Below are 71,262 nucleotides of genomic sequence, written 5' to 3' on the forward strand. Positions count from 1 at the left end.
TAGTGCTGAATCACACAAGGACTTTCTTGTGAAAAGTGGTTAGAAATTTCATTTAGAAGAAATTTATTTTTAGTAGGAGAAGTCAGGTCATCTGTAGTCTGAGAATGACCTGCATTGGTTATTTTAAGTGGTGGAGGGGGTTTTGTTTCATGCCCGTGCTAGCTTAGCCTGCAATTCTCCTTCTTGTAGTTCACCTATTGCTGGGAATCACATGCATGCACCACTTTGCCTAGCCACTGTTTTTCACAGGAATTTTCTCTATGCCTACACTTGTGGCCATAACATACCTGGACATTCCTCGCCAAAAATCAGAAATGACCCCACTCCACTTAGAAGAAATGGAAAATGAGGAAATGTGAATATGGAAAGGATTCCTTGGAGACTGAGGAAGATGGGTCTAAAGTTGCCCAAATCTGTGATGTGACTCATCGTGAAAATCTACTACTGCAGGTCTCACCTAACAGCCCCCAGAAGGAGGCCAAAACCATGCCTGACCACTGAGAAGCTGAGGAGGGCTGGCCTCAATCACTGCTGCTGACTAGCTCATGGTTCCTTCACTCAAACAAAAGTCTCAAAAGGAGACCAGGTTTTATGTCAACAAGGTGAAATATCCTGTTGGGAAATAAAGTCCAGGGAACCCTGGCACATGGTCCATGTAGGACTTTACTGGGGGCTTCACGGTATCCCTGTATCAAGGTTAGGACACATGAACTAGCCAGCCTCATTCGGAGCTCATTTTGACCTAAGTAGCATGAGGTGTGACAGGATCAGAGTCTTTGCAGGAATTCCCACTTGTCCTGGCTTGGAGAGGACACTTGGGGAAAAGGGGATGCAGACAAAGAAAGAAATGAGGATATACCTACTCCTTTCCAATAGGATCTAGATGGACTTCTCTGATCTGAGTCTTAGAATCTGCCCATTGCCACTTGTAGACTAAAGGCTCAGCTCCCACCAGTGCCATTAATGTGCATTGCTATAACAATAGTGTCATGGTCATGCAGGTTTCCTTTGACTATGAACAGAGAGACCATGTGTCTCTCTGTTAGCAGGGCTAACAAAGCTAGTCATCAAGGGTTGTGTGAAAAGGGACTCAAGCCTGATTCACAGCAATACAGACAAACTGATAGGGAAAAGGAGGAAGCCCATAGTCTGTCATCACTGGTCCTTATACATTTTCGGGGGGTGGGGGAAAGACCGTTTGTGGGGTGTACAGGCTTCATAATGACTACTTGATTACTACAGTAATCAACCTCATGTAGCAGTAGGTCTATGATGGTGGTGTTGTATTGATGTTCAGGGTGTTTTCTACCAGTGGGATGTCAAAACTCCTTTCTTGTCAGGCACTGGTGGCTCATGCCTGTAATCCTAGCTACTCAGGAGGCTGAGATCTGAGGGTTGTGCTTCAAAGCCAGCCCGGGCAGGAAAGTCTGTGAGACTCTTATCTCCAATTAAAAAAACAAAAAAAAAAACAAACAAACAAAAAAAAAACACCAGAAAACCAGAAGTGGCGCTGTGGCTCAATTGGTAGAGAGCTCAGGGACAGCGCCTAGGCCCAGATTTCAAGAACCACGACGACCACCACCACCACCAAAATCCTTTCTGGGCTGGGCCTCCACATCCACCATTACCCTGAATCCTCGGAAGCCCCTGAGTGAAACTATGGTATTGTCCAACTTTACACATGGGAAGACAAGGCTCAGGGGTACGGCTCTCTTTCTAAACTAGGTACCTGGACTGAAGAATCTGGAAAAGGAAAAAGGAGGACACACCCTCTGACCACCAGGCTCCGCCCTCACCCACTGGCTCATCGATCTGTCCATCACGGGAACCCAGGGAGGTTAGCTGCCAAGAAGCTATTCTAATTCCTATTGGCTAGGGCCGTGGGTGGCATGACAACAAAATGTGACTTGGCTGGCAGAAGGCAGGCCAATGGGATGGCCATGTAGTGTCCACGAAGGCAGGAAAGCCTGGCGTTATTGGATGCAGACGTTCGTGGCTCCTGCGGTAACGGGCATCTGTGAACGTCACTCTGGTCACGCGGTGACCACACCAACGGTCTCCCCAGCTAGACGCTGGGGATATGAACTCTCAGCGTGAGATGTTTGGCCGGGGACGCGGTTTAGGGGCGGAGGGTGGGAATCGCTTCAATGTCTATAGGGGCCGCCGAGGAGGTCCCAAGGCACCTGGTCTCGCCCGTGATTCAGGACCTCCACAAATAGTCAGAGGCCACCCTGAGCCTCAAAGCTACAGGTTTGAGTCAGAGCCCAAGTTAGAAACAGTCTCGTCAGGAGCAGCTGAAATTCAGGGTGGCAGGGGAGAAGCTAGCTCCTCAGCAAAAAGGAGGAAGGGTACTCTGTGTTCAGTGGTCAACTTCAATGTTGAGGCTACACTCAAGGATCACAGGACCTACCATGTGGCACGAGGCCAGGTCAGAATCCCTAGACAGGAAAGCTGTGCTGCCAATGTGTCTGCAACTTGGGCAGAAGCAGCCCCAGCCCCTAGGGGGAGAGGTGCACTGGCCCCCAGGGGGACAAGCACTCTGGTCCCTAGCCTCATGGAATCACAGCAGGCCTCTGCCACTGCTCCACAGCCCATTAAGTCCAAGCCTCGCAGAGCTTGGGAGGAGAGAAAGAAAGCCAGAGAAGCTAGCAAGCTGGCCAGCCAGAACATCCAGTGGTCCTCCTCTGACAATGAGACTTCAGAAGAGTGTCAAAGGAAGCCACGGAGGAAGCCACAGAGAAGGCTGCCCCATACACTGAGTCGTAGACGCCCAGCTGATTCTGAGAGCCCCAAGGAATCAGAAGGCATAAGTGGAAGCTCTGATGACCACACTGAAGATATGCCTGATGATTCTCTACCCCTTTCTCCCGGGGAGCTAAAGACAATCAAAGAAAGGCAGAGATGGCTGGAAGAAACTTCCTGTAAGACAAAACAAAGTGTGATCAAGGAATACCCAGGAGTTGCTTCTGCTTCTGCTACTGCTGCCGCTTGTGCTGCTGCTGCTGCCGTTCCTGCTACAGGTGACATGCCCAGGGCCAATCTTACAAAGAAAGTGGCTGAAGAGAAGAAATTCCCAGAGGGTCCTTCAAGAGTTACTCTGGGGAGAAGCACCCCTTCTTGGAGGCAGATAATGAAGACACCTCCCCCAGAAGCAGCTGCATCTGCATTACCCCCGATCTCAGGTGTTCCTCCATTTGGGGGTTCCAAGGCACCTTCCTCTCTGCATCCTAGCCCAAAGCAGTACAAGCAAGACAGCAATCTAAAGAGATATGGGGGTTGGAGGAGAAGGAAGTCCTGCTCAGTGGCTAGAGAAGATGATGAGGCAAATAGAGATCCTGGTCTGCAGGCCCAGGTGAGTAAACCATCTTCCCCCTCCTCTCACCATGCACCTCCCTTCACCAATGCACGCATCTTTGCCTACATTCCCCCTGCTTTTTGTTCAGGGGTTGTTACTGGTGGTCCATAGGCATTAAAATGCCCAATCCAGGGTCCTTGTCCTATGGGGATATCATGAGAGCACTTGCTAGATGCCAGTCTGGGTTTGCCAGGCTCTTCATTTTCTGCCTTTCCAGACAGGGGCTGAGATAGAAGCAGGGCTGGCTGCTAATCTGAGTCTGGAGTCTGCTTAGTCTGGGCTGCGCAGCTTGTATCTCATCAGCCTCCTGATTGCTCCCTCCCAGATCTTCTTTAAGCCTGCCTGGAACTAGTCCTGGTATTTTTCAAACTCAATGCACTTCCTTGGTCGGCTCCGCCTCCTGGCGTGAGGCTGACAGAGGCCGAAAGTGCTAATTAAGTGAGCTTCTCACAATGGATGGAGCTGCATCATATTAAGTGGCTAAGCTAGACTCAAAAAGACAAATACTGCATGATTCTTCAGATGTGCAGAAGGTAGCTATAAAGCAAGTAAATGGACATGACCACAAATGTGAGGCCAATCTGAGGGAACTGGTGGAAGGTGGGAAAGAAGGGCAGGAGAAAGAAGGGGACTATGTGATAGCCAGTATGTGAATCCATAATGAATAGGTCACACTGATAACCATTTAATAAATTGCAAAAAGAGATTTTAAAAAGAGTGGGAAAATAGGAATAAGACAGTAGGCAGTAATAAGGACATGGATATGATTGAAGTATATGAGTTAAGAAGTACTATAATGATACACTCCATTCATAATAAATATTATGTAATAAAACAGTAAACAAAAAGAATGGTAAAATAAGGGGAAAGAAACAGTTGTCTGTTTTCCTTTTTGTCCGTTTAAAAATGCATACTCAGAAATTTTCCTTTTAGCTTTCAAAATACAGGCCAGATCAACCCAACTTGTCAATACATGGGGGAGAAATCAGCGGTGGTTATCACCACACTAGAGACTCACCTGTTCAAATGAAATCACAGCCCTTCCCCCAGAGACAGCAGCGCATCCCACCCACAGGTCCTGCAACTACTGGTGAGTCTTGGGGTTTGTGAGCAGTGGAGGGGACAGGGGTTGGATGATGGAGACATCGATTTCTGTTCCTTCTGGAGGAGAAAGAGGACTCAGGAGAAAGATTGCCTCCTTACCCGGACAGCATTTCCCCAGGACCAATGGTGTGACGACAGGGCTGGTCAGCACATTGTCTCTTAGGTGGGGAGTGTGCAGGAAGATGATTAGTAACGGTGCTCAACTACAATCCAAAAATAGACTTTCAGCACATCAGAACCTTTTCTAGCATCCAGCTGAGAGCCACAGTACTAGAGGGCTTGAGTTGATAGCTTGAGTGACATTTCAGGGTAAGAAAAAGCAGGCTCAGGAAGCAGTGGGGATGCTGGGTACAGCAGAGGCAAATTGCTGCCAGCAGAGGGGGACGCTACCTCATTTGAGAGTCCGCCGGACTCTCAAGAAGTCCTGCCTCCAAGAAAGCTGGAATTTTGTGTTCTATTTCAGATTACCAGGAGCCACCTATGCATTCCCATGGTCCAGAAAGGCCACAAGAACCATCTGGACAACCTGGTTGTGCCCGGGTAATATCTTCTCTAGTCTCTGGGAATGCTAGCCCCAACGAGATGGTGGGCTCCTTGTCCAGGTTAAATTAACATGCACGCTTAATCTTATCATATACCCCTGGAAGAAAGGAAACCACCCTTTCTCTTGCACAGAACTGTAGGATATGGGAGGGGGTGTAAGGGCTCAGGACAAAGCAGAAGATGAAGAGAGAGAGGAGGCCAGCACACTAACTGTTGTCTCTTTTTCCTTCTTCCTTACTGGGCTAGTGTCTGACGCTACATACAGATATAGAGAATCTCAAGGAACGAGTAGGTATGGTGGGGCCCAGGGCAGAGACAGGGGCAGGAGCAAGAAGAGATGCCTGGATGGTTTTGTACTTGGGGCAGGGCCTTCTACATGTACAGATAGCATTACAAAGATTAACATTCCCCTTGGAGAAGAAACCAAGGAGGCTTGTCTTTGAGCCTTCTGTGTCTTGACTGCTGGGTCACGCTCAAAAAGCAGTGTATTGTCAAAACTCAGCATGGATTCTGGCAACCAGTACCAGAGTTCTTCTCTCATGGCCTTTAGAGATACCTCCTTTATTTTCTTTATAAGTGTTGGCTGGAGTGCCTTCTCTGGTATTTATTATATCTTATTTGCCTTTAACTGAATATTTCTGTCATGCCAAAGCCTTGAGAAATCCTAGTTCAATTGTTTACGTATGGAAGAAATTTCAATTTTGAATTCTAGTGATGGGTGGGATCAGTCCCAAAGCTCTTTGACACTAGCTAAGGGAGTCAGTTGGGGGGGGGGAGGGTTATAAGTTCCCTTGGGGACATCAAGGAGCAAGACAGTGGCATTCCAAATGTGAGAATACTCAGTTATGCTTTTCTGTTTTAGAGGCCATTCAGTCCCTCACTGAGAAGTTCCAGTCGCTGGGAGGTAAGTGTTACTCCAACTTTCCACTTCTCAACATTTGAAGAGAGTCTCAGGCTGGCCTCAATTCTTCTTGGTTTCACAGAATGAACACACCATCTTCAAGAGATACAGCTAGTACCTGTAGTCCAAAGTTGTCACCCACCTTCTTCAGTTGAGTTCTTCTTCATCCAGTTTGTCCTTTTGACCCCTTGTTTAAGCCCTACAACCCCAGTTCATAACAGCTTTAAATTAAAATGCATTTTGTTTTCCATGGTCTCCTCTCTGTCTCTCTCTGTGTCTCTCTCTGTGTCTGTGTCTTGCTCTGTCTCTGTCTCTGTTTCTGTCTGTCTCTCTGTCTCTCTGTCTCTTTGTCTCTGTCTCTCTCTGTCTCTCTGTCTCTATGTCTGTCTGTCTCTCTCTGTCTCTCTCTGTCTCTCTGTCTCTCTGTCTCTCTCTGTCTGTCTGTCTGTCTGTCTGTCTGTCTCTCTCTCTCTCTCTCTCTCTCTCTCTCTCTCTCTCTCTCTCTCACACACACACACACACACACACACACACACACACATAGATGCACACGAGAAGGGTAGGGAGTTGTCCAGTCTCAGAGTAGAGAAGGGAGAGTACCACTGGCATTGTAGGGGAAGGCTTTTTTTCCTAGGGGTTTCCAAGCCTACTTCTGAGCCAGGAGCTCTACACTCACATTTACTTTGGTTTCCTCAATCTGAGTTCTGGATGGATTTGTTGTGACCAAACTAACTTACTGCCCTCTGCTAACACCCTTATTTCCAGGAGCTGAAAAGCCCCTTTCCGAGCTCCAGCCCCACCTGCATCTCCTACTTGTTTTTGCTGTCTTGCTTCTCCCCTCTCAGCCTTCTTTTCTGTCCTCAGCAACACTGATCTCTCCCATAGCTCTCTACTGGTGTCTCTCCCATAGAATCATTACAGCAGGTATTGTGTGTGCAGTTCTGCTCCATTTTTCACTTTAGAACTAGCTCTTTCTCTGGACTCAACATCTACTCATGGTGGCACCACACTGATACACTAAAGTTAGTTAGAATTGTTCATTGTTTTCATTTCCTGCTGAGACCTCATCTTGGAAATTCATACTTGCTGATTTTGTATTCCATATCCTAAGAGACCCTGATAACATTACATTCAGTGGCTGATCATCAGGAATATATAGAAATATGGGAGGAATCATCTGTGGGTATTTGGTACAGAAAAAAGTAGATGTTAGTCTCTGGATTGGAGATAGAGACAAGTCTCTCCTAACACCACTAGGCGAACTTGGGTGAAATCGTCCTCCAGCAGCCAGAATAGACGGCAAACAAACAGTACTGCCATATTCACCAAGTGCTGAACCAACAACCAGACCTTCTGCAGACAATTCACTCTATGGCCTTAAGTTTAAAAAGTGTCAGTCGTTTTGTAATGATTCATGCTTATGTGCATGAATGGTCCCATCCATGTACTTGTTCACATTTAGCTGTGTATCCTAGCTCAATTTTTCTAGACTGCCTCCAGCGACGACAGTGCATTCTCTGTCTCTGTCTCTGTCTCTCTCTCTCTCTTTCTGTCTCTCCCTCTCTCTCTTTCTGTCTCTCCCACCTTCCCTCCTTCCCTCCCCCTCTCTCTCTGTGGGTGTGGGTGTGGGTGGGTGAGTGTGCACACACATGCACATGCAGGCATTCACCAATGTTGAGGCTTGAACTCAGGGACTGGTTCTGTCCCTGAGCTTATTTACTTCCACTTGAGCGACAGCTCCACTTGCAGCTTTTTTAAAAAATAGGGCTTAATTGGATATAAGAATATCACAGAGATTCATGCTCAAATTATATTTGAGTCATGATCCTCACATCTCAGTCTTCTAACTAGCTATGGCTAACAGGCATGAGTCAGTAGCACCCAGCCACAGGACTTTTTCCCCCCTGATTTCATGTCCTGGCATTACCTTTACCACAAGACAGTTGGGATGGCTTCCTCAGCCCTGGCCTCTGGCTCAGTAGGTCTGACAGTCAGTACAAATCTATGTCTGAGTGAGTAGAGTCAAGGGAGAGGAAGGAAGTGGCAATAAACACTGAACACTCACAAGACTGGGTGTTTACATACAGAGCACAAAGGAACCCAGAGCATTCGAGGTTCATTGGTCTGTTGGCCTGGCTGTGTGTGCTTGCAAATAAACCTCTTCTGTCCTGAGGGGGAATGGTGTGATTCAGTAGAGACAGGGCCTCCAATTTGCAATGGTTCAAATGGGTGCATGGCATCTGTCTTTCACCAATGGGGATTTCCAAGGTATAAAACATGAAGGGCATGGGGTAGGATGAAGCTGAAGTCTTCAAACCCAAGGAGAAGTTCAGTGATTTCAAAATGTTGGCATTGTGGCATATTTGGTTGAATGGGATGTTTAAGTCCTCCTGGTGGATGCATGATGATGTGCAGGCTGGCTTCCTCAGAGCAGCTGTTTCCCCTGTTGTTTGTAGTAGAATGTTCCCATGGGAGACCACCATACCCAGAGGGAAATGGTAACAGGTAGGATGGGCCCTGGAGCATGGGTCAGGCTCGGTACCACCCTGCCTATCTATTCACTCTGTGTCCCTTCTGGTCCCTGTGTCTCAGAAAGTCACACCCTGAACATTGGGTAGGACAAATCATCACTTCAGAGCCAGAATAGATTAGCCATTCACTTTAATCCTCTACCTGAAAGGTGGGTCTGATCATGTAAGCTATGACTGACCTCTCTCCAGGTGGTTAACTCCTCAAAAGGTTACACAGAAGATTGATGTCTGAGTGAAGTCGTTTGACACAGACTCTGGCACCGAGGCTCTGCCACCAGACTTCTGGGCTAGTTGCAAGTAGGCTATGCTCCAGGCTGGGCCCTACTTTGGAAGGCATGGGGCAATTACCAACTGGTGACAAGGATGGTGTAGAATCCTTGGGAACGAGCTTTGTCAGCCCTGCCATCTCCCTTCAAAGACATGGTCTCCTTGCACCGTATTCAGACTACTCTCAAGTTACTGTAGGGTGCTCAGCACAGGCAGTAGTCAGAGCTGAGCCTTTGTTCTGGACAGGAGTAAGGGTCAGAATCAGTCTCAGGTGAGAGTAGCCCATCCGGACCTCCTGAGACAGAACGATGTGGGAACTCTCACTTCTTTCTGTATCTAGACCCCTTTCCATCATGTCCTCTCCCAGCCACTAGTGAGACTTCCCTACTGAGCCCCAGGTCATGTCCTGCCTCCTACGATACAACTCAGCTCACATGAGTGCAGAGTGAGGTTGGCAGGGCTCTTTGTGAGAGTAGGAAAGGAGCCCGGCTGGCGAGACAATCAGGGCAAAGGCCTGCAGCCCTCACTGTGGCCTGAACAGTTCTCCACACAGGCCCCTAGGCATCACATCACCAAGGCCTTGTGCAGGTGCACGTGCAGGTCCCTGGGCATCACATCATGATAATTGCATCTGGATGGTCTGACCATGGACAACAGACTGAGTGGGTCCCAAAGGTGTGCACTGGAGTGGGCATCTAGCCACAGAAAGAGCTCATGCAGATTATGTATAGCCTCTGACTTGGCATAGACTCGTCCTGAAGGCTGTGCAATGATCTTGACAGCCAAGTAGCTCTCTCCTGGAGACATCTTATTAACCCCTCCACCACACACTCCAGGTGCCCACCCTTATGACATCTCCCATCTAGTGGGAACTCTGCTTATCTTCTTTATTTTTATGCTGGTAGTGGGGCTGGAAATCAGGACCTGGGAGCCATACCTTAGCTTTTTTCTTGCTCAAGGCTGGTGCTCTCTCCCACTTGTGTTGCAGGTCTACATCTGGCTTTTTGCCACTAGAAAGAATGCTGGACCCCTCCCCCTCTTTCTATGTGCCCTCTTTGCCTCAAGCATCCTCTCCCAGTTAGAAGTGGGACTGGCCTGGAAGTATCCATTTCTTGTCCTGCCTCCAGATACTTAGCTCACAATAATGTCAGATTAATTTCTACTGGACCATGTACAGGACCATTGTTGAGAACCCATTAAAGCTCCACCTGGACAAGGTGCCAGAGCTTCCTGGGCTTCATTTCCCAACAAGGCCTATTTTATATGGGCCAGTTCTTGGGCTTGACCTCAGGTCCTGGGCTCTGTCCTTGAGTTTTTTTTCTGCCCAAAGCTAGCATTCTACCAGTTGAGCCACAGCTCCACCTCTGGCTTTTTGGTAGCTAATTGGAGATGAGAGTCTCACAGACTTTTCTGTCCAGGCTGGCTTTGAACAGCAATCCTCAGATCTCAGCCTCCTGTGTAGTGTGAGCCACTGACACCTGGCTCCCACATGACCTTTCACTGTGTTGACAGATACCGTGACCTCCTCCTGTGACTCCAGCTAGTGTCAAAGTGTTTGTGAGCCCGCAAGCCAGTCAACAATGAGTCAGGTCAGGTTTCCCACACAGTACAGAGGTCCAGTAGTGGACTGGCCTCTCTCTGGCATCTGTGAAGTCCCTCCCACAGTAGGAAATCCTCATGGTGAATGAGAATCACAAATTCTACTGGTTAGTGTCAAACTCTTGAGTGACCATGGGCCAATTTCACCCAAGTTATCCCAGTAGTGCTTGGACAGACTCACTTCTCCACCTCTAAACCAGAGACAAATCTGCACTTCCTTCTGTTTTCAGTACCCCCATTTCCTCCCATATATTCCTGCTGCTGTGCCACCTACTGCGACATGATCAGGGTCAAGAATAACATGGAAAAGGAAATCATCAGCTATGGCAAGCTTTCCACAATGAGGGCCCAGCAGGAACTGAGAACAATGAAAAATTCCTGAGGTTAGCTCTTTGTATGGTGTCACCAGAGCTAGTGATTCTAGAGGGAGAAGTGGGCCCAGTTGTGGGAACTGGAACATACTTGTACTCTCTAGTATCTGCTGAAATTATTCTGAGAGAGCCTACCAGTGAAGGCTGTGGGAAAGATCAAGGTTGCTCAGGACAGAAAAGAAGGGTGAGACGGGAGAAGCAGGACAGCAAAACAAAGGAGTAAAGGCAGGAGGGACTGGGGCTCTCGAAGGGGTTCATCAGCTCCTGGAAAGAGGAGTGATAGCAGAGGGCAGTAAGTCAATGTGGCCAGAAGAAATCAATCCAGATCTCAGATGGAGGGAACCAAGGTAAGCCTGAGTGCAGGGCTCCTGCTCAGAGGCAGGACTGGACATCACTCAGGAGGAAAGCCTACATAATGATGCCAGTGGTACTGTCCTTTCACGGCTGTGAGACATGTCCACCCCCACCCTTTTACTGTTCCCATGACCTCCACTCCAGACAGGAAGATGGCAGACCGCAGAACATTAGATGCACTTTATTTGAAACTGCTTCAACTGGATGGGGCAAGGTGCGTGCGGCGGGAGGGGGGATGGGGGGAAGGCGAGGGAGGGGTGGGAGGAGGGGGGGCAGGGAACCAAGGAGAGGTACTGGGTGTAGAAGAACTGTTCTGAAGCTGTTCAGCAACACTTTCTGGGTTCCAAGCACTGAATGATTGTTGTGTATGAAGATACTGGATTCAAACTGTCAAGCAGAGCAGAATCAGGACCAGTTAGTGGCCTTCATTAGCCATCTGAATTGTGAGGTATTACATAAAACACACACTTACTTCCAAGGGACTGGAACTTTTCAGTGAGGGACTGAATGGCTGCTGAAATAGAAAAGCACAATGGGTACTCCAGGCATGGGGATGCAGGAATCCCTCCTGCTCCTCCACTGCCCCTCCACCAGAGAACCTACAACACTGCAAATTGACTCCCTCTAGCTTGTGTTAAACAGCTCTGCTATTGACCAGCCATCACCTGAATTCAATGTGCAAATGTCTCTGGCATCGGAACAACTTGAACCGAGTAGTTCTTAAGAGTGGGTCATGGCAGAAACATGACTTGTTAAAAAAAACAAACAGGACTACACATACTAGACAATCCACACAAACTAGCATTTACAGGGAAAATAAAGGAGATATCTTTAAAGCTCTGGGGGGGGGATATCTGGTACTGGCTGGCAGAGACTATGCCACATTTAGACAATACACTGCCATTTGAGCATGCTTCAGCAGTCAATTCAAAGAAGGCTGAAGGGTTGGCCTGCCTGATTTCTCCTCCCAGGGGAATGTTTTGCCCCCTAATGCTGCCTGCAGCTGCCATGAGTATGCCCCAGTTACTTGCTCCCAAACACCCAAGTCTTTCTACTCCCACCCTTGCCTCTGGCCCAGAAGCCATCATACCTAGTTGTTCCTTGAGTTTCTCTATATCACTGTGTACCATCAGACACTAGGCCAGGAGAAAAGAGAAACAGAAATGAGGGTTAATGTGCTAGCCTCCTCTCATCATCCCCTCACCTGTCCCTATGCTTCAGAGACTCCCCATGTCCCATAGCACTGTGGCATAATCCACACAGAACCTTCAATAGAGAGAATGTTTTCTTTCCCCATGGAGTGTGTGATGGGAAACTGCATGTAAAACAATTTGACCCAGACATAAAGCTGACCATATAGCCAGGAACAGCATTCATAAGGACTAAAGGCATTACCCGGGAACAGCCTTGTTCTCCAGATGATTGTTGTGGCATTTCTGTATCACGGTAATACATAGGTGGTTCCTGGTCATCTGAAAAAGACACAAAAATCTAGCTTTCTACCTTCCCTGTGACGTGGGACGGTCTGGCACATATCTCTCTGTGGGCAGAAACTTGGAACTGCTCTGCTCAGCAATTCCCACCCCTATCTGGGCATGCCTTCCCTTGTCCCCAAATGTCACTCCAGCTACCATTGTGTACCCATGGGACTTTGGCTGTTCTTTGGATGCTAGGAAAGACTGTTATGCTGAAAGTCTACTTCTGCTCTGGGGTCTGAACACTGTTGTTCAAACACTCCTCTGTACAATCTGCACTTGCAAAACAATGTGGTTGCCTGAGGCCGGCCCTGCCTACTTCCTGTGTTCTGTTGGGAGCATTACTCCCTAGAGAGGGCAACCTAGAAGGTAGCCCGAGACTGTTTCTTCCTCTTCTACATGCCATCCACTCTACTGTTCTCATACCCCTAAGGCTCACCTGAATTTGCACGGCCTTTGGGCATGATGTCCCCCTGTATCTGTGGAAAGGGCTGCAAATCCATTTCATCATGTGAGTCTCCAATATGGTGTTCAACATTGTTGAATTCTCCCCCATGCTTGCAGAAGTTAGGTAGATCTGGCCTGCATTTTGGAAGCTAACAGAAAAATGATTCACTAAACATGAAACATTAGGATCTGGGATGAGCATGGATAAAGAGGGGAGATGAGATTCTCATTTCTTTTTCCCATTTTTTTAAAAAACCTTTTCTTTTGCTTACTTTTTATTATCTCATTTGATATTTCTATAATTTAATGTGCTACAATCATACTTTCTTATACCTGTCATATCCCTGCTCCTTCCATGACCTTTTCAAAACCTGTCCTGTAATTATTAAATGATTTTCACTATCACATTCATTCTGGCTACAAAGTAATTCCATCACATTCTCCCCATCCTCCTGTCCTCTTTTCTTCCTTTTTCACCTCTCACCAGATGCATCAAAGGCTCCCACATTTGTGGTCATGTCCATTTACTTTCTTTATAGGTACCTTCTGCACACCCAAGGAATCATAGAGTATTTGTCTTTCTGAGTTTAGCTTAGTCATTTAATATGGTGGTCTGCATGCAGTTCCATCCAATTCTGAGGGGCTCGTTTCATTGTACTTTCTGCCTCTGTCAGCCTCAGGCCAGGAGGCAGAGCTGATCAAGGAAGTACATGGAGTATGAAAAAATCCAAGACTTGTTCCAGGAAGGCTTGCAGAAGAGTTGGGAGGAAGGAATGGGGAGGCAGATGGGAGATACTGAAGCTGCACAGCCCAAACTGTAAGTAGACTCCAGACTCAAATGAGCAGCCAGCCCTGCTTCCACCCCAACCCCTGTCTGGAAAGGCAGAAAATGAAGAGCCTGGCAAACTCTTCATACAAGGACGCTGGATTGGGCATCCTAATGACTATGGGCCACCAGTAACCGTCCCTGAACAAAAAGCAGAGGGAGGGCTGGGAATGTGGCTTAGTGGTAGAGTGCTTGCCTAGCATGAATGAAGCCCTGAGCTTGACTCCACAGTACCACGTAAACAGAAAGGGCCAGAAGTGGTGCTGTGGCTCAAGTGGTAGAGTAGTAGCCTTGAGGAAAAGAAGATCAGGGGGAGTGCCCAGGCCCTGAGTTCAATCCCCAGGACTGGCAAAAAAAAAAAAAAAAAAAAAAAAAAAAAAAAAGCAGAGGGAACATAGGCAAAGATGAGTGCACTGGTGGAGGAAAATGCACAGTGAGAGGAGGGGGAAGATGGTTTACTCACCTGAACCAGCAGACCAGGACCTCTATTTGCCTCATCATCTTCTCTAGCCACTGGGCAGGACTTCCTTCTCTTCCAAGCCCCACATTTCTTCAAAGTGTTGCCTTGCTTGTATCGCTTCGGTCCAGGATGCAGAGTAGAGGGTGCCTTGGAACCCCCAGATGGAGGAATACCCAAGATCGGGGGTAATGCAGCTGCTTCTGGGGGAGGTGTCTTCCTTATCTGCCTCCAAGAAGGGGTGTTTCTTCCCAGTGTAACTCTTAAAGGACCCTCTGGAATTTTCTTCTCCATAGTCATCTTCTTTGTAGGGTTGCCCCTGAGCATGCCACCTGCAGTAGCAGCAGCAGCAGCAGCAGCAACAACAACAGCAGCAGCTCCTGAGAATTCCCTGATCACATTTTGTTTTATCCTACAGGAAGTTTCTTCTAGCCCTCTCTGCTTTTCTTTGATTGTCTTTACTTTCTGGGGCGAAGAGGGTAGGAAATCGCCAGGCACAGGATAGAAAATAGCTTCATTCTCGTCACAAGAACTTCCGGTTGTGCTTTCTGATTCTTTGGGGCTATCAGAATAGACCTGGCTTCTATGATTCATTCTACGGGACCGCCTGGTCCGTGGCCTCCTACTAAATTCCTCTGAAGTATCAGTGTCAGAGGAGGACCACTGGTCTTTCTGACTGAACATCCTGCTAACTTCCCTTCCTCTCTCCCTCTCCCTCCAGGCCCTGGGAGTCTTGGGCCTACTGGGCTGTGGAAGGGTGGCAGAGGCCTGCTCTGCACCCACATGGCTAGGGACCATCGTGGTTCTCTCCCTGGGAACTAGTGTGCCTCTTCCCCTATGGGGTGGGGCTGCTTCTGCCCAAGAGGCAGACAGGATGGCAGAGACGCTTTCCCACGTGGGGAATCTGAGTTGGCTTCCGGCCACCTGGAAGGCAGGGTGCTGCTTGCCGGTGTCCTCGGCACTGAAATTGAACAGTGGGGACTTAGCACCCCCCCTGTCTTCTGCGAAGGAGCTAGAATCTCTGCCACCCTGAAATTCAACTCCTCCTGAGAATATCACTTCTAATTCAGACTCTGAATTGTAGTCGGAGACTTGGGGCCCAGGGAGGCCTATCTGTGGGAGGCCTCCATCTATGCGTGGAAGGCCTCTGTCTACCTGCGGTGGTTCCGGGTCACGGATGAGGCCTCTGGTTATCTGTGGAAGCCCCGACTCACGGGTGAGGCCGGACGCCATGATGGTTCTGCGGCCGATCCTGTAGACACCGGAACGCTTCCCGCCCTCTGGGCCACGTCCACGTCCCCGACCGAACATCTCGCGGTGAGAGTTCATGTCCCAAGTCCAGCTTGTGGGGAGACCGTTGGCCTGGTCACCCCACTAGTAGTGCAGTCTGCATAGTTACCGTCACAACGGGAGCCGCAAGTGTCTGCGTCAAATATCGCGAGGATTGCCGCCTCGAGGACACTGTACGGCCTTTCCATTGGCCCACACTCCACCAGTCACAGTGCTTCTTGCACTCATGTAACCCAAAGCCAATAAGGAATGTGATTACATCCAGTCATCAAGCCAAAGGTTGAGGGTGGAGTCTAGTGGTCAAAGGGCTCATCCACTCCAGCCCCCCTCTTCTACCACCTCTGCGGCCACTGCCACTTTCCTCCAATTTGGGTCCTTAGCTTAAAATGAGAGCTTTACCCCTCCTAAGCTTCACGTTGCTGAGTAAAACAGGAATAATCACACCTTGCTCAGGGTATTTTCCTTTCTTTCTTTTTGTGATGGAAAAGCTTATTAGAAAAAATGCTGTGCCGAGTGCTGGTGGCTCACACCTTTTCTCTTAGCTACTTAGGTGTCTGAGATCTGAGGATCACAGTCTGAAGTCAGCCTCGGCAGGAAAATCTGTAAGACTCTTATGTCCAATTAATTGCCAAATGGCCTGAAGTGATGCTGGCTATGGCTCAAGTGGTAGAGCGCTAGGCTTGAGTACAAAAGCTCAGGGACAGCACACAGGCCTTGAGTTCAAGCCCCAGGATCGGCACACAAAAGAGGGGAAATTACGGCGTGGAAAGAGACTACATAGAGTAGACTTGCTATGGGGAAGACAGCATTTGACCCCGTCACTGCCATCTTGCCATCTCCATATGCTTGGAGGTTTTCAAGTATTCAGTGTATGGTGGATGTGAAGCTCAAGCCAGTGCCCAGCTACATTTTTTTTTTTTGAAAACTGACTGCCACTTCTTCTTCCCTTATTTTCTCCCAGTTTTCCCCTCCAGACCCCACTCTCAAAAGTTGTATAGATCGCCGAGCGCCGGTGGCTCACGCCTGTAATCCTAGCTACTTGGGAGGCTGAGATCTGACGATTGCGTTTCGAAGCCAGCTCGGAAGGAAAGTCCATGAGACTCTTATCTCCAATTAGTCACCAGAAAAACGGAAGTGGCTCTGGGCCTCAAGTGGTAGAGCGCTTGTCTTGAGCTGAAGAGCTGACGCATAGTGCCCATGCCCCGAGTTCAAGCCCCACGACTGACCAAAAAAGAAAAAAAGTTATATAGATCATTTTCAACATAGGGACTAGAGAGTATCACTACTGCTTTTGTTGACACTGTCTCATCATTTCTGTGTTTCCCCCTTATCCTCCCCCAAAACATAAACTTACATACAAGACAAAAGGTACAGAAAACAAAAACAGTGATAAAGGAGGGAAAAAAAAAACTAAAACTAAAACCAAAAGCCAAATAACCAAAAAACCTCTTGTTTCTATTTGTTGGCATCCATTTCAATAAACATCATTTTATATGATCACATTCACATAGTGCTTGAGCCTCGTCAACCTCTCATAAGAATATCCACGTTTGGTCTCATTGTGTGAATGTCTAGAGTCTGTATAATTTATCACATCCAAGTGTATTTGTCTTTTAATATCCAGTCTGCTTATGCTTGTAGATTTATAAGCACAGTCTAGTTACAACAAATAAGTGAAACCATGCAACCTGTGTTTCTTTGGGTCTGGCTTAGTTTGTTTAATATATTTTTTCCCCAAGTCTTTCCATTTCCTTTCAAATGGTACAATATCATTCTTTCTGATGGAAGCATAGAATTCCATTGTGTATATATACCACAGATTCATCTGCATTTGGGTTGATTCCATATCTTGGCTATGGTAATTAATGCTGCAGTGAACATTGTTGTGCTGGTAGCTGTGGTGTGGTCCTGTCTGTGTTTTATTGGATAAATTCCCAGACATGGAATCGCTGGGTTATAGGGAAGCTTTATGTTTATAGCCTTTTGAGGAAACTCCACACTGCTTTCCAGAGTGGTTGAACAAGCTTACATTCCCTCTAACAGTGTAGTAGCATTCCCTTTAGGCCACATCCCCGCCAACATCTGTTATTGTTAGTTTTCTTGATGTTGGCCATTCTAACTGGGGTGAGGTGGAATTTCAATGTTGTTTTGATTTGCATTTCTTGTATGACCAGAGATATTGAACATTTCTTCATTTGCCTATTGGTCATTATTGCTGCTGCTTCTGAGAAGTTTCTCTTTTAATCTTTAGCCCATTTATAAATTGGATTGTTGTTTCCTTGAGGGCTTATGTTGAGTGGGTTAATTTTTTGAACTCTAAGTATATTTTAGATACGAGGCCCTTGTCTGATTCATAGTTAGTAAAAATCTGCCATTCTGTGGGCTTTCTATTTATCTTCCTAGCTACGTCCTTTGCTGTGCAGAAACTCTTCAGTTTGATGCATTGCCATTCATCTAGTCTTTCTTTGAATTTTTGTGATTCTGGGTCCTTACTTAGGAAGGTTCAACCCATGCCTAGGAGCTCTAGTATTTCCCCTACCCCTTCTTGTAATACTTTCCTGGTATCTGGCCTTATCTTAAAGCCATTCATCCATTTGGTTTTGATTCTGGTGAGAATGATATATAAGGATCTAGCTTCAGGTTTTTTTGTGTTTTTTTTTTTCCTGCAAATTCTTTATTGTGATTAAGTGATTACATAATTTCCACAAATTTCACAGTATTGTGGGATAGTGATGCTTAGATAAATTCACAAGCACATTCTAACTTTCATGGGGCAAATTGTCTATCGTGGTCTATAAAGTTTATGAGTTCTATGGGCTTTGACAATACTGTTATTTCTTCCACATTGGGTGATGTGTACGTCCCTTTCCTTTTGCATAGTGTCAGCTGTCCCCTCCTTGCCACTCATTCCCTCCCTCTCATCGCTGCCATTGAGTTGCTTGGTTCGTTTTGATCAATGTCCAGTGCAGCTGATGGGTCCCACTGTTGTATGTTTTCCCCTGATTCCCTTTAGTTCTGTGTACTCCTCCTAGTTTCCCTCCAATGTGCACATATATACCATATATGTGATCAGCAGCATGGGGTTATTTAGTAGTGATTCGACCAGATGAGTGGAAGTCCTTTGTTTCTCAAGTCTTGTTAGCTTTGTCGTATCACCTTACATTTTGGATTTAGCACCCACTTATCAGGGTCCATGTGCCGTTTTTCTCTTTGCTCTTGGCTTACTTCACTCAACATGATTTCTTCTAGTTCCATCCATTTTCCTTCAAATGCTATCGTTTTGTCCTTTCTAATGGCTGCACAATATTCTGTTGTGTATAGATACCACAATTTTTGGATCGATTCGTCTGTGGTGGGACAAATGGGCTGTTTCCATATCCTGGCTATTGTGAACAGTACATGTGTATAGTCAATTCTGCCAGCACCATTTGTTGAAGAGGCTGTCTTTATTCCATCCTGCATTTTTGACTCCCTTATCAAATATTAGGCCTGAAGTATGTAATTTTAACCTCTTTGTACAACAACTTAATTTTTTTTGTTGGTCATGGGACTTGAATTCTGGGCCCGGGCACTGTCCCTCAGCTCTACAGTTCAAGGCAAGCACTCCACCACTTGAGCGACAGGGCCACTTGCGGATTTCTGGTGATTAATTGGAGATAAGAGTCTCATGGACCTTCCTGTCTGGGCTAGCTTTGAACCGTGATCCTCAGATCTCAGCCTCTTGAGTAGCTAGGTTACAGGCGTGAGCCACGTGCGCCCAGAAATTTAACTTTTTCAAAAGACATAATTGTCACCAAGGTCCTTATCATCATATCAACATCAACAGTATTTTAGATTTAAAGTCACACATTTTATATTTCAATTGGCACACGTGGGATAATATTCCCAAGTGGCTGCCAAAGAAAATGGGACTGCCCTATACAGCTCGGATCCTGCCTTGCCTCCTACTATTTGGCTCAGAGTGAGCACACAGTGAGGTTGACTTGGCGATGTGCCTTGCCTGCCCTCAGTGCAAGGTACCGTAGAGCCCCAAAGTCCCACCTGGACCAGCTGCCAGGGCTCCCTGGACTTCATTTCCCAACGTGATCTTTTACTGTGCTGGCACAAAACATGATGTGCTCCTGAGTCCAGCTAGTGCCCAAGTGTCCTTGAAGCCAGCAAGCCGGTCAACAACAATGAGTCAGACCAATTCTCCCAGACTACCCAAAGGCCCAGCGCATTGCTGGCTTCCCTCTGGCATCTGTGAGGCCCTATTCCCAGTAGGAAATTGTCCTAGTAAGTGACACTCACATATTCTAGTCTTTGCTGTCACGCATTCCTGGTTGACTTCCATCCACATCAGGCCCATCTGTCCTCCACCTCCAAGAACTCCTTTTCCCATCCACATTTCCTCATTATCCATGTCCTCTTCTGAGAGGAAAACAAAGCTACCTGCTCGAAGTCGTCCATTCTGTAAGTTGTGGCCTTCAGCTTAGCCCTGGGAGCCCTCCCTGTGCTGCTATTCCAGGGTGCACTGTTCTAATATCCGTAATGGGAATGGAGGTCTGGTGGCCCTAGAGGGTACAAGTCCTGCTAACCATCACTCAGAGTCTAAAACCCAACGTTGGCAGCCCTGGTCCACAGTGCCCTGAACCTTCAGAAGTCCCAAGAAGGAAACCAATCCCGTGTTGTCCAGGGCTGAACGGTTGAGCAAAGAGGTTCCTAGTCAGAAGACATAAGGAATTTAAATGCTGAATAGATGTTGGTGGTGGGTCTATAGCAGTACCCTTTTAATACCACCCCAGGAACTATTGTTTGAGATATACATATATATGTATATATGCGTATATATGCACACACACACAAGCACATCTCTCTCTATATATATATGTATTAATGACTTTTAACAAACTGATCGGAGATATTCCTCTCTTAAAGTATCCTGAACATGATTTGGTATCATTGTTCTTCCCACTACATACCATATATTGAGGATGTTTTGTTTTCTATCTTCTGTAGGATTCAGAGAAGTTATTTGTTTGGGGGATGTCTTCAGAATTCACTGAGGAAATGTGTCATTTGTTGGTTAAATTTATTAAGGGACTGTGAGTATGCTGTATGTTAGAGTGCTTCGTCATGCACAGGAGGCCCTAAATTTCATTCCAGCTCTAATGTCCACAGCACACATACCACAACAACAGAGAGTTTTTCTACTGCTATAGCTCTATTACGAAATAATTTAAGTTCATTCTTCCTACTTACATCAATTTTGTTATATTTCTAGAGCATTTCATTTGTCCTAGATTTTTCAAAGTGTGGTGATAATATTACTCTACTTTACCTCGGAGATTACTTTCTAAAATTTCTAGCCTCCAAGTATAGTTGAAAGGATATTGCAATTACCTCCTACATATTATTTAGTTTCACAAGTATGTAGCATTTTCTTACAATTGTTTGCTCCTTTTCTCTTTGATCTTTGTTGTGTGTGCATATGTGTGTGGGGTGGTGAGTAGGTATTTTTTCATCCTTTGAGTGTGTGTGCTGGTACTGGGGCTTGAAATGTGGGTCTTGAGTTGTCATCCCACTTTTTCATTAACAGATGCTTTTCTACTATTTTAGCCACAACTCCACTTCTGACTCTTTGCTGCTTAATTGGAGATAAAAACCTCCTGGATTTTTCTGCCTAGTTTAGATTCAAACTGGGTTCCTAATATTGCACATCACTCCTAGGATTATAGGGTGAGCATATTAACATTTATTAATACTACATGGGTATTTCATTGTAGTGATTCTATAGATGTATACAATATAATAGACTTAAAACAAGTTATTATATTCCATGAAACACTTGATTCCCCTCCCCTAGTTTTCAGACAGCATTTGGTGAGTTTCATCTGACTACCTTCACAAAAGGTCTTTTATCATCCTTGATTCATCGTCACCCCACCAAGTACCATCTCCTTCCTTCTCCTTACTCCTCTTGATGCCCGTTGACAGGCTCCAATTATACTCATGTCTAGTCATCTTCATCATCATCATCATCATCATCATCATCATCATCATCATAATCATCATCATCACCACCACTATCATCATTGTAGGGATAGCATCATCACTGGTAGCATTTTAGTTCTAATGCTACATGTAAATCAACACAGGTCATATTTGTCTTTTGATCTGCAGTTCCATCCCTTTCCTGCAAATGGCATGACTCCTTATGTCCTGGTAACAGCTGTTGGTTAAAGGGACTTTTACAGCCTAGGGGATGGCTAGGCTCCCATTTATTCAACACATTTCCTGGCTTCTGTCTTAAAGGCTATCAAGCATTTGAGCCCAAGGTAATACTAAAAGGCATCTAACTTGGGAGAGCAGAGGCAGCAGGGAGTTGTGTACTGGCTGATGGAGAACTGAGTGACAAATCATTTGCCTGCTGGTCTCTGTGCTTACAGTCTCCATAGTTACAGAACAGATGCTCAGTCTTCCTGCCTGTGGAGAAGAGGAGGCTATGGCGATAGTGGAATTCAGAAGGTCTGGGGGCAGGTCCCTGGCTCACATCATCTTCTACACATGCACCCAGGAGGCAGGCCCTGGAGAGTGATGACAAAGCCCAGCAGAGGATTGGTCTTTGCTTCTGCCTGAATCAAAAAATGAGAGTTGCTTTATTTTTATTTTTTACTTTTTGTAACGGGAGTTGCTTTTGGCCAAGAAGGGTGTGACCTCTGACCACTAAGTGCCCTTCACTGCTGCCACAGTGGCCTGATGCTGAAACTTCTCTGTGGGACCCACTTTCTCCTGGACCCACTATCATGGCCATCTCTCACACAGATTAGTGGCTAGGGAGTCCCAAGTCTCCCAGAGTCATGAGGTTTATTGTTATAGATTCCCAGAGCATCTCTGTTTCCATCCAGAGACCTACTCTCAGTTAATCCCCCGGAAATAAAGGGAGTGGCAGAATGTCTTCACTAAGGCTAGCCTTCCAGAGTGGAGCAGTCACTGCCTCACCAGTGCCATGGTAGACTAAAATCGTATGAGAGAGTGAGGGAAGGAGTGACCTTGTCCAAAAAGAAATATACTCATTATCTGACTTATGTAACTGCAACTGCTAGGTACATCACCTTTATAGTAACAATTTGTTTTTAAAGTATGAGAGGTATAGGCTTGCTGTGTAGCTAGAATTGCCAGTCTGTTGCTGGGGTCATCCATCTTACCTTGTAATGGCAACGTCAGCCTCCTTTTCCCCTCTCAGGAAGACAGGCATGGACTTAGAACTGTATGCAGCTTTTCTGTTTCTTTGGTCTCTTTGTGCTTTCTTGTTGTCCTGTTCCCACTTGGATGATTCCCAACGCTCTTCCTCTCTTTCTCTCTTCAGAATATAGTTGCTTCTGTGTTGCCTAACTGTTCTCATTCAGATAATCAAAATGGTCTATTTTAATTGTTTCCAGAATCACTGGAGCTAGTTGGGGTTTTCTGAGATATTATCATTAAATATTTGAATATATATTTGTCAGAAGAGCAGTCTTCTGAGCCACCGGGCATTGGAGGCTCATGCTTGTAATCCTAGCTACTCAGGAGGCTAAGATCTGAGAATGGAGGTTTGAATCCAGCCCAGACAGAAAAGTCCTTGAGACTCTTACCACCAATTAGTCTCCGATAAGCCAAATGTGAAGATGTGGCTCAAGTGGTAGACCCACATGGTAGAGCCATGCTTTCTTTACTCACGCATCCATGTACATGTCTAGACTGATGATTATGGGTACAGGTCTCTATGTCTCTATCTCTCTCACTTTAGTGAGTGTACTGGGTTTGAAATCAAGGCTTGGTACTGTCCCTGAGCTTTTCTGCTCAAGGCTGCCACTCTACAACTTGAGCCACATCTCAAATTCTGGCTTTTTCTTGGCTAATTGGATATAAGGGTCTGATGGACCTTTCAGCCTGAGCTGGCATTGAACTACAATCCTCAGATCTCAGCCTCCTGAGTAGCTGTGATGACAGGCATGACCCCTCATTACCATACCTGCAATCATCTCATTATTTGTGCGTGTGTGCCAGGACTGGGGCAGTAACGGTCCTAAGCACTGTGTGTTAGCTTTTCTACTCAAGGCCAGAGCTGCACCTCTTGAGCCAGAGCTTTTTTGTGTGATTTTTAAAAAGATAAGAGTCTCTCAGGACTTTCCTGGCTAGGCTGGCTTTGAACTGCAACCCTCAGTCTCCTGAGTAGCCAGCATTCTTTAATATTTTGATCATAGTTCCTTTCTATAAATTAGAAGTGAGACAAGGGGATCAGATAGTAAACTTGGTTTGGGGAGGGTCATTCATACTGTCCTCCACAGTAGCTATACTAATTTATATTCCCGCCAACAGTACAGGCTCCTTTTCTCTGTATTCTTGCCAGAATCTACTATCTTCAGGCTTTTTTTGAAAGTAGCTATTTCAAGGTTGGTGGATCAGTTGATAAAGTGCTAAAGGTGTCCAACTGTGTATGGATACTCAGCTTTCACAGCAGCATTCAGGAAAGAAGCTGCCCTTATTCTCATGTGTTTCCTAGCTGTAGCATTGACAATCATTTGGCTGTAGATGTGTGGCTTTATTCGAGGGAGTCTCTATTATGTTCCTTTGGTTTCTGTGTTGGTTTTTATGCCAGTACCATGCTCCCTTGGTTAGTATACGCCTGTAATGTGTCTTGAATTCAGGTTCGATAGATACCTCTGCTTGTTCCCTTTATGTAAGACTGCTTTGTCTGTTTGGGGTCTTTTGTGCTACCATGTGAATGCAAGCAGTGTTCTTTTTTTCTATTTCTGTGAAGAGGGCTGGGGGATGTTAGCATTTTCATGAGAACTGTGGTTAACTTGTAAAACCATTTGGGTAATATGAATGTTTTGATTTGTTTAACTGCATCTTGCTATGTTACACAGGCTAGCCTTGAATTTGAGAGGCTTGACCTTGGATTGGTTTAGTTTGAGCATGGTTTGGTCTCTCCAAAAATTCTGTTCAGATTTGATTGTCTTTGTGATAGTATTGTGTGGTGGGTCCTTCAAGAGGTGGCTAAGTCATTAATTAAGAGGAATTAGTGCCTTATATGAAGTGGCTTGAGTCTCACATGCTGAATTAGTTGCCATGAGAGCATATTGTTACACGGTGAGGCTCCCTTTCACTCTAAGTGGCATGCATCCACTTCCACTTAATTTTCCTGCTTTTTTATAATACAATTCAAGGCCCTTGAGAAATGAGGACTGGATCTTGGACTTCTGGGCTCCAGAAACATAAGCGGAATAAACTTTGTTCCTTCATAAGTTATCCAATCATAGATGTTATAACAATAGGAAGTAAACTCAAGTCTGGAATTCCTAGTCTCAAAACTGAAAAAAAGTAAATTTCTACTTTTTAAACCATCACCCAGTCTGGCTGGACACCAGCTGCCCACACCTGTAATTCTAGCTACACAGGAGGCTGAGAGCTGAGGATTGTATTTCAAAGCCAGCCTTGGCAAGAAAGTTCATAAGACTCTTATCTCCAAGTAACTACCCCAAAGGCAGAAATGCCACTGTGTCTCAAAGTTCTGGATCGTTAGCCATAAGCACAAAAGCTCGGGGGCAGTGCCCAGGCACTGAATTCAAGCTCAGGACTAGCACAAAAAAATAACTGCTCAAGCAGTAGAAACAGACCAGTACAGGTCTAGAGTCATGGTTCAAGTGGTAGAATCCATGCCTAACAAATGCAAAGCCCTGAGTTCAAATGACTGTACCAAAACAAGGAATACAGTTATCTAATAAAAATAAACTAGTATCTGGCTCAAAAGGTTTGGGTAGGAGGCACTGGCTGGAGAAGCAGTTCATTAAAACACTAAATCACTAAAGCCGATTTAACTTAAATTTCTGGGATATACTTTATCATGTGTATGCATCTCTTATAATACATTTTGGCATTGCTTCTTATTTACTTTCCTAGATGTGGAATCACAAAGGATCTTAACATTTCTGCTCTTTGCATTGAAGAGACCATTGTGGTAAGGGAGCCAATGCAACTTTCAGTGGGGAAGGGAACACCAATATATGATGCTCACTAAAAAGAATGTCCTGTGACCTCAGAAGTAAGTCTAGAAAATTTGAGATGAAACATGCAAACAAAATTTCTTCACAAAATTTGTGCCGAGTGTGAAACAGTAGATGGGTAGAACCATCCTACAGAGAAGGATAAGGCATTTGAAACTGGTGACACCGTCAACATAGGGCTATGGAGTAGATTGTCTGCAGGAGGGCTGGCTTGCTGGCCAGGGCTTGAAGGATGCGGCAGTACAGTTCCCTGGCTATTGTGGTTGCTGGAGGGCAATTTCACCCAGGTTAGCCTAGTGGTATATCTCTGGGTTGGAGCTGGAGCCCTGAGAGACAAACCTGTACTTTCCTCTCTTCCCATTATCTCTAATTCCTCGTATATTTCTCATAGATTTCCTTTTGTTCACTACACCATAGTCGTGACCAAGATTTCTACTTATATAGAAGAGGAAATCACCAGGTATGGAAAGTCAGGTTCCAAGGTGAGTTTAGTCTTTGTGTGGTGCCACCAGAGGTCAATGATGAGTCTATTGGGAAGACTGGGTCCAAAAGGGAGGAAATGGAGCAGAACTGCAACCCCTAATACTTATAGAAATGTTTCTATGAAACAAACCTCCAGTGGAGGTAGGGTGGTGCCTTTTGAAAGGTCACCCATTTTTTGTATTCCTCGTATTTGTGTGGCACATGTTCCTGAGGCACGCGTGGGCCACTGTGTCCAGTCATTGTTCGTTTTGGGGGAAGGGGGGTGCGCATGCGCGCATTGGGTATTGAACTCAGAACCTAGGTACTGTCTCTCAGCTTTTTCACTCAAGACTAGCCATCTACTACTTGAGCTCCATCTCTGCTTCTGGCTTTTCGGTGGTTAATTGGAGATAAGAGTCTCACGGACCAGTTGGGTTCAAACAATGATCCTCAGATCTCAGCCTCCTGAGTAGCTTAAGATTACAAGTGTGGGACATTGGCATCTAGCCCAGCCATTTTTCTTCTACACGGATTGTCTCTATGGCTATACTTGTGGTCACAACTTACCAGGATAAACATCCCAAAGCAGGAGCATCCACTTTCCTTTGAGAGAAAATAGATTCTGAGGAAATGTGCATGGGGAATCAAGTTCTTGGAGATTGAGGACAAATGAGCTTGAGGTCCCCCAGGAGTTTGTGACAGCAAAGACTAGAATCTGTTTATGACTCACCACAACCCCTCCTATTATAGGTGGCATCTGACTGCTTCCCAGTGGAATCCAACATTTTGTTTGTCCACCCTACAGCCTGATAGGGCTGACCTTCATCACTGTTATTGATGGGCTTGGTGGCTAAGGTTCCTGTGGCCCTAGATAGATTCTCAGGAGACTACCTTTTCTGCCATCACAGTATTGATAGGAATGAAGTGTAGAGCCCTGACACCTAGTCCATATGGGTCTTTGTTCGGGATTCTATACTGCCCCTGCACAAAAGACAGACAGATGGGCCAGGCAACCTCACTCTGAACTCAATTGGAGCAGAGTAGTATGAAGCATATCAGGGAGTGAGACTCCCCTTTCCCACTTCTCCTGGCTGGGGAGTAGGATGCTTAAGGGCCTGGCTAGCACCTTCTTTCCAATGGAACCCAAAAGTGCTTCTCTAACTCGAGTCTGAGAATCTTCCCCTTACTCCTCCAGAGACTGGAGGCTCAGCTCCTACCATTGCCTGGTGCACATGCTATAGCAAGAGTATCATGCAGGTTTAGTTAGACTATAAGCAGAGATCAGACCGTAAGTTGAGAGGGAGGAGGGAGGACTGACAAAGCATCACCAAGGGTTGTGTGAAAGGGGCCTCAAGCTTGATTCACAGCAATACCTCCAGACTGATAGTGAAAAACAAGGAAGCCCACAGTCTGCGATCACTGGCCCTCTCCTACAGGTGTGCCAGTACTTGGGCTTAAGTCAGAACCTCGCACTCTAACTTGGCTTTTCATTCAAAGCCGGCACTCTACCACTTGACACAAAGCTCCGTCTCTGGTTAATTGGGAGTAAGGATCTCATCCTGCTCGGGCTGACTTTTTTTTTGGTCGGTCCTTGTGCTTGAACTCTTGGCCTGGGCTGTGTTCTTGAGCTCCTTTTGCTCAAGGCTAGCATTCTACCCCTTGAGCCACAGCACCACTTCCAGCTTTTTTCCTGTCTGGGCTGGCTTCTAACCACAATCCTGAGATTTTAGCCTGCAGAGTAGTTAAGATTACAGGCATGAGCCACTGTCATTGTCTGGCTTCAGGCTGACATTGCATCGTGATTGTCAGATCTCAGTCCCTTGAGTAGCTGGAATGATAGGTATGAGCCATTGGTCCCCTGTTTAGTCCTGATACCTCTTCAGATAAAAGTTAACCATCTGTGTGCTGTGGGGCTTCCTACTATGTCTCGTTTACTACAGCCATAGGCTATGTACATGGCTGTACATTGCTCAGGGCAATGGCACGGTACTGATGGGTAGGAGCCTTTTCTGCCAACCAGATGTCAAAAAAATCCCTTCTGTGCTAGAGGTCCACATCTACTCTTTTTTTTATTAAATAAGTTTTTATTGTGAAAATACTGTACAGAGGGTTTACAGTTACATGAGCAAGGTAATGAGTACATTTATTATCAAGCACTGTTGCCCCTCCTTTGTTTTTCTCCTACCATCCCTTCCCTCTTACCTCCTCAACTACACTCCCTCTCTCCCCTCCTCCCGCCTAAATTGTAAAGTTCGTTTTTCAACATAGCATCTTGTACATCTCATTGTTGCAATGTGGTCAACCTGTATCCGTATTTAAACAATTTGTTTTTTCCCTTCCCCACCCCAAATTATAGCAACATCAAATACAGTGAAAACGTGGGTTATACTATGGGGGAGGGACATACAAAGCAACAAAAAAATCAAATGGTACCATATAAATATATTAGAAACAATAGCAAGAAAGAAAATAACACTTGTGTCTCTATCTTGGGGTTCATTTCGCTTAACATCATCCTATCTGGCCTTTTCTGCTTGTTCCAGACATATACTAGTTATTGCAAATAAGGGAAACCACAGGACCTATGTTTCTTTGGGCCTGGTTTATTTCACTTAATATAATTTTTTCCAAGACTTTCCATTTCCTAACAAATGGGGCGATGCCATCTTTTCTGATGCAGGCATAGAATTCCATTATAAATATATAAATATATATATATATATGTGTGTGCGTGTGTATGTGTGTGTGTGTGTGTGTGTGTACATATATATATATATATATATATATATATATATATCCCATTTTGTTGATCCATTCATCTACTGAGGGGCAGCTGGGTTGGATATATATCTTAGCTCTGGTAAATAATGCTGCAATAAACATAATTGTGCTGGTAGCTTTAGTATGGTCTTGTTTGTTTGTAATCATTTGGGTAAATGCCCAAAAGTGGGATTGAGTAAATTGTCCTGGCAAAATTGGTTAATCTCCTGTAGAAAACTAAAGCTAGATCCTTATATATCACCCTGCACCAGAATCAACTCTAAATGGATCAAAGACCTTGGAGTCAAAGCAGACACTCTGCAAACATCACAGAATGGAATAGGACAAACCCTAGGTCTCCTTGGCACAAGCCAAATTTTCTTAATAGAGGCCCAGAGACACAATAAATCAAAGAAAGGTTGGATAAATGGAATTGCATGAAATTGCAGAGCTTCTGCATGGCAAAGGACATAGCTAGAAAGATCAATTAAAAAAACCCACGGACTGGGAGAAGATCTTCACTAGCCATACAAAGGACAAAGGTCTCATATCTAAAATATACGTGGAACTCAAACAATTAAATCCCCCAACAACAAATCCTCAAAGAAACAACTGTCCAATAAATAAGTGGGCTAAAGACTTAAAGAGAAACTTCTCTGAAGAGGAAGTAAGAATGACCAATAAACACATGAAGAAATGCTCAACCTCTCTAGCCATAAAAGAAATGCAAATCAAAGCAACATTGAGATTCCATCTCACCCTAGTTAGAATGGCAAAAATCAAGAACTCTAATAACAACAGATGCTGGAGGGGATGTGGACAGAAGGGAACCCTACTTCATTGTTGGTGGGAGTGTAAACTTGTTCAACTACTTTGGAAAGCAGTATGGAGGTTCCTCAGAAGACTCCACATAGAGCTCCCCTGTGACTCAGCAATCCCACTTTTGGGCATTTACACATTTACTCTTACAACGAATGCTCAGAAGTCCCTGAGCAAATTGCCATTATTGCTCTGCTTTACCAATGGAAAGATGAGGCTTGAGGGTGGGACTCTCATTCCAAGCTAGGTACCCAAACAGAAGAAGCGGGAAACAATTAGGAGGAGCTACCTCCGCACATCAGGCTCTGCCCTCATCCACTGGCTTACTGATCTGTCAGTCACAGGATCCCAGGATTGGCTGCAAAGGATATAGTCTCATTCCTATTGGCTAGGGCTTTGGCAAACATCATAACGAGAAGCACATTGATTGGTGGAAGGAAGGCCAATGACTGTCCTCAAAGGTGGGAAAGCCTGGCGTTATTTGACGCAGAAGATTGAGGCTCCGGAGGTAAGAGCATTTGTGAACAGTCACGTGGGTCTCGTGATGACCAGGCCAACGGTCTCTCCATAAGCTGGACGCTGGAAACATAAACTCTCACTGTGAGGTGTTTGGTCGGGATGGGGTTTTGGTGCAGAGGGTGGGGAGTGATGCAGGTTCAATAGTGTCAGCTGCGAGGCATCGTGGCATCCAGCCTCATCAGTTATCCGGGACTTCTACGGATAGACAGCTGCCATGTCCATGACCCAGTGCCACCACAGATAGACAGAGACCTTCCAGGGCCCCAGTTTGTGAGTTTGGTTCAGAGTCCGAATTAATAGTGACAGAATTGGAAGATCCAAGCCAGGCACTGGTGGCTCATGCCTGTAATCCTAGCTACTCAGGAAGCAGAGATCTGAGGGTCGAGGTTCAAAGCCAGCCCGGCAGGAAAGTCCGTGAGACTCTTATCTCCAATAAACCACTAGAAAACTGGAAGTGGCGCTGTGGCTCAAGTGATAGAGCACTAGCCTTGAGCACAAAGAGGCTTAGGGACCACTTCCAGGCCCTGAGTTCAAGGCCCAGGACCAGCAAAAAAAAAAAAAAAAAAAAGGAAGAATCAATCTTTTAGGGTGGAGGAGAAGAATCTAGTTTCCCAGCAGAAGAGGGGAGTGGGTGCTTGAGTCTCAGTGCTCAACTTCAGTGTCGAGGTTACAAGAAAGCAGTAGCTGGATGCCAGCATCAGATTTCTGACTCTGGAAAGCTTCACCACCACCCTGTCCAGCACTTGGCCAGAGGCAGCCCTAGACCCCAGTGGGGGAGAGGCACACTGGTCCCTACCCATGTGGGAGCACAACAGGCCTCTGCTATCCCCACTTTAACCAAGTAGGCCCAAACCAAGCAGGGTTGGCAGGGCAAAGAATAGAGAGAGCCACTGTAGCTAGCAGGATGGTCAGTCAAAAAAGCGCAACGTCTTTCCTCTGATGCTGAGATTTCAGAAGATTCCTGTGAGGATCCATACATGAGGGTGACCCGGGAAAAATGAGACTTTGTACACTATGCCTGGGAGTTCACTCTTTGCCTTTCTTAAGGGAATAATACAACCCTGGGAAGGCAGGCCTATGGAGAGCTGGGAATCCCTCCCATCAAAAAAAAAAAACAAAAAACAAAACAAAACAAAAAAACAACATGGCCAAGGGAGGAAATACCTATTCAGGGGTGGCTAAACCTTTTACTCCAGGTAGCCTCCCAAGGTTCAATCCTAGAAAGAAAATGGCTAGGGAGAAGAAATCCCAAGAGGGAGTTTCAACAATAACTATGGAAAGAACCTTTCCTTCATTGGGGCAGGTCAAAGTACCTCTTCATAAAGCAGCTGCTGTATCCCCACTCTTTAAAGTTCCCTTGTTTCCGAGTTCCAAGTCATTCTCCTCTCTGAATTCTGGACCCAACCAGTCCAATCCTAGCAGCAGTTTGAAGAGATGTGAAATGTGGAGGGAAACAGAGCTCCGGTCCATGGCCAGAGAAAACCAGGAGTCCAATAGAAAACCTGTTCCAAAACCCCAGGTGAGTGTAAGTAGCCTATCCTCCCCTTCTTCCTCTCATCATGCCCTTCTCCTCCACTAATGAACATATCTTTTCCCATGTTCCCTCTGCCCCCTGATCATAAATTGTCACTGGCAGCTCACCTTTGTATGTATGACATATCCATGGTCATTATAGTAGGGATGAACATCGGCCACTTTTCTCCCAATATTGGGTGCTCCTCTGTGAGCATTCCCTTTGTAGCATTCTGAATCAAGTCAGTCCAGTGAATTCAACACTTTGGAGAGAGCTGTGGTGTGGAGGAGAAGGGAGACTCAGCAGCGGGGCAGAGAGGACCATTACCTAAATAGAGATTCTGTTCCAGGATCTCAAGTGAGTCCGAGTAGTCTGTCTCACCATGCTCTTTCCTCCCTTAGTGCACAGAAGTTTTCCCATGTTCCCGCTGCCTCTTCCTCAAGTGTTGTGACTAGGGAGCCCACCACCATTAGGATGACACATCCAAGGTCCCTGTAGTAGGTGCAGACATTAGTCTGCATCAGTCCATGGGTCTCAGGTGTTCCTCCGTATAGGAGGTCTAGAATATTCTCCATGCAGCATTCTGGACCAGATCAGTCCAATGAAGGCAGCACTTTGAGGCAATCTACAGAATGGAGGAGAAGGGAGACTCAGCCAGTGGCCAAAGAACATCCTTACCCAAGTAGAGATTCTTCCCCAGGAGCCCAAGCGAGTGCAAGTAGCCTGTCCCCCTCCTCTTCCTGTCACCATGCTCTGTACCTCCAAATCCACATATCTTTGCCTATGTTCCCCCTTTCCTCTCTTCAGGGATTGTGACTGTGATGTCACCGTTCTCACTTGCCACACCCGGGGTCCTTGTAGTAGGGGCAGATATTAGCTGCCTTTCACCCAGAATTGGGTGTTCCTGTGCTTTGGTGGATCAAGATAATCACTGCAGCATTCTTAACCAAAGCAGGGCAATGAGAGCAGAGATTTGTGGAGATCTGTGGTGCGGAGAAGGGAAACTCAGTCGGTGTCCAGAGAAGATCACACACATAGAGATCCTGCTCCAGAAGGCCAAGTGAGTGTGAGAAGCTTATCATTCTCCTTTGCCTGTCACTGTGCTCTTTACCTCCACTAGTGCACATAAATCTGCCCAAGTTCCCTCTACCCCTTCCTCAGGGATTGTCACCTAGAAGCCTACCATCATTAGACTTCTACTACATCAGGATCATTGTAATGGCGGGGGAGGGGGTAGGTATCAGACATTCTCCTTGCAGCATTCTGAGCTGAATCTGACCAGTCATGGAAGTACTTCAAAGAAATCTGTGGTGTGGAAGAGAAGAGAAAATCAGTGGGTAGTCAGAGAGGATCATGACTCAAATAGAGATCTCATCCAAGAAACCCAAGTGAGTATGAACATCCTCCTTTTCCCCTCACCATGCCATCCTTCTCTTAATGAACACGTCTTCGTCCATGTTTCCACTGCCCTTTTCAAGGCTTGTCATTGGGATCCAGAATCCTTGTAATAGGGACAGAGTTCAGTGCTCTCCCCAGATCTTGAGTGTCCCTCTAAGGTCCTTGTAGTAAGGGCAAACATGAGCCACTTTTCCCTCAGTGTTTGGTGTTCCTCTATGGGAGGTTCAAGACCTTCTCCTTGCAGCATTCTGAACCAAACCAGTGCAATGAAGGAAGTACTTTTAAAAGATCTGTGTTGTGGAGAAAAAGGGAATTCCAGCCCCTGGCTAGAGAAGATCCTGACCCAAAGAGAAATCTTGCTCAAGAAGCTCAAGTGAGTGTGAATATGCCATCCTCCCCACTTTTCTCCCCTCTCCTTCTCATCCCTAGTGTAGAGGTCTTTACCATGTTCGCTTTGTCCTTTCCTTGGAAGTTGTTAGTAGGAGCCCATAGTTGTGAGGATGTCACACCCAGGGTTCTTGTAGTTGGGACCGACATTAGCTAGCCAGAGAAACAGTGTGTTTCTCTGTTGAGTGGTCCAAGACGTTCTTTTTGCAGCATTATGAACCAAAGAAGTCCAGTGAAAGCAGAAATTTGAAAAGACCTCTGGAACAGAGGAGAAAGGAAATTCAGCCAGTCGCCAGAGAAGGTCATGACCTAAACAGGGATTCTGTCCCACAAACCCAAGGGAGTGTGAGTAGCCCATTCTCCTCCTCTTCCTCTAACCATGCTCTTTTCCTCCCCTAATGCATATATTTTGCCATGTTCCCTCTGTCACCTCCTCAAGGATTGTGACTGGGAGCTCACCATCGATAGGATACCACATCTAGGGTCCATGTAGTAGGGGTGGGTGTTATCTTTACCTCATACCCCCAAAATGGGTGGTCTAAGACAATCCCCTCCCAGCATTCTGAACCAAATCAGGCCAGTGAAAGCAGAACTTTGAGCACTGTGGTATGGAGAAGAAGAGAAACTCAGCCAGTGGCCAGAGATCATGACCCAACTAGAGATCCTGCTCCAGCACTCCAAGTGAATGTGAGTAACGTGTCTTCCTCCTTTTCCTCTCTCCATGATCTGTCCCTCCCCTAGTGCACAGAAATGTACCCATATTCCTTCTGCCTCCTGTTCAGAGATTGTTGCTTGTAGCTCATCGTCACTGGGAGGCTAGATCCAAGGACACTGTAGTTGGGGCAGATATGAGCTGCCTTTCCTCGAGTCAAGAGTGTTCCTCTATTTGGGAGGTCCAAGACATTCTCCTTGCAGCATTATGAACTGAAGGCAGCACTAGGAAGAGATATAGAGTATGGAGAAAAGGGGAATTCTTGTATGTGGCCAGAGAAGGTTAGGACCCAAAGAGAGATCCTGTCCCAGAAGCTCATCCTCTTCCTCTTTCTCATCAATTTTCCTTCCCAGCTATAGTGTAGACATCCTTGCCCATGTTCCCTCTGGCCTTTCCTTAGAGATTGTCACTGGGATTCCACAGTTGTAAGGATGTCACAGCTATAGTACTTATAGTTGGGAGCAGTATCGGTAGCCTTCCCTCAAATCTTGGGTGTTCCTCTGTTTAGGTGGTCCAAGAATTTTCCTCTCAGCATTCTGAACCAAAGGAAGCCAGTGAAAGTGACACATTGAAGAGATGTGTGGTGATGAGGAGAAGGGAAATTGATCTAGCGGCCAGAGAAGATCATGAACCAAATAGAAACCCTGCCTCCGAAGCCCAAGTGAGTGTGAATAGCCTATCCTCCACTCCTTTCATTTTTCCTTTCCCCTCCCCTAAGCCACACATCCTAGCGCATATACTGATTAAGCCCTCTGAGGGATTGTCCCTGGGAGCTCAACGGCATTAGGATGCCATATCCTGGTAGTAGGAGGGGATATCACAGCTGCCTTTCCCCCAGGCCCAAGTGTCCCTCTAGTCAAGAGGTTCAGGACATTCTCCTTGCAGCATTATGGACTGAAGAGATCTGTGGTGTGGAGGAAAAGGGGGACTCAGCCAGTGGTTAGAGAAGTTCATGACCCAAATAGAGATCCTACCCCAGGACCCCAAATGAATGTGAGTATCCTGTTCTCATTTTCCTCTCACCATGTTCTATTTCTCCCCTAATGCACACATCTTTTGCCCACATTTCCTATGCCTCCTGCTCCTTGTGACAGAGTTCACCATCATTAGGAGACCTCTTCAGGGCCTTTGTATTAGGGAAGGACATCAACTGCCTTTCCCCCAGTCTCATGTTTGCCTCTGTTTGGGAGGGCCAAGAAATTGTCTTTGAAGCATTTTGAATCAATACAGGCCAATGAAAACTATACTTTGAAGAGGCCTATCATGTGGAGGAAAAGGGAAACTGGGCCAGTGGCTAGAGAAGACCATGACCCAAATAGAGAACCTGCCGAAGAAGCTCAAGTGAGTGTGGGTAGCCTATGCCCCTCCTCTTTCTCTCCCTCTCTCCTTCTCATCCCTGGTATAGACATCCTTGCCTGTGTTCCCTCTGCTCTTTCCTCTGGAGTTTCTCACTGGGAGACCATAGTTGTTAGGATGTCACATCCAGGATCCTTATAAGGAGGTGGACATCACCCCCTCTAGCCCAATCCTAGATGCTCCTCCGTGTGAGAGGTCCAAGCCATTCTCACCTCTGAGTTCTGAACCAAAACAGTCCAGTGAAGGCAGTGTTTTGAATAGATCTATGGTGTGGAGGAGGAGGGAGACTCACTCAGCCTAAAGAAGTATCTATAGAAGATCATTACGAAATAGAGATTCTGTGCCAGGATCCCACATGAGCAATTGTAGTCTATCCTCCTCCTTTCCTCTCACTACGCTCTTCCCATCCACTAATGACCATCTTTGCCCATGTTCACTCTTCCCCCTGGTCATAGGTTTCACTGGCAGCCCACCTTTGTCAGGATGCTACATTCAGGGTCATTGTAGTAGGGACAGACATCGGGCACCTTCCTCAAGTCTTGGATGCTCTTCTGTTTAGGACATTCAAAACATTTCTTTTGCAGTATTCTGAATCAAGTCAACCCAAGGAAGGCAGCACTTTGAAGAGAACTGTAGTGTGGAGGAGAACAGAGACTCAGCAGGAAGCCAGAGAAGTTCATGGCCCAAATAGAGATCCTGTCCCAGGGGCCCAAATGAATGTGAGTAGCCGGTCCTCTCCCTCTTACTGTCATCATTCCCTAACCATCCACTAATGCACATACTTTTACCCGTGTCTCCCATGCCCCTGGCCGTAGGTTTCACTGGCATCCCACCTTTGTAAGGATTCTACATCCAGGGTCTTGTAGTAGGGACAGATATTGGCCACCTTTCTCCAATTTCGGCTGTTTCTCTGTTTGAGATGTTCAAAACACTTCTTTTGCAGCATTCTGAATCAAATAAGTCCAGTAAAGTCAGCACTTACAAGAGAACGGTGATATGGAAAAGAAGCAAAACCCTACCAATGCCCAGTGAATAGCATGACTTTAATAGTGAGCCTGCCTCAGAAGCCCAAGTGAATGAGAGTAGCTTATTCTCTCCCTCTTACCATGTTCTGTCCCTCCCCTAATGCATATATCCTTGTCCGTGTTCCCTCTGCCACCTCCTCAGAGATTGTGACTGGGAGTTCATCATCATTAGGAAGTCATATCCAGGGTCCTTGTAGTAGGGGCAAACATCAGCCGCCTTTTCCCCAGTCTCGGGTGTTGGTTTGTTTGTGAAGTCCAAGACGTTGTCTTTGCAGTATTCTAAACCAAATAAGTCCGGTGAAGACGGCACTCTGAATAGAACTGTGGTGTTGAGGAGAAGGGAGACCCATATGGTGGCTAGTGAAGGTCATGACCCAAATAGAGCCTCTGTCCTACAAGCCCAAGTGAGTATGAGTACCTCCTCTTTCTCTCGCCATGCCCTTCTTCATCACCAAGTCAGACATCTTTACTCATGTTCTCTATGCCCTTTATCATTACTAGTCATTAGAAAGCCACCATTTTTCAAATGCAGCATTTAGGTTCCTTTTTGTAGAGATGAGCATGAGGAGAGCACTTGGCAGGTGCTAGTCATGGTAAGATTTGCTGTACTCTGTGCATTTCCTGCCCCTCATGGCAGTGGTGAGATTTGCAGCAGCACTGGCTGCTGGTTTGTGTCTGGAAAAGGCTTAGAGTATATATAGGCTGTACAACTTTGGTGTATATTCGCATGTCCCTGATTTCCTTCCTCTCAGCTCTTCCTTAATCCTGTCTGGCACAGGTCTTGGGACTTTTTTGAAACCTCTACTCCTGGCCTGAGGCTGACAGAGGCAGAAAGTGCTGATGAGATGAGCCTCCCACAGTGGATGGAAATCATACGGACCATCATATTAAATGACTAAGCTAGACTCAGAAAGATAAAATACTGCTTGATTTCTCGAATGTGCAGAAGCTAGATGTAAAGGAAGAAAATAGATGTAGCCTTAAATGTGTGAACATTGATGGGGATCCAGTGAAAGGTGGAAGAGGGAAAAAGAGAGTATGAATAAAGTATATTGTAGGTATGTACAGAAAGATCACATTGAAACTCACTTAAAAAGTGGACAAAGAAGCTGGGCGCCGGTGGCTGTAATGCTTAGCTCCTCAGAAGGCTGAGATCTGAGGTTCGAGGTTCAAAGCCAGCCCGGGCAGGGAAGTTGGTGAGACTCTTATCTCCAACAAACCACCAGCAAACCGGAAGTAGCGCTGTGGCTCAAGTGGTAGAGTGCTCACTTTGAGCTGAACAGCTAAGTGACAGCGCCCAGGCCCAGAGTTCAAGTCCCATGACCGACAAAAAAAAAAAAAAGAAGTGGACAAAGAATAAGATGAAGTGAATATGATCATATTATATGCCTTATAAAATATCACAGTGAAATATTCCATGTTAGATGAATAATATGCACTAAGGTAACTGCAAAAAAAGAAAAAAAATATGATGCCAGGTTTCAATGTCTCAGTGTCCTCAGCTCACCTCAACAAAACATTTGCATACTCAGGGAAACTTTTTGTATTAGATTTCAGCAAACAATCCAGATCCACCTGACGAGTCCATGCAGTGTGAAGAGGTCAGCGATGTCTATATCCACTCAACAACCCCACATACTGATGTACTATCAAATCCCATGCAGCGAAGACTGGGGGGTATCATGTCCAGAGGCCTTGTACCTTCTGGTGAGTGGTGTGTGTTTGAGAGCATTGGAAAGGATGGGATGTGAGGAGGAACACATCCATTTCAGTTATTTCTTGGTGATGGGGCAGAGTCCGGCCTTGCTTCCGGGCTATGCTGCTTGCCTAGGCACTGTTCCCTCAGGAAAAAGGATGTGGGGAAGGTTGATCTCAAGCAACCACATTGATCTGTAAGTGAGGTTTAGGCAGTGGGGAGTGGTAAGTAACAGTGATGAAACTCCAATCCAGAAGTAGACAATGATTTCAACAGAGCCTTTTCTAGCATCAATCCAGAGCCACAGTCCTAAGGAGGACACAAAGGTAGCTGGGGTGACATTTGGAGCCAGGCAAGAGAGGACTAGAGAGGAGTGGAGTTCTTGGGCAGAATAAGTGCAAGTTGCTGCCAGCAGAGGGAGATGCTGCCTCACTTGTGAGTCCACCAGACCATTCCTACCTTCCATGTTAGCTAGGAAGATGGGCTTTGGTGTTCTCTTTCAGGTGATAAGGAGCCACCTGTGCTTTCTGCAGTTGCAGAAAGGCCACAAGAACCATCTGGACAACAGTATTGTCCTCAGGTAATTCCTCCTCTGGTCTCCAGAAATGTGGGCTCCATGTCTAGATTGAATTGAAATACATAATCCTCCCATCATGCGCTCAATGGAGAGAGAGCACCTTCCTATTAAGGATACTGTGTGAATCTTGCCTCAGGGTGGTGGAAAGTGGGGTACACACCCCAGGGTGCGGGTATAAGGGAGGATGAGGAGAAAGGAAGGCAACACATTAATCATTTCTTTTTCTCTGGTGTCTGCTGAGCTAGTGTCATGTGTTACTGAATGAAATAAAGAAGCTCAAGCAAAAACTAGGTATGATGAATGAGGGGCAGATGCAGTGTCGAGAACAGAGATTTGGAGGGTTCTGGGAGCAGGTATCTGGGCAAGACTCATAATTACAGGCAGTATTAAGGGGGCCAACATTCCTCTGGGAGGAGAAAACAAGCAGGTGTGGCCTGGAGCCTTGTATGTGTTGGCTGGTGGGGGGGTGGGGCTCAAAGAACAATGCATTGCTGAAACGTGGGGTATACTCAGACAACCAAATGCAAAGATACCCTCTGGGGCCTTTAGAGATACCTTCTTTGTTTGTCTGGTATGTATTGTTTCTTGAGTGATTTTTCTTTAGTAAGCCTGGATAGCTGTTGGTTTAGGTTGCTTTGGTATAGATGAAACTTCTACATTGAGTTGTGATGGGTGGGTGGAGGTTAGTTCTAGAGTTGTTTAATGTGGGCTATAGGGTTCTCTTCTCAGGCATTTTCCCGGGGATTCTGTGAGGGAACAACATGGGTTCTTTTATCATTATATCTAGAGTACCTGATTATGCTTCTCTATTTCAGCAACCCTTTGGACACTCACTGCAAAATTCCAGTCCTTTGAAAGTAAGTAGCCCACTATACTCCTTCCCACCATACCAGCAGTTCAAGAAGGCCTCTGGATGTCCCTGACTCTGCAGTGTTTGACAGGTTGAACCCAGTATCTTCACACAAGAAAAGCAGCCAATACTGTGAAGCTCAAGAGTTGTGGCCTAGTTGCTTCAGTTTAGGTTTTCTCCAGCCACTGCATCCTCTTTGCCCCTTTATTGCCCCTACCCACTCCAGTTGACAACAGTTTCAAAATTAAATTGCATCTTGTGTAATGTGGTCTGCAGTCTCTCTCTCGCTCTTTCTCTCTGTCTCTGTCTCTGTCTCTGTCTCTCTCAGCAGTGGAGGTCATGGGAAAAGAAGAAGGGTGATATCACCTCTAACAGTAGTGAAAAGGACTGGCATTATCTGATTGAGCTTCCTGAGGGGATGCTGGGACCACCTCTGGGCTAGAACCATGAATTCAGGATACTGTGGTTTCCACAGTCTGAGTTCTTAGTGGATTTGTCCTGGCCACACTTTCTTATGTCCCTCTTCTAATACCCTTTCCAGGATCCAAGGAGTCTCTTCCAGAGCTCCAGTCCCTCCTGCCTTTCCCCCTTTGTTTTGCTGCCCTGCTTCTCCCATATTGCTCTTCACTCCTGGTCTGAGCAACCTTGATCTCTCCTGTAGCCCTCCACTAGAATTCTCTCCCATAGAATCATTTCAGCAGGTATTATGGGAAACAGCAATGTTCCAGTTCCAACAACTGGGCCCCATTCTTTCTCTGGACTCATTATGTAGTTCTGGTGGCACCACAGAAAAGGACTAAACTCAACTAGAAATCGTGCATTGTTCTCAGCTTCTGCTTAGCATTCACCTTAGCATTCTGCTTAGCATTCACTGAACTTCCATGCCTAGTGATTTTCTCTTCCATATCGGCAGAGAACCTGAACACATCCCACTGTGTAGTGAACCAAAGGAAAAGTTTCAGGAATATGGGAAAGAGAAGGTGGGGATATTGGCAACAGAAAAAGTAGGTTTGTCTCTGGGTGGGAGGTAGAAAAGTGAACCTGTCGTAGCACCACTGAGCCAATGTGGGTGAAATTGCCCTCCAGCAGCCAGAATAGATGGCCAGAGAACAGTACTGCCACATTCTCCAAGTCCTGGTCAGCCAACTAGCCTTCTGCAGCCAATCTATAGTCCTAAGCTGAAAAGAATCACTTCCTAATGTTATATCCTTAAGTGTATGGTTGGCTCAAGCCATATACTGTTTCATACTCATGGTCCATATTTTGTGGGGAAATTTAGTTTGTGTGTCCCTCTTCAAATTTTCTAGACTACCTCCTGGGGGTGGGGGTGGTGACAGGACATTGTTTTTTATGAGCACCATGTTTTTGTGTCACCTTCTTCACCAGAAGTTGGCTTCCTCAACACAAATTCATGTTTAAGTCTGGAATACCAAGGGAGAAGAGGCAAGTGGGGGCATGCCAGCTCCCTTTGCAATGAGGCTGGGTATCTACTTACAGGGGACAAAAGAAGCCAAGGCATTCCAAGTGTGTTGGTCTGTTGGGCACGCTTGTGAATAAGTCTTCCAAAGCCAGGCACTGGTGGCTCATGACTCTAATCTTGGCTACTCAGGAGGCTGAGCTCTGAGGATCACGGTTGAAAGCCAACCCAGGCAAGAAAGTGTGAGACTCATCTCCAATTAATGACCAGAAAACCAGAAGTGGCACTGTGACTCAACTGGTAGAGTGCTCACCCTGAGCTGAAGAGCTAAGGGACAGTGTCCAGGCCCAGAGTTCAAGCCCTACTACCGACAAAAAAAAGAAAGAGAAAGAAGTCGTCCAGCCTGGGGAAGGGAGAGGGTCTGATTTAGGAGGAGAGGAAGTAGAGGTACGGTGTAATGTATAAGAGATCAAATGGATTGTTGCCATCTACTCTTCTATAGGAGGAATTTTCATGTCCTGAATCACAAGAGGGCAAAGGTCAGGACCAATTACAAGTCACCAAACAAAGTGACAAGTTCAGTTCTCTGAAAATGACCACATTGCTGGCATACTTGGGTGAATGACATGTCTCAAATCTTGTCTTATAGAGATGTGTGTGTTGACTTCAGAATAGCTGTTTTGCAACCTCATCTTTGAAGCTCAAAGCCACACCTTGTGGGAAAGGAGAGAATATAGGATGTGTCCATCGAGTAAGGGTCATGGTTTGTACCACAATGTCCTATATAGTCTATGTCACTTCTGGTCCCCACTGATTAAGCTCTGGCAGCCATACTCTCATGCATGGGGTTAAAAAAATCACCTCAGCCAGAATGGATCAGCAGTGGCCACTTAAACCATCCTCTGCAAAACCCCAACTTGGGAACCTTGGCTTGATTACTTAGGCTATATGACTCTGACCTTGACCCAGAGGGTTAACTCTCCAATGGGACAAAACAGAGGACTGGTGTTTGAATGAAGTATGACTCTGTTATTGGAAATCTGTCAACTGAGACCTCTATGCAGGTTTCACCTATGCTAATACCCAGAACTGAGCCCTCTCTTGGGAGGTGCTAGGTAGTAGAGCACAGGGCACAAGGGAATGTCTGTTGAAGGTGATTTATACCACACACAGGATACTTGCTGGCTGGTTTGTCAGTCCTGCTTCTTCCCTCTGAACTGTGTACAGTCCCGGCCCCATATTGAGATGACACCACAAGATAATGTTCCTGTATGGGACATACCACTGACAATTCCAGGGACTGAGCCTTTCCTGTTTAGGAGACTAAGGGTCACAATTAGAAGCTCATGACACAGAAGCCCATCTGGGCACCACTGAAAAGGAAGAGATGAGTTGGGCACTGGTGTCCCACATCTGTAATCCTAGCTACTCGGGAGGCTAGATCTGCGGTCTGCAGTTCAAAGCCAGCTGGACCAAAATGTCCACAAGATACTTATGTCCAATTAACCAGCGAAAAACAAGAAGTGGACCTGTGGTTCAAGTGGTAATGCACCAACCTTGAGCAAAAATTCTAAGACACAGTGTTTAGGCCTTGAGTTCAAGTCCCAGTACCAAACACAAAAGAAAAAACGGTGAGATTGCTTATTTCTTTGCATGTCAATGTCCCTTTTTCCTCGAGTATCCTCTACCAGCCAGGACCAGTGACCCTTCCCTGGTGCAGGTTCTCTCAGACATCCTGCTACTTGGCTCAGAGTAAGCTCACAGTGAATGTGGCTGTGCCATGTGCCTGCCCTTGATGCAGGGGCACTGTGGAGCACCAGGAAAGTCCCACATGGATCTGGTGTCAGGCCTTCTTGGACTTCATTCTCAGTGTGGCCAATTTTAGTTGTGCCAGTCCTGTTGCTTTAACTCAGAGGCTGGGCACTGTCCTTGAGCTTTTTTGTTCAAAGCTAACACTCTTACTATTTGAGCCACAACCCCCTTCTGGCTTTTTAGTGCCTAATTGGAGGTAACAATCTTGCAGTCTTTTCTGCCTGGGCTGAATTTGAACTGTAATATTCAGATATCAGCCTCCTAAGTAGCTAAGATTATAGGTATGAGCCACCAGGACCCAGCTTCAGTATGATCTTTTTATTGCTGGCAGGAAAGCTGGTCTCTTCCTCAGAATCAAGCTAGAGCCAGTGAGCCAAGAAGCTAGTCAACAAGTGATAACAGTGATCTGCTCTTCTAAGCTATGCAGAAGCACATCTAGGTGCTGGCCTCGGTCCTGGGCTTTTGAGGTGCCACCCAAGGTAGGAGATGGTAGTGCTGAGTCCCAGTCACAGATTCTAGTCTTTACCGTCACAAACTCCTGAGTAACCTGGGCAATGTCAGCCCCATCTGTCCTCAGTTTCCAAACACTCTTTCCCCCTTGCACTAATCCTCATTGTCCATTTCTTATCAGGGACAGCAAAGTATGTGTTTCAGAAGGGAGTCCTGTCTGTGTAAGTAAGTGTGGCCTCCAGAGTATCCCTGGGAGCCACCTCGGTGCTTTCTGTGTTCAGTTTGAATATCCATGATGTGAATGGGGGCTTGGTATCTCTGTACAGTGGACATCATAGTAACCAACCCTCACAGCAAGAAATTCAATGCTCTAAGCCTTGGAACTCTGCCCTTTTCCCTTCTCCCCCAAACAACTTCTTTTCCCCCCGTTTCCAGGGCTTTCCTGGCTTTTAGAGTTTCCCTTAATATCCCAGTCCTCACTTTCACTTAATGGATTAACAATCACTGTCCAGTTAATAATCCTTCCCAAGCTTCAAAACTCAAATTTGGCTAGCCAAGTACCAGTGGTTTATGACTGTAATCCTAGCTAGTCAGGAGAGTGAAATCTAAGAATTATGGTTCAAAGGGAGCCAGGGCAGAAAAGTCCCTGAGACAGTTATCTTCAATTAAGCAGTAAAAAGTCAAATGGAGCTGTGGTTCAAGTGGTACAATGCCAGCTTTGAATGAAAAAGCCACATTAGAGTGTGAGGCTTTGACTTAAGCCCAAGTACTAGCACACATGTAGGAGAGGGCCAGTGATCACGCACTGTGGGCTTCCTTGCTTTTCCCTATCAGAGACAGTGCCCAGGCCTTGAGTTGAAAGCTTAGGACCAGCGAGCGGGCACGCGCACACACACACACACACACACACACACACACACACACAGAATAAATCGTAAGTAGGTGAGATGATACATTATTTAGCTCCATCTATTCTACAATGTTTACATACTTCACAATATCATGGTATACACAACAATATAGACAATATTATGAATTTAATACTTTTGAAGCATGTTCAAAAAAGTGAAGAAAGCCAGGTGCCTGTGGCACACACTTGTAATCCTAGCTACTCAGAAGGCTGAAATCTCAGGATTGCAGTTCAAAGCCAGCCAGGCAGGAAGGTCCATAAGCCTCTATTCTCCAGTAACTACCAGAAAACTGGAAGTGGCATTCTGGCTCCAAGTGGTAGAGCACTAACATTGAGCGAAAAAGCTTAGAGACAGCACCCAGGCCCTGAGTTTGTGGGGAAAAAAAGTGAAGAAAAGCAAGACAAGTTTTCTTTGTGCAAAAATCTTTGTATGATGTTGATGAAGATGTAGACACATTGGAACACTCTTGTTGTGTTGATAAGAATGAAAAATGACCCAGCTCCTCTGGATAACATAGTGACCCCTGATGAAATAAAATACACAGTTACCACATGATCCTTGTGGGACACTGTACTTCTGGGTATTTATTCAAGAAACAGAAAGCAGTCCTGGGCTTGAACTCAGAGCCTGGGCACTGTCCCTGACCTTTTGTGCTCAAGGCTAGTGCTCTACCACTTGGAGCCACAGCAATATGTCTGGCTTTTTGGTAGTTAATTGGAGATAAGGATCTCTGACTTTCTTGTCCAGACTTTTGAATTATGATCCTCAGCTCTCAGCCTTCTGAGTAGCTAGAATTACAGGTTTGAGCTACGAACACCTGGATTGACTAGGTACTTCTTTAAGAACAGAAATTTACTGGAGTTGGAAGCATGGCTCTGTAGGTAGACTACTAGCCAATGAGAGAATGTGGCTTGAGGTACCCAGTTCAAGTCCCTGTTACAGACCTAGAAGAAAGAAAAGAAATTTACTTTTTCCCAGTTTTTGAGAGTGGGAATTCCATACTTTTGTCCATTTCCTGTTGTTATAACATCTGTGATTAGATAACTTGTGAAAGTAATAAGAGATTTTTAGTTTATGGGTCTGAAGCCTGGAAGTCAAAGATCTGGTGACCTAATTAGGCAAGGACCCTGTGTTATATTATAACAAAGCAAGAAAACTAAGTAGGGTGCTAAGTGTGAGAGGGGGGCCTCACTTTATGACAAGATGCTCTCATGGCAACTAATTCAGTCACCTTAACTACTTAGTCACCTCTTGAAGGCCCCACCTCACAATACTATTACAAAGACAATCAAATCTCAACAGAACTTTTTTCACAGAGATTCTTGTATTTATTTATTTATTATGACTTTTAAATATATAATTTTATTGTAAAGATACTGTACATAGGGGTTACAGTTACATGAATAAGGTAATGAGTACATTTCCCATTGAACATTGTTACCCCCTCCTTTGTTTTTTTGTGTATAGTTTTTATTGTAAAAATACTGTACAGAGGAGTTATAGTTACATGAGTAAGCTAATTAGTACGTTTCCCATTGAGTATTGTTACTTCCTCCTTTGTTTTTCTCCTACCATCCCTTCCCTCCCCACCTCCCGAACTTCTCCATCCCCCTGCCCAAATTTGTGAAGTTCATTTTCAACAGTGTCTTACACATCTCATTGTTACAATGGGTCAGTCTATATCCTTATTTCACCAATTTGTTATTCCCCTTCCCCTCCCCAAATTAGAAAAATGTTTATACAAGATGCAGGGCAGAATAAAATACAGTGAAAACAGGGATTATACCATGGGGGAAGAACATACAAAAGAAAAAATAAAAATCACATGGTACATTATATATATGTTTAAAACAACAGCAAGAAATATAAAACCACTTGTGTCTCTATCTCAGGGTTTATTTTGCTTAGCATCATCTTATATGGTCATATTTATATAGTTTTTGAGCTTTTCTGGTTGTCTTAGACATATGCTAGTTATTGCAAATAAGGGAAACCATGAGACCTATGTTTCTTTGGGCCTGGCTTACTTCACTTAATATAATTTTTTCCAAGTCTTTCCATTTCCTAACAAATGGGGCAGTGTCATTCTTTCTGAGAGAGGCATAGAATTCCATTGCGTGTATACATACATACATATATACATGGGTGTGTGTGTGTGTGTGCCACATTTTCTTGATCCATTCATCTATTTAGGGGCATCTAGTTTGGTTTCATATTTCAGCTATGGTGAATAATGCTGTGATAAACATAGTTGTTCTCGTAGCTTTAATATGGCCTTGTTTGTGATCGTTTGGGTAAATGTCTAAATGTGGGATTGTTAGGTCATAGGGAAGCTCTATGTGGAGTCTTTTGAGGAACCTCCATAGTGCTTTCCAAATTGCTCAACAGAATTTTTGGAGAGGATATCCTATGCTCAAAACAATCCACGGTCAAGCCTCGCAAATTCAAGGTAGCCTTTGCAGCATAGCAAGATACAGTTAAATAAATTAAAACATTCATATTACCCAAATGGTTTTACAGTTTAAACACAGTTCTCATGAAAATACTAACATCCCCCAGCCCTCTTCATAGAAATAGAAAAAAAGAAACAATACTTGCATTCACATGGTATCACAAAAGACCCAAATTAACTAAAGAGTCTTACAAAAAGAGAACAAGCTGAGGTATCTATAGAACCTGAGTGTAAGATATACTACAGACCTACAATAACTAAGAGAACATGGTACTGAAATAAAACCAATACAGAAACCAAAAGAACATAATAAAGATTCCCACAAATAAGTCCACACATCTACAGACAATGATTCTCAATTCTACAGCCAAGAAATACATTAGAATAAGGGCACCCTTTTCTCATGAATGCTGCTGGAGAAGCTGAGTATCCTTATGCAGTGTTGGAAATGTGACCCCTATTTTGTCCTGTATAAAAAATCAACCCCAAATGGCTCAAAGACCCAAACTGTTAGAAGAAAACACAAGAAACACTTCATCATGTTGGCACAGGCAATGATTTTCATTGAGTACAAAATGTCAAATTTCAAAGCACAGGAAATTAAGAAAACTAAAGAAATAGTATTACACCAAACTAACAAGATTCTGCACAACAAAGAAAGCATTCATCAGAGTAAGAGACAACCAACTGAACTGGAGAGAAAATATCACCAAAATATGTATCTAAGACCCAGAGATTCAGAACATATAAGGAATTCAAAAATTCAATGCAGAAAAACTAAATATGAGAATGGAAATAACCAAATTAAAAATGGGGGGCTGGGAAGGTGGCTCAGTGGTAGAGTGCTTGCCTTGCATGCATGAGGCCCTGGGTTCGATTCCTCAGCACCACACAAGCAAAAAGAAAAAAGCCGGAAGTGGCGCTGTGGCTCAAGTGGTAGAGCACTAGCCTTGAGCTGAAGAGCTGAGGGACAGCGCCCAGGCCCAGAGTTCAGGCCCCACGACCGGACCCAAAAAAAAAAAAAAAAAAAAAAAAAAAAAAAAAATGGATGCAGGACTTAAGTAACGATCTCTTTAAAGAAGACACACAAATGGCCAACAAATAGATGAAAAAAATACTCAGGACTAGATGAAGTGGCTTATGTATATTACTAAACCTACTTAGGATGCATAGATCAGTTATATTGCAGTTTGAGGCCGGCAAAAGCAAAAAAATTAGAAAGACTCCATGTTAATAAATTATCCAGATATAGTGGCATGCACCTATGATCTCAGTTACACAGGAGGCCATAGACAGGAAAGTGTGCTCTAGAAGCTGCTCTAAAATTGTAGGCCAGAAGTTCTAGAGGCATGGCAGAAGTAGTAGAGTTTTTGTCTAATGAGCTTAAACCTCTGAGAATGCAAATTCCAGTACTGTAAAAAAGAAAATGTTCAACATCATTAATTGTAAATCATAAGGGAAAGAAAAATCAGTGGTTTTCCCTAACCCTACTATGAAAAAAGCTTAAACCTCTGAGAATGCAAATTCCAGTACTGTAAAAAAGAAAATGTTCAATATCATTAATCGTAAATCATAAGGGAAAGAGAAATCAGTGGTTTTCCCTAATCCTACTATGAAAAAAGCCTGAAGATGATAGATTCTGGCAGGAATGCTGAGAAAAGGAGTCTGTAATATTAGTGGGAATAAAAATTAGAATAGCTACTGTAGAGAATAGTATGAATGACCCTCCTCAAACTATATGTTTACCATCTGTTCCAGCTGTCTCACTTCTAATTTATGGAAAGGAAATATAATCAAAATATTAAAGAATACTAGCTACTCAGGAGACTAGGACTTAGGTTTACAGTTCAAAGCCAGTCTTGGCAGCAGAGTCTTTAAAGACTCATCTCTAATAAAACCTCAAAAATGGTTAGAGATAGAGCTAAGGTTCAAGTTGTAGAGCTCTGTATTAAGTAGAAAACCCAAGCTCTGAAATGCCCAAGTACTGAATATTATTATTAGTCAATTGTAGGCCTGGCCCAGTGTTCATGCCTGTGTTCATGCCTGTCATCCCAACTACTCAAAAGGCTGAGAATCACTGTTCGAAGTTATCCCAGGCTGAAAAGTCCATTAGACACTTATATCAAGTTATCCAGCAAAAAGACAGATTTGGAGATGTGATTCAAGTTGTAGAGTGCCAGTGTTGAGTAAAAAAGCTAAGGAGCAGTACCTAGGCCCTGATTTCAAGTCCCAATACCAACATCAAAGAGAGAGATACAAAAAAGAGAGAGAGTAGATGAATGGATCAAGAAGATGTGGTATATATTACTCACCGGAGTTCTATACTTCTATCAGAAACAATGACATTGTCACATTCATATGGAAATGGAAAGACTTGGAAAAAATATGTTAAATGAAGTAAGCCAGACCCAAAGAAATGTAGGTTGCATGGTTTCTCTCATTTGTAATAACTAGAACAAGTCTATGATATTCTTTTTATTAATATATATTTATTGTTAAGATACTCTACACAGGGCTTAGTTATATGAGTAAGATTATGAATACATTTCCTTTTCTTTTTTAAAAATTTTTGTACGTTTTTAATTGTGAAAATACTGTACAAAAAGGTTACAGTTACATGAACAGGGTAATGAGTACTTTTCCTATCAATCATTGTTGCCTCCTACTTTGTTTTTCCCCTACTATATCCCTTCCCTCCCACCTCCACAACTACTCCCCCCCACACCGAAGTTGTAAAGATCATTTTCAACTTCTCATTGTTACAATGGGTCAACCTGTATCCCTATTCAAGCATTTTGTTTTTTTCCATTCCACTTCCTGAATTAGAGAACTGTATATATAAGATGAAGGACACTGATATAACATACAGTGAAAATAGGGGTTATACTATGAGGGAGGAACATACAAAGAAACAAAAAAACACATAGTACATTATAAATACGTTAGAAACAATAACAAAAAAGAAAAAATTGTGTCCCTATCTTAGGGTTATTTTTGCTTAACATCATCTTATGTACATAGCTTTTGACCTTTTCTGCTTGTCCTAGACATGTACTAGTTATTGCAAATAAGGGAATCCATGGAACCTATGTTTCTTTGGGCCTGGCTTACTTCACTTAATATAATTTTTTCCAAGTCTTTCCATTTCCTAACAAATAGATCAGTTATTCTTTCTGATGGGGGCATAGAATTCCATTGTGTATATATACCACATTTTCTTGATCAATTCATCTACTGAGGGACATCTGGGTTGGTTCCATATCTTAGCTATGGTGAATAATGCTGCAATAAACATAGTTGTGCTGGTAGCTTTAGTATGGTCTTGTTTGTGATCATTTGGGTAAATGCCCAAAAGTGGGATTGCTGGGTCATAGGGGAGTTCTATGTGAAGTCTTTTGAGGAACCTCCATACTGCTTTCCAAAGTGGTTCAACAAGTTTACACTCCCACCAACAATGAAGTAAGGTTTCCTTCTGTCCACATCCCCTCCAGCATCTGTTGTTATTAGAGTTCTTGATGATAGCCATTCTAACTGTAGTGGGGTGGAATCTCAGTGTTGTTTTGATTGCATTTCTTTATGTCTAGAGAGGTTGAGCATTTCTTCATGTGTCTGTCTATAGGCTATTCTTATTTCCTCTTCAGAGAAGTCTGTCTTTAAGTCTTTAGCTTACTTATTTATTGAGCAGTTGTTTCTTTGAAGGTTTGTTGTTGGGGGATTTAATTTTTTTAGTTCCAAGTATATTGTAGATATGACACCCTTGTCTGTTGTATGGCTAGTGAAGATCTTCCATTGCATGGGCTCTCTATTGATCTTGTTAGCTATGTTCTTTGCCATGCAGAAGCTCTGCAATTTCAGGCAATCCCATTTGTCCAATTTTTCTTTAATTTGTTGTGTTTGTGTCTCTATTAAGAAAATTTCAGCCTGTGCCAAAGAGACCTAGGGTTTCTCCTATTCTGTCCTGTAATGTTTTCAGGGTATCTGCTTTGACTCTGAGGTCTTTGATCCATTTGGAGTTGATTCTGGTGCAGGGTGATATATAAGGATCTAGCTTTAGTTTTCTACAAATGATTAACCAATTTTGCCAGTACCATTTACTGAAGAGGCTGTTTCCATTCTGTTTTCTTAGATCCCTTATCGAAGATTAGGTGGCTATAGGTCTGTGGGTTCATTTCTGGGTTTTCAGTTCTATTCCATTGATCCTGGGGTCTGTTCTTGTGCCAGTACCACGCTGTTTTGATTACTATGGTTTTGTAGCAGAGTTTGAAATTTGTTATTGATATTGCTCCAGCACTGTTCTTTCTGTTAAGGATCATTTTTGCTATTCGGGGTCTTTTACTGTTCCATATAAATTTTTGGATTGCTTCTTCTATTTCCTTGAAGAATGAGGTTGGAATATTGATACATATACCATTGAATTTGTAGATAGCCTTTGGAAATATTGCCATTTTCACAATGTTAATCCTTCCAATCCAGGAGCATGGGAGGTTTTTCCACTTCCTAAGTCCTGCTTTGATTTCCTTTATTAGGTTTTTGAAGTTTTCATTGTAGAGGTCCTTAACTTCTTTAGTTATGTTAACTCCTAGGTCTTTTATTTTTTGTGTGGCTATTACAAAAGGAGTTGTTTTCCTGATTTCAGCTGCATTCTTTTCATTATTGGCATACAGAAAAGCCATTGATTTTTGAAGGTTAATTTTATACCCTGCTATTTTGCCAAAGTTTTGAATCAGTTCGAGCAATTTGGGAGTGGAGTCCCAACTACAAGATCATGTCATCTGCAAAGAGGGAGAGTTTTACTTCATCTTTTCCTATTTGGATCCCCTTTATGTTTGAATCTTGTCTTATTGCTGTAGCTAGGCATTCTAATACTAAATTGAAGAAAAGTGGGGAGAGTGGACACCCTTGTCTCATTCCTGAGTTTGGAGGAAATGGCCTTAGTTTTTCATCATTAAGTATAATTCTGGTTGTAGGTTTGTCATATACAGCCTTTATTGTATTGAGGAATGTTCCACCTATTCCTAGTTTTCCAGAGCTTTCATCATAAAGGTGTGTTGGATCTGGTCAAATGCTTTTTCTGTATCTATTGAGATAATCATGTGGTTCTTTTTTTTTTTAATGTGAAAATACTGTACAGAGGGGTTACAATTACATGGGCAAGATAATGAGTGCATTTCTCATCAAGCATTGTTGCATCCTCCTTTGTTTCCCCTTAATCATGTGGTTCTTATCCTTGCTCTTATTGATGTGATGAATTACATTAATTGATTTGAGTATATTGTACCAGCTTTACATTCTTGAAATGAATCCTATTTGATCGTGGTATATGACTTTTTTGATGAGTTGTTGGTGTCAATTGACTAAGATTTTGTAGAGAAGTTTTGTGTTGATATTCATCAAAGAAATGGGTCTATAGTTCTCTTTCTTTGATGAGTCCCTGACTGGTTTTGGGATGAGGGTTATGGTGGCTTCATAGAAAGAGTTTGGTACTGAAATGAGTACATTTCCTATCGAGCACTGTTACCACCTCCTTTGTTTTTCGCCTAAATTTTAGCTTTTTTTTTTTTTTGTCAGTAGTGGGGCTTGAACTCTGGGCCTGAGCACTGTCCCTCAGCTCTTTAGCTCAAGGCAAGCACTCTACCATTTGAGCCATAGCACCACTTGCAAGTCTATGATATTCTTAACAGGGAATCTCAATAACCCAACTGCATGTGCACAGGACCATATATAATGAAGTATATTCACATGAACTCCAAGAATTGGAAACAAGAGGTTCTTATTAAGTCCTGTATGCAGTTATTTCTTTCTCTTTTTTTCTTTCTCTTTTTTTCTGTTTTAGTTTTCTGTACCCTGTGTCTTGCATATAAGTTGATTTGATCAGTGGAAGGAAAAGGGAATCACAGAAACAACAGGACAAACGATTGATACTCACTTGGTACTGTGTTGGAAATGAACTTTACAGTGTGAAGACTGAGGTAACAGTTTGTAAAAGTAAACATACTCATTACATTACTTATGTAACTGTAACCCCCTGCTCATCACCTTTTCAATAAAGATAAAAATAAAGTATTTTCACCTATTAAAAAAACAGAAAAAGGAAAGATAGAGACTACTATTCACAAACATCAATATATGCTTTCAATCTAGAGGTATTCATTGGTGTGTAAGTAAAGCAACACACACACACACACACATATCTATATATCTATATATATCTATATATATACACACACACACACACACACACACACACACACAGAGGAGAGAGTCAAAGCCTCCAAAGAGGGAAATGACAAGGAAGCAGAAATCCTAATTATACTGATTTCATCAGTACACACTTGATCCATGAATAGCCAATTCACACAGACACATTAATAAGTACAACCAGGTGTTAAATAAAAAGCACATGTATCTATATATATTCAATGAAAAGTTATTCAGCCTTAAAGAGAATAAAATGTGTTGTGTCATCTGTGGCAAAATTGATGGACTTAGAAGGCAATAAATGAAGTAAACTACAGACAAATTGACAGATACCATTTATCTCCCTCATAAGAAAAGCTAAAAGCTAAAAGCCAGTGCTAGTGGCTTAAGTCTGTAATCCTAGCTACTCAGGAGGCATAGATCTGAGGATCACTATTCAAAGAAATACCAGGCAGGAAAGTCTGTGAGACTCCTATCTTTAATTGACTGTCAAATATGCCAGAAGTGCAGCTGTGGCTCAAGTGATAGAGTGCTAGCCTTGGTCAAAAACTCTCAGGGACAGCACCCAGGCTCTGGGTTCAAGCCTCAGGATCAGCATAAAAAATGAAGAAGAAGAAAAAGCTAAAGGCTGATATCAAAATAAAAGAAAGTGAAATAATAATTATGAAAACTGGGATGGATAGGTGGCAGGAGCTATACAAAGATGTTCGACAATGGCTAATAAAACCTATAAATGACAGAGTAAAGAACTATTTGAGTATTATGAAACACAATGGATGATTACAGTTTAAAGTAACCTATACTTGTGAAGGTCAAGTAGAGAGGAACTCAAAGCCTCCAAGCAGGGAAATGACAAAGAGGTAGAAATCCTAGTTACATTGATTTCATCAGTACTCACTGGATCCATGGAGGGCAACATTATACCACATTAATAAGTATAATCATTAGGTGTTAAAAAGAAAAAGGAAAATAAAATGATAATTAGGAGAGGACACTGAGAAGACTTGGAAACGGAACAACATAATGCCTGACCTGTGACTGGGAACAGGACTTTTAGAGAGCACACAAGAAGGACAATATTGGGACCATCAGCACATGTTTCCTGTGGTCATGTATTAGGGTTCTATACCACTTCAATATTCAATATTTTTCTTGTAATTACTGCATGAGATTTTCTAGAAGACTTTTTTTGTGTGAGAGTGCTTGTCCTGGGGCATGAACTCAGAGCCTGTGCACTGTCCGAACCTTTTTGCTTAAAGCTAGCACTCGACTGCTTGAGCCACAACTCCACTTCTGGCTTATTGGTGACTAATTGGTCATAAGATTCTCAAGGACTTTTCTCTCTGGGCTGCATTCAAACCTCCATCCACAGATCTCAGCCTCCTGAGTAGCTAGGATTATAGGCATGAGCCACTGATGGCCAGGTTGAACATTGTTCTTAAGACAAACACACACTGAAATATTTAATGATAATGTCTCATAACACTTCAAGTAACCTTCATGATTCCAGAAATAATTTAAAACAGACCATTTAGTTCCCTGAATGAGAAGAGTTAGGTAACACAAAAACAACTATATTCTGAAGAGAGAGGGGAAGAGTGCTGGAAATCATTAAAAAAGGGAGCAGGACAATAGGAAAGCCCATAGAGGCCAAGCCAACAGAAAAGCTGCAAACAGTTCCAAGTCCATCCCTGTCTTCACTGCAAGGAATGGCTTAGGTATGTTTGTTGCTTTTCTGTGCTTTCTCAGGCTTTCTATGCTTTTCTGTTGGCCTCTGTTGTGCTTCCCAGCAGTATTCTCTTTCTCTCTTAAAAATATAGTCATTTCTAGTGGGTGCTGGTGGGTCATGCCTATAATCCTAATTAGTCAGGAAGCTGAGATCTGAGGATGGAGATTTGAAATCAGCTGATATTGCTAACCACAACCTGGTGCATCACCATGGGATACTAGAGCTGAAGAAATTAGAAAACACAGAAATATAAACAGAGATATAGCAGGGAAACCAGGAGTCCCAAGGCCTATAGGCACTTGGACCCTGAGTTCTCACAAGCAAGCATATTTATTTGAGTTTCCACAGGGAAGGTTACCATGGATACATGCAAATATAAAACATCTATACTAACATTACAATCTAGAGCCCAAACTGAGTTTGTGACAAACACTGGTTCTCTTATTGTTTTGAGAAAGGAGACTGCAACCCAGGCAATGTTCAGACATGTATTTTACTTTATCTAGCCTCCATGGTTAAGCTATCAGCTCTACCATCACTAAGGAAGGGAGGTGATATTCCAGTCTCTTAACCCTCTCCAGAGCTGTCTGTTTTAACCCTTCAATGGCCAGTTCTCTGTGTTCCGAGTGCTATGGATGCAGCATTCCAACTTCCCAAACCTTTTCCAGGTTTCACAGCTCCATTTCAGAGGAAAGTCCATGAGACTTTTATCTCCAATAAACTACCAACAAAAAAGCCAGAAATGGAGCTGTGGCTCAAGTGGTAGAGTGCTAGTGCCTTGAGCAAAAAAGCTCAGGGACAGCACTCAGGCCCTGAGTTCAAGCTCCAGGATTGGCACATGCGTCTCTCTCTCTCTCTCTCTCTCTCTCTCTCTCTCTCTCTCTCTCTCTCTCTCTCTCTCTCTCTCTCTCTCTCACACACACACACACACACACACAAGTATTGTCTCATTTATGGGATCAAAATTGGTCTTTTGTGCCAATATTTGGGTTTGAACTCAGGGCCTAGGATTGTGCTCAAGGCTAGTTCTCTACCACTGGGAGCCATAGCACTATTTCCAGCTTTTTGGTAGTTATTGGAGATAAGAGTCTCATGGGCTTTCTTGCTTTGTCTGGCTTTGAACCGTAATCCTGACCTCAGCCTCCTGAGTAGTTAAGATTCCAGGCATGAACCACCAACACCTGGCTCAAATAGCCTAATTTTGAAGACAGCTGAAGATACAGTAAAGTCCTAGCTTTCCCTGGCTACTGAAGAGTCTGAGGCCTGAGTGACTCCATCTTGAGCTAGCTGTCATCTACTGAAGTATAAGTTATGCAGCTGACCATGAGTCCAGCCTGGGAATGAACAGAAGAAGCAATTCCAGGGCGATTAGGAACATAAAAAATCCTTGACACAATCGCAGGCAGGCAGGTGCTGGAGGGCATGGTGACCCCCCCCCCCCCCCCCGCAGTCAGGCCACAGGTGGTGTTTGTTTAAGAAAGGAACCTTGCAGTTTAGCAAGTATCTCCTTGACAATCCCTGTGGTGCAAGCCAACCAGTTTAAAGTAAGTCAGCCCTCTGCGCTAAACAACAACCTGTTTCTGCTTTTGTTTTGTTTTGTTTTTGTTTTTGAGATGAAGTCATGTTTCTTTTAATCTTTTTTTATTGTGAAAATACTGTACAGAGGGGTTACAAATTACATGGGCAACATAATGAGTACATTTCTTTTTTTTTGTTGGTTTTTTTTGGGTCCGGTTGTGGGGCCTGAACTCTGTGCCTGGGCACTGTCCCTCAGCTCTTCAGCTCAAGGCTAGAGCTCTACCACTTGAGCCACAACGCCACTTCTGGCTTTTTTCTTTTTGCTTATGTGGTGCTGAGGAATTGAACCCAGGGCCTCAAGCATTGCAAGGCAAGCGCTCTACCACTGAGCCACCTTCCCAGCCCATGAGTACATTTCTTATCAAGAATTGTAGCTTCCTCCTTTGTTTCCCCTTCCCATCCCTTCCCCTCTTCCTCCCACTCCCCCCCTACCCAATCCTCCCCCCCCCCACCAAAGTTGTAAAGTTCGTTTTCGACATAACAACTTGTACATCTCATTGTTGCAATGGGTCCACCTGTATCCCTATTTAAACGATTTGTTTTTCCCCTTCCCCTCCACAAATTATACCGACATCAAATACAGTGAAAGCAGGGGTTATACTGTGGGGGAGGGACATACAAAGCAACAAAGAAATAATATTGTAAATGTGTTAGAAACAATCGCATGAAAGAAAAAAAAAACATTTGAATACATATCTTAGGGTTCATTTCCCTAACATCAACTTATCTGACCTTTTCTGCTTGTCTCAGACATATACTAGTTATTGCAAATAAGGGAAACCATGGGACCTATGTTTCTTTGGGCCTGGCTTACTTCACTTAATATAATTTTTTCCAAGCCTTTCCATTTCCTAACAAATGGGGCAATGTCATTCTTTCTGATGGAGGCATAGAATTCATGTATATATACCACATTTTCATGATCCATTCATCTACTGAGGGGCATCTGGGTTGGTTCCATATCTTAGCTATGGTAAATAATGCTGCAATAAACATAGTTGTGCCTGTAGCTTTAGTATGGTCTTGTTTGTGATCATTTGGGTAAATGCCCAAAAGTGGGATTGCTGGGTCATAGGGGAGCTCTATGTGGAGTCTTTTGAGGAACCTCTATACTGCTTTCCAAAGTGGTTCAACAAGTTTACACTCCGAGTGTAAACCTGTTTCTGCTTTGTAGTGTGCTGAATTTGGCTTTACAGCTACTATACAATAAGCCTCCTTTCTCTGCCTTTTACCAGGTTCTTTTTTTTTGGGGGGGGTCCGGTTGTGGTGCCTGAACTCTGGGCCTGGGCACTGTCCCTCAGCTCTTCAGCTCAAGGCTAGCGCTCTACCACGTGAGCCACAGCACCACTTCCAGCTTTTTTCTTTTTGCTTATGTGGTGCTGAGGAATCGAACCCAGGGCCTCATGCATGCAAGGCAAGCGCTCTACCACTGACCCACATTCCCAGCCCACCAGGTTCTTTTTTTTATTATTATTGGTTGTGGGGTTTAAATTCTGGTCCTGGGAGCTGTCCCTCAGCTCTTCAGCTCAAGGCTAGGGCTTTACCACTTGAGCCACAGCAACACTTCCAGTTTTCTGGTGGTTTATTGGAGATAAGAGTCTCATGGACTTTCTTGCCCAGGCTGGCTTTGAGCCACGATCCTCATATCTCAGCCTCCTGAGTAGCTAGGATTACAGGTGTGAGCCACTGGTGCCTGGCTACCAGATCTTTTTATCTGGTATATGTGGGGGGAGTTGCCAGTCCTAACTGGGGACTCCCGAACTTTGAGTAGAACTCTAAAATCCAGTTTCATCTTTGCTGAATCAAGCCAGAAAATAAAACACACTTTTAAGACTCTAGATATTCACAGCTATTTGACCCTGGATGGAGAGGAGGGAAGATGAAATAGGTCTCCTGCAGCTGCTATATTCACATTTTTTTTTGTTTATTTTTGTTTTGGTGTCAGTACTGGAGCTTGAACTTGGGGCCTCAGTCAAAGCTATAGCTCTACTCTCTGAGCCATAGCTGTAATTTTGGTTTTGGTGGTTAATTGGAGATGAGTCTCACCAACTTTCCTGTCCAGTTTGGCATTCAAACTGTGATACTCAGATCTCTGCCTCCTAATTAGCTAAGATTACAGGCATGAACTACCAACAATCCCTGCGTGAGCTCAATTTTATTCTAAGTACTTTTCTGTATCTTTCCATGTTAGCCAGCATTGGCTACTTTTACCTCTATAAGAGAAGTGGAGAAATGTGCTCAATTTGGAGACCTTGAAAATATGCAAATAAAAAGGTGTTGGAGACATAGTAAACTTAAAAAGAGTTAAAAATACTTATATAACAATTTTTTTTTCAGAGTGATGGTGGCTCATGCATGTAATACTAGCTGCTCAGGAGGCTGAGATCAGAGGATCGTGGTTCAAAGTCAGCTTGGGCAGGAAAGTTTGAGATTCTTATTTCCATTTAACCACCCAAAATCCAAAAGTGGAGCTGTGGCTCAAGTGGTAGAGTGCTAGCCTTGAGTAAAAGAAGCTCAGTGACAACACCCAGGCCCTGAGTTCAAGCCCCAGGACCAGCATAAAAATAAATTTAAAATAAAATAAATTCCTTATAAGTGTGTTAAGTTGGTTTTGATTTTAAAAGTTACCTATAAAGTTTATAAGGTCAAAATTCAATGTACTGATGCAAAACAAAAACCTAATTTTCTAGGTATATAATAACAAGACTTTTTCAAAAGTAGTATTAGTTCAAACAAGTATTTCATCAGGATATTTGCCTATCAGGCTTTAGGAAACTTAAATGACTAAACCTTAGCCAAGCACTAGTGATTCACACTTGCAATCCTAGCTACTTAGGAGGCTGAGCTCTGAGGATTGTAGTTGGAAAGCAGCCCAGACTGACTTATTTGGAAACTCTTATGTCCACCAAAAAAAAAGGGCTGGAAATAAAGCTATGGTTCAAGTGATAGACTGTTATCCTTCAGCAAAAAAAGGCCTGAATTCAAGCCCCAGGACTGCCCCCCCCAAACCACCCCTAAACCTTTACTAAATTAGAGTTTAACTATTTGTCTAAGTCTTTTAAATGACCATGTTACAACTATGAAAATACAATTGTTTTAAATTATCTTAATTCCGTTAATTCAATTTATATATATATATATATATATATATATATATATATATACACACACACACACACATATGCACACATATATGACTAAAGGTATGTGCAGTTGCATATCTGAGTTTAATCTAAATGTTGTACAAATGTTTGCAAAGCCAAGATAGTCAAGGTTGGTAAAATGATCACTTTTTATCTACTGTGTCTGACCTTAAAAAGATAAAAATGGTCATTAAAACTTTAGGCAGCTGGATGCTGGTGGCTCATACCTGTATCCTAGCTACTCAGGAGACTAAGATCTGAGGATCACAGTTCAAGGCCAGCCCAGGCAGGAAAAGTCCATGAGACTCTCATCTCTAAGTAATCACAGAAAAATCTGGAAGTAGAGTTGTGGCTCAAGTGATACAATGCTAGCCATGAACAAAAGGAGCTCAGGGATAGTGCCCATACCCAGAGTTCAAGCCCCAGGACTGACAAAACAAAACAAAAAAACTCCAGCTTTTGGCATTTCTGTTGCTAATAATTGGCATTTTCCAAACAAAAAACTCTCTGCCATTTAATCAAACCTGCTCTTTGAAAATTGGCTACATATATATATATATATATATATATATATATATATATATATATATGTATGCTCACACATGTATACATATATGTATGTATGTATACATATATGTATGTATATATGTATGCTCACACATGTATACATATATGTATGTATATACCTATTTGTCTTAGCTAAATGAATGTTATTGTAACTGTACCTCCATTTAATTGTGAGAGACTTGAAGTTATTGTGAAAATGATGCAGACTAAATGTGTGTGTATGTTTGTGTGTATGAGAGAGACACACACACACACACAGACATCTGTGTGACTGGAATGGTGATTCTTACTAGCTCCTTTGTATTGTAAATGTACTCGTGTTCCCTAGATATATGCCTTCTAAAATGCAAAGCCTAAGACAAAACTTTACCAAACAGGTGTCTTCTAATTTAAGATTGTCAGTGATGGTAGTGTGTGTGTGTGTGTGTGTGTGTGTGTGTGTGTGTGTGTGTGTGTGTGTGTGTGTGTGTGTGTGTGTGTGTGTGTGTGTGTGTGTGTGTGTGTGAGTTCTGGGGCTGGAACTCAGGGCCTGAGTATTGTCCTTGAGTTTTTTTCCTCAAGGCTAGTGCTCTACCACTTGAGCCACAGCTCTACTTCTGGCTTTTTGGTGGTTAATTGGAGATAAGAATCTTACATACTTCCCTGACCAAGCTGGTTTCAAACCATGATCCTCAGTTCTCAGCCTCCTGAATGGCTAAGTTTATGGGCATCAGCCACTGGTACCTGGAGTTGGGATGCTAACTTTCACAGGCTTATATGTGTGCATTCGCAATTGTAGGAAGGAGAGCTTAATGTCAATGCTACAGTGTTTTGTTTTGTGACTTTTTAAGTATTTTGTCATTACAGTTTGGGTCCTTCTCTGGAGCATTTGCACTCTATCCCATTAAAAAATAACTTTAACAAGGACTTATTTATTGAGTTTGCTTTTATGTATTTCCTTTTGTTGCCTCTGTTTTGGTTTGCTTTTTCTTGTAAACTTTAAAACTCTACAGGAGGACAATATTAGAGTTAATAAATTGTCAGGGGAACATATCTAAGAGCCACTCCTTGTAGTCTCTCTGTTGGCTTCAATTTGACCAAAAGGACTATATCAATTGGCCAAAAGGACTAACTCTCACTTGGCCTGTCTTTCCAAGATCAGATCATTTGGGAAAAGTTAATCACAGTAAGAAGAGACTTTGAGAAAGTACAGAGTGGTTTATCAGCAAATCTTCAAAAGAAAGGCCGTTCAGAAACCATTTGGAAAAAAAGACTGTTCAGACAAGAGAAATTGTCGAGATCCAAAGGGAGTCACCTGTCCCAGCTGAGATGTTTTTATACATACAAAAAATCATACTATCTTTAAAGTCTCTCTATACACCTTTGATAGATGGAAAATTAATATTTTTGTCCAAGGCTTTATATTTAAAGGGAGTCAAGAATGACTATTTCTTTTTTATTTTATTTTATTTTATTTGTGAACATACTGTACAGAGGGGTTACAATTACATGGGCAGGATAATGCGTACATTTCTTACCAAGAAGAATGACTATTTCTGATGGCTCCAAACATGTTTTTAGTAGTTCATGGAGTTATTCAATTGTATTTCCCCTGACTTTTATTTCCTCTTGTATCTTGCCTTATAATGGTGTTTCTAGTGCTAGGCTTAACACAAATAGTTTTTACATATATTTCAGCTGTTTGTCCCCTTCTCTCAAGATTGAAGAAATTTCAAACTTTCAGTCTAAAAACCCAGGTTCATTAGGACTTATCTCCCCTCACCCATCATAACAATGTCAAAATATGTCCTACACCAAAGAATTTGAACCAGTAGTTCTCAAGGGTGCTGTATGACACAAAACCAAGACTTCCATGTCATTGGATTTTTTTTACAATGTTCATCTGATTTTAATGCAGTGACAGCTGAGAAGGGGTACTGAAATGGTTCAACATTCTTTGGAAGTCATTCTCAGTTATTATCTGGCAGAATACCACCATCAGGCCTTATCTACCAAGTCCTTCTATTATTTCATATGGACCTACTCTAGGAGCAAACAAAATCATTTGGACTTCATAGTACAAGAAAACTCTGCCAGCAACAAGATGCACACAGGGAAGCACAACAGAAGAGCAAATCACTGGGTTCTCTTCTGTTGAAGAGTTTAAACATATTTGCACAAATGTGGTAAGAAAAGGAGGGGGGAAGGAATGGGAAGATGAACCAAAGATAGAGTGCATTCATCCCAAAGGAAAGAAAGAAGGGAAGCAGACATCAAAACAATGTCACAGGGTAATACTACAGGAGTTGTCTCTAAGGACAAACAGAAAGGTGAAACGGGGAGCAGCTCTGTCTTAAAAAAAATCATTTCCCCAGCACCTTATCCATCACCAGTGGGCTAGTGGAGAGACTTATCTCTTCTCCAGACACCACAGACAGATTGGTAGTAGATTCGGGATAAACCTGAGAGCAAAAAGGGAATTCTCAATATAAGATGAACAGGAAGCCACAGTTTAACTGTGGACTGCTTAGTTTTATAGAAATAACCTCACGGGCTTTCAAAGTAATCCATGTAATTGGGCAAAGGGCAGCAAACAAGGAGGAGAAATGAAGCTTATCCCCCATCTTTTGGCACCCAAAGGGAGAGGAGGAGGTGAGGCTGCACTGGGACTGCTGGGACTGCATCTTCTTTCAACTATTGCTGCAAATGGCCAAATCACAGGTATCTGCATTACTGCCTTTCTTCTATTCCTTGCAGGAGCGTCAGATGCCCATTTCAAACAGAGCATCATCCCCAACTGCACACTTCCTGTCATGATTGTTAAAATTTTTCAAATTGTTTCCTTCTACTTTGGGGTCTTTAAAGTGTCAGTGCTGATGACTCCAGGAATATCAGGCAATGACAGAGTGGAGACTAAGCTATGGGAGAATTGCGACAGTATAACAGGAACTTGTGATCATAATTATTCCTCCCAGCATGGTGGAGAATAGCATCCTGTTCCCCCTGGGCATGGTACAATAGTCATGAGGTAGCAGTGCCAAGTTGCTGACAGACATGGTACAAGTGGGAATGGTGTAGCTTAGGCTAGGCTGGTGGCTGCTGCCAGGGGACAAGGACATGGCCTAGTGCTTTGTCCTGTGGGCGGGCATGTGGAAGAGCAGCAGCAGTAGCCACACAGGCAGTAGCAGCGGTGGCTCCAATGGCTCTATCTCCCCAGGCATTGAGGAAGGGCTTGTTCTAACTCCTAGACTACCTCCTCTCACTCCTGCCTACATCCTGCTTCCCTCTCCACCTCAGGCCTAGGTCAGCAGCCTCAGCAGCAACAATGACAATGACCAGAAGTGGGCAAAGGCACAAGCCAGTGTAAATCTGAGACTTCTTAAATACACCCCTGTAATCCTAACTACTCTGGAGGCTGAGATGAGAGGATTGTGGTTTGAAGCTAACACAGGCAGAAAAGTCCCTAAGACTCTTATCTCCAATTAACCACAAAAAAAGCTGGGAGTAGAGCTGTGGCCTAAATAGTAGGGAACCAGCCTTCATGGAAATCTAAGAAACAGTACTCAGGCCCTGAGTCCAAGCCCCAGCATCAAATCAAACAAACAAGTAAGGGACAACAAATATAAGACAAGCCAGCCCAACTAACTCTAATGTGGAAAATAAAGGAAGTATCTCTAAAGGGCCTGAGAGAAGGAGATCTTTAGGATTGGTTGACATAGAGCACACACTGAATTTTGACAATTCATTGTCCTTTGGACAAGCCAGCAATCAACATACACACTAGGTTCCAGGTCAGGTCTGCTTGCTTTCTCCCCTCAGGGGAATTCTCGTTCCTGTAATACTGCCTGTACCTACAGTGATCCTTGTCCAAGGTTCCTGCTCCCAGACCCTCAACTTTCTTTCTGCGATAGACTCTGCCTTTGCCCCTCAACCATCATACCTAGTTTTTCTTTGAACCTCTCTAAATCTTTTTGTAAGACTAGACATTAACCTAGCAGACACCAGACAAGAAATGATTAATGTTCTGTCCTCTCCTATCACCCTCCAACCTGCTGTAATGCCTTACACATCCCGTGTAGTACAACCCTGTGTCACAATTTTCACACAATCCTTAATGGAAAGGGGGTGTCTTTTTGTCCATGGGTTGTATAATTGAAAATTGTACATTTTTCACTTTAACTTGGTCATAGAACCTACCATCGAGCTGGAGTCAGCATTTCTAGGTGCCAAAGGAGACATTACCTGGAAATGACCCTGTTCTTCAAACGATTCTTGAGGAATTTCTAGACCAGGAAAATGTACATGTACCTCTTGGTCACCTGAAAGAACACCAAAAGCCAGCTTTCTGGCTTCCATTTGAGGTGGGAATGATCTATGGACTCTCAGGTGAGCTACTATCTCCCTCTGATGGCATAAACTTGTACCTGCTTAGCCCAGCAGCTTCTCCCTTCTCTAGATCTGTCTATCTGGATTCCCAAATGTCACTACAGCTACCACTGTATCCGTTTAGGACTGTGGCTCTGGGTCCAATGCTGGGAAAGATTCTGTTGTGGGGTACTGGTGGCTCATGATTATTATCCTAGCTAATCAGGAGGCTGAGATGATGGTTTGAAGCCAGACCAGGCAGAAAGACTCTTATCTCCAGTTAACTACCAAAAGCCAGAAACAGAGCTCTGGATCAATTGGAAGAGCATAAACCTTGAGTGAAAAGGCTAAGGAACAGTGCTCAGGCCCTGAGTTCAAGCTCCATTACAGGCATATACAAAAAATATGACTGTTGGACTGAAAGCCTATGTCTGAATTAGAGTTTGGGAAGTTACTAATCACCCTCACTGCCTAAACCTCTTTGCAGGACAATGTGGCTGACTGAGAGCAGCCTGCCTACATCTTTTTCCTGAGAGAGCATTGCTTGGTAAGGCAGGATTGTTTTAGAAGCAAGGCAGAACCCCCTTATTTGGATGTTTTTCTCCTCAATACCCATCCCTTTTACTATTCTCACAAAACTCACCAGAAGACCTTGGACATGATGACCCCTATTCTCTCAAAGAAAGGCTATGGTATTTCTGGAACATACGGATATCTTGTGTCTTATGTGGAGGTCACAGGTACCAATTCCAATAAAGATTTTTTAACTGAAAGTTTATTAGGAAAAAATATACTTCTTTGTGTGCATGTGCATGTGCATACATATATGTACATGTATGTGTGTGTGTGTGCGCGCGCACGTGCACATGCACATAGCAGTATTGGGGCTTGAACTCAGGGTCTAAGCACTGTCTCTGAGATTTTGTACTTGAGGCTAGTGCTCTACCACTTGATCCACAGCTCCACTTTTGGCTTTGTGGTAGTTAATCAGAGAAAAGAGTCTTACAGACTTTCCTGCCCAAACTGCTTCCTGAGTAGCTAAGTTTATAGATATGAAACACCAGTGCCCAGCTGAAATAAGCTTTCTATAGGGTAAATCAACTCATCTCTTCAGTGAGAATGACCTTCATTGGTTATTTTTGAAAGAGTGTCTAGCTTTATGAAAAAGCAGGCATGACTGGCAATCCTCCTGTGTGTGTTTCACTTATTCCTGGGAATGAAATGCATATGCCGCTGTGCCCAGCCATTGTTCTTCCACATGGATAATCTCTGTGGATACATTGAAGGCCACAACATAACAAGACAAATCCCTCAAAACAGGAGTGTTTGTTTTGTTCTTATAGGAAATGGGTGATGAAGAAATACAGAAGCCACAGGGATTGTCTGTATTATTTTTTTTATTTAGTTTTATTTTATTTGTGAACATACTGTACAGAGGAGTTACAATTACATGGGCAGGATAATGCGTACATTTCTTACCAAGCATTGCAGCCTCCTCCTTTGTTTACCCTTCACATCCCTTCCCAACCTCCCCCCTCCCCCCCAATCCCAATCCTTCTCCTTCCCCCCCTTCCCCCCCCCCCCCGCACCGACGTTGTAAAGCTCGTTTTGGACATGACAACTTGTGCTTCTCATTGTTGCAACAGGTCCACCTGTATCCTTAAACAGCTGGTTTTTCCCCATCTCCTCCACAAGTTATACTGACATCAAATATAGTGAAAGCAGGGGTTATACTGTGGGGGAGGGACATACAAAGCAACAAAGAGATGATCTTATAAATGCGTTAGAAACACATGCATGAAAGAAAAAAACATTAAAATACATATCTAAGGGTTCATTTTCCTGGGGATTGTCTGTATTATTTATGCTGGTGGTTACAACATACCTGAACAAACCCTCCCAAACAGGAGCATCCACTTTTCTCTTAGAGGAAATGGATAATGTGGAGTGGCGGACGGTGGAAGAAATTTTTGGAGGTTGAAGATAAATAAGCCTGAAGTTGCCCTAGGTTATGCAGAAGTTTGTAACAGTAAAGACTAGAATCTGTGATTGTGACTTACCAGGACAATCTCCTACAGGAGGTGGCATCTCACAGTCCTCAAAGGGAAGCCAACACTATGCTTGGCCTCCCCACAGCCTGAGAAGACCAAGATTATTCAGGAGGATTATACCGTTTCTGATAAAAAGTAAGTGGTCATGTTGGGAATGAAGTGCAGGGAGCCCTGACATCTGGTCATATGGGACTTTGTTTGGGATTCTATAGTGCCCCTATAAAAAGGGTAGGCTTGTGGGCCAGACAATCTCATTTTGAACTCAATTTGAGCTGAGTAGTACAAATTACAGCAGGACATGGAGCTCTCCAGTCTTATTTCTCCTGGCTAAGGGAAAAAGTAGAGGGGTCCTACCTACTTCCTTCCAATGGAGCCCAGATAGAATTAACCAACCTGAACCTCTGGTCAGATAATGAGCTTCTGGTGTTTATTACTATAGAGACAGAGACTCAATTCCTTCCAGTATTATATTGTGCACCTTATAGTAACACCATCCTATAGGAGAAGTCTGAATATGTAGCAGAGACTGTGCGTTCAGAAGGAGGAACCAGGGCTGACAAAGCTAGTCACCAAAGGCTGTGCATATCCTGACATGGTTTCCTCAACAGGCTTCTCCACTGTTGACAATTGCTCAGTGCCTCCCAGGGCAGCTGTGAGTCCTGAGACTTAGTCTAGTTGTAACTGGCCTAGACATCTCTGGTTACAGAACCTAAAGGGAGAGTGTGCATGAGACATCTTCAGTTAGTCAGTTGTGTTACATTTCTGATCAAAGGGATAGGGTCAGAATCATTGAAAGCCTTCCTCAAGAAAATCACTTGGACACATGGTCACAAACAAAGGAAAAGGAGTTTTAATGTCAGTAACCTGACAGGCTACCTCACAGGCAGAGAGTAGCAGCTAGGCAGAGCTATAAACAGTTTTCAAGGTTGGGTTCAAGTGGAACATGAAAGTGGGAAACTGCTTTGTGGATTGGGCTAACATTTACAGTCGTAACTGCAGAAACAAGAGTGAGGGAAATTGCATTTTGGGGAGCAGCTCCCATTTGAGATTGCAGTTACCTGTGTCACCTGTTTTCAGGTAAAAGCCTGTGTCACTTTTCAGGGAAAGGCAGTTTTGTTTTTGCTGAAGGTCTAAGGTGGCAGACTGGGTAAGAAGATGGAGATAAAAAGGCTAACAATCATAGCCTAAGTAATCAAGCCCATCTTTCCAAACCCATGTAGGGTTTGTAGTAGTTGGTTTAAGTGCTCCCTCTGATCCATTGTTGCTCTGGGATGGTGATTGTCCTACCTCGTGTACTACAGTCTGACTCTACAAGCTAAACCTGTGGCGACCAGAAGGGACAAGAGCATATGGGGCCATGTGGCAGCAACCATGACCCATGCTCCATGGGTCCACCTTGCCTAGTTCTCCTTTAGCTCAAGATATGGGTAGCTCACATGGGAGCTACTGCTTTAAAGAGGAAGGGGAAAACAGCTACTCTGAGGAAGCCAACCTGTACATCATCATTTCATCCACAAGAGATTTTTTTGAGAAAGAGAAGAGAAGAGGGGAGAGAGACAGACAGAGAGAGAGAGAGAGAGAGAGAGAGAGAGAGAGAGAGAGAGAGAGAGAGAGAGAGAGAGAGAGAGAGAGAGAGAGAGAGAGAATTCTTGTTCCCTATGCAGGGAATGGGAAATGAAGATTCCACAGCATAGGATTTGAGACATCTTATTCACCTGACTATGCCAACGATACCAGCACTTGAAGAGACCTCTACTTGTCACTAGGATTTATGACTTCTACTTCTCCTAACCCTAGGCCCTCCAGTTTTAGGACTAGAAAAATGCCCTCTGATGTAAGGTAGATGAACACATATGGAATGTTCTATCTCTGTTTGTCCCCTATAACACTGTAAGCACAGAGTTTTGTGGGAATAGAAACTGGCAGATCTCCAATTTTTCCTATTTCATTCAACTTACTTCACTCAAATATGAATTTGGCCCTGATTCTCAGGCCTACAATATGTTGAACTAGGGCTGACAAAACCATCCATCTCAACTGTATAATGATAGAGGTAACACCACAGAAGAGACACAAAAGCATGAGGTACCTGAAAATATATGTCATAGGAGTGTGGAATTATACCATTCCAAGATCATTCATATACATAAGGATGTTTCATGAGAAATTGACTGACACTTTTCAACTTAGGGTCATGACTTGGAGGATGTGGCAGTTCTATTCCCTGACTATCTATTCTGGATGCTGTAGGGCATAGCCCAGTGGCAATAAGACAGATTTATGTCTCTAACTTCAGCACAGAGACAAACCTCTACTTTTCTCTGTTCCCACTATCCTCATTTCCCCCTACCCCCAAATATTACCTTTGCTTTAACATCCAATGGGATGTGATCAAGATTTCTACTTATATGGAAGTAGAAATTATCAGGTATGGAAACTGAATTTCTTTCCAAGAAGAAGGCTAAGAAGAAACTGAAAAAAACTACACAGTATCTTGTAGGGAACCCTGAAGGTGAGCTGTAAACCTGGAAAAGGTTTGAGAGGTTGGTATCCCATCTCGACAGTACCCAGATCACTGAGAACTAGAAATGGAAGCATTAAAACAGAGAGCTCTGGAGAGGGTTAAGGAACTGGAACACCACCCCTTTCCTTAGCACTGGAAAGGCTGGCAGTTGGACATTGAAGACTGGGCAAAAGGGCTGACAGCTTAACCTTGGAGGCTAGATAAGGTGGACTACACATTTGGAATTTCCCTGAGTTGCTGTCTCCTGTCTCAAAACAAGGGAATTATTGTTTCTTACAAACTCTGTTTTAGCTCTGATTGTGATATTAGTTTAGATGCTTTATTTTGCATATATCCGTGGTAACTTTCCTGTGTGAACTCAAAAAAATATGCTTGCTTGTAGGAACTCGGGGCCCAAGTTCCAGTGAACCATAGAATCCATGGTCCCTGCTAAATTTCTTCTTTTTCTCTACACCTGTCTCTGTATTTTCTAATTTTCTTTTGCCCAGTATCCCATCGCACTGCCTTGGGTTACGGTTAGCACCAATATCTAGCTGAGTATAGTCTCTTCATATGATGGCATTAGAAATAGATAATAAGTCCAAAGGGATGAATGAGCCCAAATAAGAGGGAAGTAGAGAATAACAGGAACTTGTAACAGCTGCTGAAACTATTCTAGGAGAGAGACCACTAGTGGGGAGCTATTGGAGAGATCAAGGTTGCTCAGAACAGGAACGAAGAGTGACAGCAAGCCACATGCTACTATCTCACCTCTGTAATTGTAGTGACTCAAGAGGTTGAGGTCTGGGGATCGTGGTTCAAAGCCAGCTCTGGTAGGAAAGTCTATGAGAATCATATCTCCAATTAACCAACAAAAATCTGGAAGTGAGACTATGACTCAAGGGGTAGAGTGCTAGCCTTGAGTTCAAAAGCTCAGGGACAACATCCATGCCCTGAGTTCAAGCTCCAGGACTGTCACAAAAAAGAAGGGTGAGAGGAGGATAAATAGGAAGGCAAAATCAAGGAAAGGCAGGAGGGACTACAGCTCTGGAAAGAAGGGTGCTAGGAGAGGGCAACAAGTTAGTGTGATCAAGCCAAATCCATCCAGAACCCAGATTGCGTAAACCACAATAAGCCTGAGTGAAGTGAACCTGCTCAGAGGTGGGCACAGACTCCATTCAGGAAGAAGGCTTGCCTTACAAAGCCAGTGGTACTGTCCTTTCACTGCCATGAGATGTAGCAGCCCTCCACCCTTCTCTTGTTCCCATGACTACCACTCTGAGAGAGAGAGAGAGAGAGAGAGAGAGAGAGAGAGAGAGAGAGAGAGAGAGAGAGAGAGAGAGAGAGAGAGAGAGAGAGAGAGAGAGAGAGAGAGAGAGAGAGAGAGAGAGAGAGAACAGAACATAAGATGCACTTTAATTTGAAACTGCTGTCAACTTGGGTGGGTAGGGAAACAAAGTTGTTGAGAAGAAAAATTGGCTGGGGCGGGGAAGGTGGCTCAGTGGTAGACCGCTTGCCTTGCATGCATGATGCCCTGGGTTCAATTCCTCAGCACCACATAAGCAGAAAAAAAAGCCAGAAGTGGCGCTGTGGTTCAAGTGATAGAGTGCTAGCCTTGAGCTGAAGAGCTGATGGACAGCGCCCAGGCCCAGAGTTCAGGCCCAAGACCGGACCCCCCCCCCCAAAAAAAAAGAATTGGCTGGAGAAAACTGTAAAGAAGTAGGTGGACTTCAACTCCTGGGCTCCACAGGTACTGACTGCTTGTCTTACATGAAGATACTGGTTTCAGCCTGAGAAGCAGAGTAGAGTCAGAACAAAGCAGAGGTCTTCTTGAATAGTCTGAATTGTGAGAAGGTGTAATGTGAAGTAAACACATCAAAAGGACTGGAACTTTTCAGTGAGGGACTGAATGGAATCTGAAACAGAGAAGCATAAGTGGGTACTTCAGACAGGGATGCAAGAATCACTTCTGCTCCTCCACTGTCTCCCTCCCTGAGAACCTACAACCTTGCAATTTCCCTCCTGTCTAGCCAGTGTCAAACAGCTCTAAGACCTATCATCCACCCATCACCAGAGCTGAATGTAAAAATATCTTCTACATCAAAACAACCTAAACTAGCATTTGTCTAGGATGGGGCATAAGGAAATCATCCAGATTTGTTAAAACAAGGAAGCAAGCAGGCAGACACTCTAAAACAAACCCGAAAGAACAAATACAGACAATTCCACACCAACAAATACTTATAGGGAAATAAATATGAATATATATACATATATTCCTCAGAGAAAGAGATGAGATATCTGGTTCTGGTTGGCAGAGCTCATGCCATGTTTAGACAACGCACTGCAATTTGAGCATGCCTCATTTGTCAATATAACAAAGCCTCAAGGCAAAGCCTGCTTGGCTTCTCTTCCTCGGGGGATGCTACATGTAATGCTCTATACCAGCAGACAGCCCTACCCCAGTGCCCACTCCCCAAACTGC

General features: G+C 43.9%; 2 protein-coding genes and 1 pseudogene across 3 annotated transcripts; 1 reads left to right on the forward strand and 2 right to left on the reverse strand.

Annotated features, from left to right (window-relative positions):
* The first annotated feature begins 2,554 nt into the window (after positions 1-2,554).
* LOC138839856 (uncharacterized) lies at positions 2,555-39,847 on the forward strand. The gene is made up of 21 exons (XM_070039366.1): positions 2,555-3,352; positions 4,289-4,445; positions 4,923-4,999; positions 5,249-5,290; positions 5,865-5,906; positions 31,517-31,627; positions 32,574-32,681; positions 32,881-33,009; positions 33,264-33,392; positions 33,617-33,751; positions 33,983-34,093; positions 34,627-34,779; positions 35,004-35,111; positions 35,349-35,459; positions 36,059-36,193; positions 36,775-36,903; positions 38,050-38,206; positions 38,699-38,775; positions 39,018-39,063; positions 39,588-39,629; positions 39,714-39,847. The coding sequence occupies exons 1-21, from the start codon at positions 2,555-2,557 to the stop codon at positions 39,716-39,718; spliced, it is 2,802 nt and encodes a 933-aa protein (XP_069895467.1). The 3' UTR covers positions 39,719-39,847.
* LOC138839563 (uncharacterized protein CXorf49-like) lies at positions 11,211-15,546 on the reverse strand. 2 transcript variants are annotated; one of them, XM_070039131.1, is made up of 6 exons: positions 14,237-15,546; positions 12,940-13,096; positions 12,421-12,497; positions 12,116-12,161; positions 11,498-11,536; positions 11,211-11,412 (listed from the first exon to the last, which is right to left on the reverse strand). In XM_070039131.1, exons 1-6 carry the CDS (start codon positions 15,539-15,541, stop codon positions 11,408-11,410), a joined length of 1,629 nt encoding a protein of 542 aa, XP_069895232.1. In that variant the 5' UTR covers positions 15,542-15,546; the 3' UTR covers positions 11,211-11,407. The 2 variants fall into 2 exon arrangements, with proteins under 2 accessions (XP_069895232.1, XP_069895230.1); XM_070039129.1 differs by having other exon boundaries at positions 11,498-11,539.
* Positions 39,848-62,620: 22,773 nt separating the features above from the next.
* LOC138839564 (eukaryotic translation initiation factor 4E-binding protein 2 pseudogene) lies at positions 62,621-62,977 on the reverse strand (annotated as a pseudogene).
* Positions 62,978-71,262: the final 8,285 nt, after the last annotated feature.

This window comes from Dipodomys merriami, unplaced genomic scaffold (genome assembly GCF_024711535.1).
Source record: "Dipodomys merriami isolate MVZ:Mamm:240054 unplaced genomic scaffold, mDipMer1.0.p SCAF_3, whole genome shotgun sequence".
Classification (NCBI taxonomy): Eukaryota; Metazoa; Chordata; class Mammalia; order Rodentia; family Heteromyidae; genus Dipodomys; species Dipodomys merriami.

Bases quoted from the DNA above. Each gene is read 5' to 3' on its own strand.
- LOC138839563 (XM_070039129.1), bottom strand. From the start codon at position 15,541: ATGTTCGGTCGGGGACGTGGACGTGGCCCAGAGGGCGGGAAGCGTTCC. The intron at 12,162-12,420 runs GTAATGCCTTTA...CTCCTGGCCTAG, and splicing joins GAGAACAAGGCTGTTCCCGG to TGTCTGATGGTACACAGTGA. The intron at 11,540-12,115 runs GTATGATGGCTT...TTTCTATTTCAG, and splicing joins GAAACTCAAGGAACAACTAG to CAGCCATTCAGTCCCTCACT.
- LOC138839856 (XM_070039366.1), top strand. From the start codon at position 2,555: ATGGAATCACAGCAGGCCTCTGCCACTGCTCCACAGCCCATTAAGTCC. The intron at 5,291-5,864 runs GTAGGTATGGTG...TTTCTGTTTTAG, and splicing joins TAGAGAATCTCAAGGAACGA to AGGCCATTCAGTCCCTCACT. The intron at 31,628-32,573 runs GTGAGTGTAAGT...TCTTAACCAAAG, and splicing joins AACCTGTTCCAAAACCCCAG to CAGGGCAATGAGAGCAGAGA.